The following is a 72,089-nucleotide window of genomic DNA, read 5'->3' on the forward strand; positions in this document are numbered from 1 at the left end:
CCATCCAAGACATAAAAAGGGAAGTGGACACTATAATGAAAACCCAAAGTGAGGAAACGCTGGAGATAGAAACCCTAGGAAAGAAATCTGGAATTATAGATGCAAGCACCAGCAAAAGAATACAAGAGATGGAAGAGAGAATCTCAGGTGCAGAAGATTCCATGGAGAACATTGGCACAACAATCAAAGAAAATACAAAATGCAAAAAGATCCTAACTCAAAACATCCAGGAAATCCAGGACAAAATGAGAAGACCAAACCTACAGATATTAGGAGAAGATGAGAATGAAGATTTTCAACTTAAAGGGCCAGTAAATATCTTCAACAAAATTATAGAAGAAAACATCCCAAATCTAAAGAAAGAGATGCCCATGAACATAAAAGAAGCCTTCAGAACTCCAAATAGACTGGATCAGAAAAGAAATTCCTCCCAACACATAATAATCAGAACAACAACTGCACTAAATAAAGATAGAATATTAAACGCAGTAAGGCAAAAAGCTCAAGTAACATATAAAGCAGGCCAATCAGAATTGCACCAGACTTTTCACCAGAGACTATGAAATCCAGAAGATCCTGGACAGATGTGTTACTGACCCTAAGAGGACACAAATGCCAGCCCAGGCTACTATACCCAGCCAAACTCTCATTTACCATAGATGGAGAAACCAAATTTTTCCATGACAAAACCAAATTCACACATTATCTTTCCACAAATCCAGCCCTTCAAAGGATAATAACAGAAAAAACAAACAAACAAAAAAAAAAAATATAAGGACGGAAACCACGCCCTAGAAAAAGCAACAAATTAATCCCTAAAGAAACCAAAAAGAAGACAGCCACAAAAACAGAATGCCAACTTTAAAAACAAAAATAAAATCAAGCAACAATTACTTTTCCTTAATATCTGTTACTATCAATGGACTCAATTCCCCAATAAAAAGCCATAGACTAACAGACTGGCTACACACACAGGACTCAACATTCTGCTGCTTACAGGCAACCCAACTCAGGGAAAAAGACAGACATGACCTCAGAATGAAAGGCTGGAAAACAATTTTCCAAGATAATGGTCTGAAGAAACAAGCTGGATTAGCCATTCTAATGTAGAATAAAATCGACTTCCAACACAAAGTTATCAAAAAAGACAAGGAGGGACCCTTCATACTCAACAAAGGTAAAATCCTCAAGGAGGAACTCTCAATTCTGAATATCTATGCTCCAAATGCAAGGGTAGCCACATTCATTAAAGACACTTTAGTAAAGCTGAAAGCACACATTGCACCTGACACAATAATAGTGGGAGACTTCAACACACCACTTGCATCAATGGACAGATCATGGAAACAGAAACTAAACAGGGACACAGTGAAACTAACAGAAGTGATGAAACAAATGGACTTAACAGATATCTACAGAACATTTTATCTTAAAACAAAAGGATATACCTTCTTCTCAACACCTCACGGGACCTTCTCCAAAATTGACCATATAATTGGTCACAAAACAGGCCTCAACAGATACAAAAATATTGAAATCGTCCCATGCATCCTAGAAGACCATCATGGACTAAGGCTGATATTCAATAACAACATAAATAATGGAAAGCCAACAATCACGTGGAAAATGAACAACACACTTCTCAAAGATACCTTGGTCAAGGAAGGAATAAAGAAAGTAAAGACTTTTTAGAGTTTAATGAAAATGAAGCCACAACATACACAAAGATATGGGGACACTATGAAAGCATTTCTAAGAGGAAAACTCAGCTCTGAGTGCCTCCAAATAGAAACTAGAGAGAGCACACAGTAGCAGCTTGACAACACAACTAAAAGCTCTAGAAAAAAGGAAGCAAATTCTCCCAAGTGGAGTAGACAGCAGGATATAATCAAACTCAGGGGTGAAATAAACCACGTGGAAAGAAGAAGAACTATTCAAAGAATCAACCAAATGAGGAGATGGTTCTTTGAGAAAATCAACAAGATAGATAAATCCTTAGTCAGACTCTCTAGAGGGCACAGGGACAGCATGATAATTTAAAAAAATCAGAAATGAAAAGGGAGAATAACAACAAACCCTGAAGAAATCCAAAACACCATCAGATCCATGTACAAAAGGCTATACTCAAAAAAACTGGAAAACCATTAGGAAATGAACAAATTTCTAGAAAAATACCAGGTACCAAAGTTAAACCAGGATCAAGTTAACGATCTAAACAGTCCCATATCCCCTAAAATATAGAAGCAGTCATTAATGGACTCCCAACCAAAAAAAGCCCAGGACCAGATGGGTTTAGTGCCAGTTCTATCAAACCTTCAAAGAAGATCTAATTCCAGTTCTGCACAAATTATTCCACAAAATAGAAGTAGACGGTACTCTACTCAACTCATTCTATATTCATTACTCTGATACCTAAACCACAGAAAGATCCAACAAAGATAGAGAACTTCAGTACAATTTCCCTTATGAATATAGATGCAAAAATACTCAATAAAATTCTCACTAACCGAATCCAAGAACACATCAAAACAATCATCCATCCTGACCAAGTAGGTTTTATTCCAGGGATGCAGGGATGGTTTAATATACCAAAATCCATCAACGTAATCCATTACATAATCAAACTCAAAGACAAAAACGACATGATCATCTCATTAGATGCGGAGAAAGCATTTGACAAAATCCAACACCCATCCATGATAAAAGTCTTGGAAAGATCAGGAATTCAAGGCCCATACCTAAACATGATAAAAGCAATCTACAGCAAACCAGTAGCCAACATCAAAGTAAATGGTGAGAAGCTGGAAGCAATCCCACTAAAATCAGGGACTAGACAAGGCTGCCCACTTTCTCCCTACCTATTCAACATTTTACTTGAAGTCCTAGCCAGAGCAATTCGAACACAAAAGGAGATCAAGGGAAAACAAATTGGAAAAGAAGAAGACAAAATATCACTTTTTGCAGATGATCTGATAGTATATATAAGTGACCCTAAAAATTCCTCCAGAGAACTCCTAAACCTGATAAACAGTCTCGGTGAAGTAGCTGGATATAAAATTAACTCAAACAAGTCAATGGTCTTTCTCTGCACAAAGGATAAACAGGGTGAGAAAGAAATTAGGAAAACCATACCCTTCTCAATAGTCACAAAGAATATAAAATACCTTGGCGTGATGCTAACTAATGAAGTGAAAGATCTGTATGATAAGAACTTCAAGTCTCTGAAGAAAGAAATAAAAGAAGATCTCAGAAGATAGAAAGATCTCCCTTGCTCATGGATTGGCAGGATCAACTTTGTAAAAATGGATATCTTGCCAAAAGCATTCTACAGATTCAATGCAATCCCCATCAAAATTCCATCTCAATTCTGCAACGAATTACATATAACAATCTGCAAATTCATCTGAAATAACAAAAAACTTAGGATAACCAAAACTCTTCTCAAGGATAAAAGAACCTCTGGTGGAATCATCATGCCTGACCTAAGGCTTTACTACAGAGAAATTGTGAAAAAAACAAAACAAAAAACAAAAAACAAAAAACAAAACAAAACAAAACAAAACAAAAAAAAAAAACAGCATCGTACTGTTTATAACGAAAGACAAGTAGACCAATGGAATAGAATTAAAGACCCAGAAATGAACCCACACACCTATGGTCACTTGATCTTCGACAAGGGGTCTAAAACTATCCAGTGGAAAAAAGACAGTATTTTCAACAAATGGTGCTGGCACAACTGGTGGTTATGATGTAGGAGAATGGAATTGATCCATTCCTATCTGCTTGCACTAAAGTCAAATCTAAGTGGATCACGGAGCTCCACATAAAACCAGAGACACTGAAACTTATAGAGGAGAAAGTGGGGAGAAGCCTCAAAGATATTGACATAGGGGAAAATTTTCTGAATAGAAGAGCAATGGCTTGTGCTTTAAGATCGAGAATTGACAAATGGGACCTCATGAAACTGCAAAGTGTCTGTAAGGCAAAAGACACCGTCAATAAGACAAAAAGGCCAACAACAGATTGGGAAAGTATCTTTACCTATCCTAAATCAGTTAGAGGACTAATATCCAGTATATATAGAACTCAAAAAGGTGGACTCCAGAAAATCAATTAACCCCATTAAAAAATGGGGCTCAGAGCTAAAAAAAGAATTCTCAACTGAGGAATACCTAATGGCTGAGAAACACCTGAAAAAATGTTCAGCATCCTTAATCATCAGGGAAATGCAAATCAAAACAACCCTGAGATTCCGTCTCACACCAGACAGAATGGCTAAGATCAAAAATTCAGGTGACAGCAGATGCTGGCAAGGATGTGGAGAAAGAGAAACACTCCTCCACTGTTGGTGGGATTGCAAGTTTGTACAATCACTCTGGAAATCAGTCTGGCAGTTTCTCAGAAAATTGGACATGGTACTACTGGAGGATCCCGCAATACATCTCCTGGGCATATATCCAGAAGATGTGCCAACAAGTAAGGAGGACACATGCTCCACTATGTTCATAGCAGCCCTATTTATAACAGCCAGAAGTTGGAAAGAACCCAGATGCTCCTCAACAATGGAATGGATACAAAAATGTAGTACATTTACAGAATATAGTACTACTCAGTTATTAAAACTAAAGAATTTATGAAATTCCTAGGCAAATGGTTGGACCTGGAGGGCATTATCCTGAGTGAGGTAACCCAATCACAAAAGAACTCAAATGATATGTACTCACTGATAAGTGGATATTAGCCCAGAAACTTAGGATACCCAAGATATAAGTTACCGTTTGCAAAATACTTAAAAATCAAGAATAACGAAGTCCAAAATGTGGAAACTTTGCCCCTAATAGAATTGGGAACAAAACACCCATGGAAGAAGTTACAGAGACATGTTTGGAGCTGAGACAAAAGGATGAACCATCTAGAGACTGCCATATCCAGGGATCCATCCCATAATCAGACTCCAAACGCTGAAACCATTGCATACACTTGCAAGATTGTACTGATAGGAACCTGATATTGCAGTCTCTAGTGAGACTACGCCGGGGCCTAGCAAACACATAAGTGGAAGCTCACAGTCAGCTACTGGATGAATCACAGGGCCCCCAATGGAGGAGCTAGAGAAAATACCTAGAGAGTTAGAGGGATCTGCAACCCTATAGGTGCAACATTATGAACTAACCAGTACCCTGGAGCTCTTGACTCTAGCTGAATATATCTCAAAAGATGGCCTAGTCGGACATCACTGGAAAGAGAGACCCATTGGACTTGCAAATTTAATATGCCCCATTACAGGGGAAAACCTGGGCCAAAAAATGGGAATGGGTGGGTCGGGGAATGGGGGTGGTATGCTAGACTTTTGGGTAGCATTGGAAATTTAATTGAGAAAAATACGTAATAAAAATATATTATAGAAACATAAAAAGACAGACTATGTGTGAAAGAGAACTTGGTTGGCAAGCTGGAGACATTGAAGTCTCAGTATATTTCTACTGTGTCAAATTTGATCATCTGTGGGGTAATCTAATCTTCACATTTGTCCATCAGAGTCCTTTGAAATATAAAAAATGATCCCGAGTTAGGGAAGCAGAAACCGGCCTGAGTAGGGCCACAGGCCTCACCCGGCAGGATCAGCGCCAGGGTAGCGGGAGCGCAGGGTTGCCTGACACCCGCCAGCTACCCACGACCCCCGCCGCAGGATTTTGGGACTGCTGGTGAGTGGAACACAGCTTCTGCTCCAATCCAATTGCGCGAGACCTGAGACTGCATTAGTTAGGGAAGCAGAAACCGGCCTGAGTAGGACCACAGGCCTCACCCGGCAGGATCAGCGCCAGGGTAGCGGGAGCGCAGGGTTGCCTGACACCCGCCAGCTACACACGACCCCCGCCGCAGGATTCTGGGACTGCTGGTGAGTGGAACACAGCTTCTGCTCCAGTCCAATCACGCGGGACCTGAGACTGCTCTGGTTGGGGAGAGAGAAATCCGGCCTACATAGGGCCACAACCCTCTTCCGGTCAGAAAAGCACCTGTGCAGCTGGGGTTCAGGGTCGGCTGACACTCACCAGCTACCCACAACACCCACCACAGGATCTTAAGACTTCTGGAGAGTGGAGCACAGCTTCTGCTCCAATCCAATTGCACGCGGGACCAGAGACTGCATTAGTTAGGGAAGCAGAAAAACGGCCTGAGTAGGACCACAGGCCTCTTCCGGCTGGACCAGCACCGGGGTACCGTCAGCTACCCACGACCCCCGCCGCAGGATTTAGAGACTGCTGGTGAGTGGAACACAGCTTCTGCTCCAATCTTTAAATAGTGACAACGATAACAACTAACCCCAGAGATTACCAGATGGCGAAAGGTAAACGTAATAATCTTACTAACAGGAACCAAGACCACTCACCATCATCAGAACCCAGCACCCCCACTTCGCCCAGTCCAGGGCACCCCAACACACCGGAAAAGCTAGACACGGATTTAAAAGCATATCTCCTGATGATGATTGAGGACTTCAAGAAGGACTTTAATAACACACTTAAAGAAATGCAGGAGAACACTGATAAAAAGGCAGAAGACAATAAAGAGGAAGCACAAAAATCCCTTAAAGAATTGCAGGAGAACACTGCTAAAGAGTTACAAATCCTTAAAGAAAAACATGATAACATAATCAAACAGGTAGAAGTCCTTACAGAAAAACAGGAAAACACATCCAAACAGATGATGGAAATGAACAAAACCATACTAGACCTAAAAAGGGAAGTAGACACAATAAAGAAAACCCAAAATGAGGCAACACTGGAGATAGAAACCCTAGGAAAGATATCTGGAACCATAGATACGAGCATCAGCAACAGAATACAAGAGATGGAAGAGAGAATCTCAGGTGCAGAAGATTCCATAGAGAACATCGGCACAACAATCAAGGAAAATGTAAAATGCAAAAAGATCCTAACTCAAAACATCCAAGAAATACAGGACATAATGAGAAGACCAAACCTACGGATAATAGGAGTGGATGAGAATGAAGATTTTCAACTCAAAGGACCAGCAAACATCTTCAACAAAATTATAGAAGAAAACTTCCCAAATCTAAAGAAAGAGATGCCCATGAACATACAAGAAGCCTACAGAACTCCAAATAGACTGGACCAGAAAAGAAATACCTCCCGACACATAATAATCAGAGCAACAAATGCTCTAAATAAAGATAGAATACTAAAAGCAGTAAGAGAAAAAGGCCAAGTAAGATATAAAGGCAAGCCTATCAGAATTACACCAGATTTTCACCAGAGACTATGAAAGCCAGAAGATCCTGGACGGATGTTATACAGACACTAAAAGAACACAAATTCCAGCCCAGGCTACTATACCCAGCCAAACTCTCAATTAACATAGATGGAGAAACCAAAGTATTCCACGACAAAACCAAATTCACACATTATCTCTCCACGAATCCAGCCCTTCAAAGGATAATAACAGAAAAAAACCAATACAAGGACAGGAACCACGCCCTAGAAACAACAAGAAGGTAATCCCTCAACAAACCTAAAAGAAGACAGCCACAAGAACAGAATGCCAAATTTAACAACAAAAGTAACAGGAAACAACAATTACTTTTCCTTAATATCTCTTAATATCAATGGACTCAACTCCCCGATAAAAAGACATAGACTAACAAACTGGCTACACAAACAAGACCCAACATTTTGCTGCTTACAGGAAACTCATCTCAGAGAAAAGGATAGACACTACCTCAGAATGAAAGGCTGGAAAACAATTTTCCAAGCAAATGGCATGAAGAAACAAGCTGGAGTAGCCATTCTAATATCTGATAAGATTGACTTCCAACCCAAAGTCATTAAAAAAGACAGGGAGGGACACTTCATACTCATCAAAGGTAAAATCCTCCAAGAGGAACTATCAATCCTGAATATCTATGCTCCAAATACAAAGGCAGCCACATTCATTAAAGAAACTTTAGTAAAGCTCAAAGCACACATTGCACCTCATACAATAATAGTGGGAGACTTCAACACACCACTTTCACCAATGGACAGATCATGGAAACAGAAACTAAACAGGGACACAGTGAAACTAACAGAAATTATGAATCAAATGGATCTGGCAGATATCTACAGAACATTCTATCCTAAAACAAAAGGATATACCTTCTTCTCAGCACCTCATGGTACCTTCTCCAAAATTGACCACATAATTGGTCACAAAACAGGCCTCAACAGATATAAAAATATTGAAATTGTCCCATGCATCCTATCAGATCACCATGGACTAAGGCTGATCTTCAATAACAAAATAAATAATAGAAAGCCAACCTTCATGTGGAAACTGAACAACACTCTTCTCAATGATACCTTGGTCAAGGAAGGAATAAAGAAAGAAATTAAGGACTTTTTAGAGTTCAATGAAAATGAAGCCACAACATACCCAAACTTATGGGACGCAATGAAAGCATTTTTAAGAGGAAAACTCATAGCTCTGAGTGCCTCCAAAAGGAAACTAGAGAGAGCACACATTAGCAGCTTGACAACACACCTAAAAGCACTAGAACAAAAGGAAGCAAATTCACCCAAGAGGAGTAGACGGCAGGAAATAATCAAACTCAGGGGTGAAATCAACCAAGTGGAAACAAGAAAAACTATTCAAAGAATCAACCAATCAAGGAGCTGGTTCTTTGAGAAAATCAACAAGATAGATAAACCCTTAGCCAGACTCACTAGAGGGCACAGGGAAAGCATCCTAATTAACAAAATCAGAAATGAAAAAGGAGACATAACAACAGATCCTGAAGACATCCAAAACACCATCAGATCCTTCTACCAAAGGCTATACTCAACAAAACTGGAGAACCTGGATGAAATGGAGAAGTTTCTAGACAGATACCAGGTACCAAAGTTGAATCAAGATCAGGTTAATGATCTAAACAGCCCTATATCCCCCTAAGAAATAGAAGCAGTCATTAATAGTCTCCCAACTAAAAAAAGCCCAGGACCAGATGGGTTTAGTGCAGAGTTCTATCAGACCTTCAAAGAAGATCTAATCCCAGTTCTTCACAAACTATTCCACAAAATAGAAACAGAAGGTACTCTACCCAACTCATTCTATGAAGCCACAATTACTCTGATACCTAAACCACAAAAAGACCTAACAAAGATAGAAAACTTCAGACCAATATCCCTTATGAATATTGATGCAAAAATCCTCAATAAAGTTCTTGCTAACCGAATCCAAGCACACATCAAAACAATCATCCATCCTGACCAAGTAGGTTTCATCCCAGGGATGCAGGGATGGTTCAATATACGGAAATCCATCAACGTAATACAGTATATAAACAAACTCAAAGACAAAAACCACATGGTCATCTCGTTAGATGCGGAAAAAGCATTTGACAAGATCCAACACCCATTCATGATAAAAGTCTTGGAAAGATCAGGAATTCAAGGCCCATACCTAAACATGATAAAAGCAATCTACAGCAAACCAGTAGCCAACATCAAAGTAAATGGTCAGAAGCTTGAAGCAATCCCTCTAAAATCAGGGACTAGACAAGGCTGTCCACTTTCTCCATACCTATTCAACATTGTACTTAAAGTCCTAGCCCGAGCAATTCGACAACAAAAGGAGATCAAAGGGATACAAATTGGAAAAGATGAAGTCAAAATATCACTTTTTGCAGATGATATGATAGTATATATAAGTGACCCTAAAAATTCCACCAGAGAACTCCTAAGCCTGATAAACAGCTTCGGTGAATTAGCTGGATATAAAATTAACTCAAACAAATCAATGGCCTTTCTCTACACAAAGAATAAACAGGCTGAGAAAGAAATTAGGGAAACAACACCCTTCTCAATAGTCACAAATAATATAAAATATCTTGGCGTGACTCTAACTAAGGAAGTGAAAGATCTGTATAATAAAAACTTCAAGTCTCTGAAGAAAGAAATTATAGAAGATCTCAGAAGATGGAAAGATCTCCCATGCTCATGGATTGGCAGGATCAACATTGTAAAAATGGCTATCTTGCCAAAAGCAATCTACAGATTCAATGCAATCCCCATCAAAATTCCAAATCAATTCTTCAACGAATTAGAAAGTGCAATCTGCAAATTCATCTGGAATAACAAAAAACCTAGGATAGCAAAAACTCTCCTCAAGGATAAAAGAACCTCTGGTGGAATCACCATGCCGGACCTAAAGCTCTACTACAGAGCAATTGTGATAAAAACTGCATGGTACTGGTATAGTGACAGACAAATAGACCAATGGAATAGAATTGAAGACCCAGAAATGAATCCACACACCTATGGTCACTTGATCTTCGACAAGGGAGCTAAAAACATCCAGTGGAAGAAAGACAGCATTTTCAACAAATGGTGCTGGCACAACTGGTTGTTAACATGTAGAAGAATGCGAATCGATCCATTCCTATCTCCTTGTACTAAGGTCAAGTCTAAGTGGATCAAGGAACTTCACATAAAACCAGAGACACTGAAACTTATAGAGGAGAAAGTGGGGAAAAGCCTTGAAGATATGGGCACAGGGGAAAAATTCCTGAATCGAACAGTAATGGCTTGTGCTGTAAGATCGAGAATTGACAAGTGGGACCTCATGAAACTACAAAGCTTCTGCAAGGCTAAAGACACCATCAATAAGACAAAAAAACCACCAACAGATTGGGAAAGGATCTTCACCTATCCTAAATCAGATAAGGGACTAATATCCAATATATATAAAGAACTCAAGAAGGTGGACTCCAGAAAGTCAAATAACCCCATTAAAAAATGGGGCTCAGAACTGAACAAAGAATTCTCACCTGAGGAATACCGAATGGCAGAGAAGCACCTGAAAAAATGTTCAACATCCTTAATCATCAGGGAAATGCAAATCAAAACAACCCTGAGAATCCACCTCACACCTGTCAGAATGGCTAAGATCAAAAATTCAGGTGACAGCAGATGCTGGCGAGGATGTGGAGAAAGTGGAACACTCCTCCATTGTTGGTGGGATTGCAAGCTTGTACAACCACTCTGGAAATCAGTCTGGCGGTTCCTCAGAAAATTGGACATAGTACTACCAGAGGATCCAGCAATACCTCTCCTGGGCATATATCCAGAAGATGTCCCAACCAGTAAAAAGGACACATGCTCCACTATGTTTATAGCAGCCCTATTTATAATAGCCAGAAGCTGGAAAGAACCCAGATGTCCCTCAACAGAGGAATGGATACAGAAATTATGGTACATTTACACAATGGAGTACTACTCAGCTATTAAAAAGAATGAATTTATGAAATTCCTAGCCAAATGGATGGACCTGGAGGGCATCATCTTGAGTGAAGTAACACAATCACAAAAGATCTCACACAATATGTATTCATTGATAAGTGGATATTAGCCCAAAACTTAGGATACCCAAGATATAAGATACAATTTGATAAACGCATGAAACTCAAGAAGAATGAAGACCAAAGTGTGGACATTGTGCACCTTCTTAGAATTGGGAACAAAACACCCAGGGAAGGAGTTACAGAGACAAAGTTCGTAGCTGTGATGAAAGTATGGACCATTTAGAGACTGCTGTATCCAGGGATCCGTCCCATAATCAGCTTCTAAACGCTGACACCATTGCATACACTAGTAAGATCTTGCTGAAAGGACCCAAATATAGCTGTCTCTTGTGAGATGATGCCGGGGCCTAGCAAACACAGGAGTGGATGTTCACAGTCAGCTATTGGATGTATCACAGGGCTCCCAATGGAGAAGCTAGAGAAAGTACCCAAGGAGCTAAAGGGATCTGCAACCCTATTGTTGGAACAACATGATGTACTAACCAGAACCCTGGAGCTCTTGTCTCTAGCTGCATATGTATCGAAAGATGGCCTAGTCGGCCATCAATGGAAAGAGAGGCCCATTGGACTTGCAAACTTTATATGCCCCAATATAGGGGAATGCCAGGGCCAAAAGAATGGGAATGGGTGGGTAGGGAAGTGGGGGGCGCTATGGGGGACTTTTGGGATAGTATTGGAAATGTAATAGAGGAAAATATGTAATAAAAATATTAAAAAAAAATGATCCCTTTTGATGGGCCATCTCGAGACGGCCTTATCCGGGGATCCATCACATAATCAGCTTCCAAACTCTGACACATTTGCATACACTAGCAAGGTTTTGCTGAAAGGACGCAGATATAGCTGTCTCTTGTGAGACTATGCTGAGACCTACCAAAAACAGAAGTGGATGCTAACAGTCAGCTATTGGATTGATCACAGGGCCCCCAATTGAGGAGCTAGAGAAAGTACCCAAGGAGCTAAAGGAATCTTCAACCCTATACGTCGAACTATATTATGAACTAACCCTTATTCCAAAGCTCTTGACTCTAGCTACATATGTATCAAAAGATGGCCTATTCGGCCATCACTGGAAACAGAGGCCCATTGGACTTGCAAACTTTATATGCCCCAGTACAGGGCATATACAGAACACCAGGGCCAAAAAGTGGGACTGGTTGGGTAGGGGAGTGGGGGGGGGAGTGTATGGGGGATATTGGGATAGCATTGGAAATGTATATGAGAAAAATACCTAATAAAATAATTTTAAAAATATGCGTTTTGTAATAATAATGATAATCATATAACATACATGCACAGTGTGTGTATAAATAGAACAAATTGATATGATTAATGATTATTAGTTTTTAGGCAGATAAGGTAACAAAAGCCCAAATAGATAGAATAGCATGTTCCTGGAGACATAAAAGCCTGAGTATCATTGGCCTTAGGAGGATTGTATCATAATACATTGTGACTGGTACAAAAGCTATAAGGGGAATTCGGCTTGGTATAAAATAAAAATAGAAGATAAAAAGATAGTAGGGGATAAAGATGGAGTATCCACACACCACTCATGCTTTTTGCTTACTGAGAGATTAGACCATGATTGATAGAGTTTACACATGGAATGTCAATCTTCTCCAATTGTTAAAAAACACAACAGAAATAAGTAGGATTTAGTGGACTACTCATTGATAACCTCTGAGTTTGGAGATTTGATGAAATTTACTTTGGGAGTTGAATGTGTAGTGCACACATGCTAAGTGTATAGTTCCATGAGAGAGAAGAACAAATAATGCAAGAATAAAACCAAAGCTCCTGAACAACAAACTATATTAACTATTCTGCTTCTAAGCAACTAACAAAGTACACAGGCTGGATCTAGGCCTCTCAGCTTAAAGGTAGTAGATGTACAGCTTTGTCTTCATGTGGGTCCTGAAGAACTAGAGTGGGGGTTATCTCAAAAGAAAGAACAATTTGAAAATTCATTGATAATAACAAGAAACCAAGGATAGTGAAAACTATTCTCAACAATAAAAGAACTTCTGGTGGAAACACATTCCCTGACCTCAAGTTGTATTACAGAGCAATTATAATAATAATTTTAAAAAACCTGCATGGTATTGGTACAGAGACAGGCATGTAGATCAGTGGAATGGGATTGAAGAACCAGAAATGAATCAAAACACATGTGGTCATGTGTTTATTGACAAAGGTGCTAAAAAAAAACCAGTAGAAAAAAGAGAGTATTTCAACATACTTTGAATAAGAAGTTAGCTTGTAGAAAAATGCAAATTGATCCATTCTTATCTCCTTGAACAAAGCTCAATTCCAAATGGATCAAGGACCTACTCATAAAACCAGATACATTGAAACTAATAGACAAGTACATTGGGAAGAGCCTTGGGCACTTGGGCACAGTGGACAATATCCTGAACAACAAGAGTTAACAAATATGACCTCATAAAATTGTAAAACTTCTGTAAGGCAAAGGACATTGTCAGTAGTACAAAATGGATACCAACAAACTGGGAAAAGAATTTTAACAATCCTACATCCAATAGAAAGCTAATATCCAATATATACAAAGAACTAAAGAAGTTAAATGCTAGAGAAAAAATGACCCTATTAAAAATGGGGTACAGAGCTAAACAAAAAAATTCTCACCTATTTAAAATCTAGTGGCTGAGAAGCGCCTAAAGAAATGTTCAATATCCTTAGTAATCAAGGAATTGGAAATCAAAACAAGCCTGATATTCCACCTCACACCGTTCATAAGGGCTAAGATCAAAACGCAGGTGACAGCAGATGCTGTCAAGAATGTGGAGAAAGAGGAATACTCCTCCATTTCTGGTGGGGTTGCAAGCAGGTACAACCACTCTGGGAATCATTTTGGTAGTTCCTCAGAAAATTGGACATAGTACTACCTAAGGACCCAGCTATACGACTCTTGGGCATTAACCCAAAAGATGTTCCCATTTGTAGTAATTTCACATGCTCCACTATGTTCATAGCTATCTTATTTGTAATAGTCAGAAACTGGAAAGAACCCAGATGTCCTTCAACAGAGGAATGGATAAAGAAAATATGGTTTATTTACACAATAGAGTACTACTCAGCTATTTAAAAATGAATTTATTAAATTCTTAGGCAAATGGATGGATCTGGAGGATAACATCTTGAGGGAGGTAACCCAATCACAAAATATATGATATGCACTCACTGATGAGTAGATATTAGCCCAGAAGCTCAGTATCCCCATGAAAAAATTCACAGACCACATAGGTGTAGATGAGAAGGAAGAATTTCAACTTAAACGTCCAGCAAATATCTTCAACAAAATATATAAGAAAACTTCCCATACCTAAAGAAAGAGATGGCCGCGACCATCCAAGAAGCATACAAAACTCCAAATAGACTGGACCAGAATAGAAATTCCTCCTGACACATAATAATCAGAACAACAAATGCACTAAATAAAGAAAGAATATTAAAAGCAATTAGAGGAAAAGCTCAAGTAACATATACAGGCAGACCTATTAGAATTACTCCAGACTTCTCACCAGAGAATATGAAAGCCAGAAGATCCTGGACAGATGTTATACAGACAGTAAGAGAACACAAATGTCTGCCTAGTCTACTGTACCCAGCAAAACTATCAATTACCATAGATGGAGAAACCAAAGTATTCCATGACAAAAAAAAATTCACAAAATATTTTTCCACGAATCTAGACCTTCAAAGGATAATAATAGGAAAACACCAACAAAAGATGGAAACTGCACCCTAGAAAAAGCATGAAAGTAATCCTTCAACAAACCTAAAAGAAGCAGCCGCAAGAACAAAATCCCAACTTCAACAACAAAAATAACAGGAAGCAATAATTACTTTTCTGTAATTTATCTTAGCATCAATGGACTAAATTCCCCAATAAGAAGACATAGACTAATAGAATGGCTACAAAACCAGGACCCAACATTTTGCTGATTGCAGGAAACCCACCTCAGGGACAAAGACAGACAGTAATTCAGAGTAAAAGGCTGGAAAATAATTTTCCAAGCAAATGGTCCCAAGAAACATACTGGAGTAGCTATTCTAATATCAAATAAAATTGACTTTCAACCAAAAGTTATCAAAAAAGACAAAGGGGGAAAATCATAGTCATCAAAGGTAAAATCTACCAAGATGAAATCTCAATTCTGAACATCCATGCTCCAAATGCAAAAGCATCCACATTCATAAAAGAAATTTAGTAAAGCACAAAACACATATTGTACCTCACACCTCATGATGCCTTCTCCAAAACTGACCATTTAATCAGTCACAAAACATGCCTCAACAGATATAAAAATATTGAAATAATCCCATGGATCCTATCAGATTACCTCAGAAAAAGGCTGATATTCAATAAAAAATATAGATAACAGAAAACCCACATACACGTGAAAGGTGAAAAACAATCGACTCTATGATAACTCGGTCAAGGAGGAAATAAAGAAAGTAATTAAAGACTTTTTAGAGTTTAATGAAAATGAAGCTACAACATACCCAAACTTATGGGACACAATGAAAGCAGTCCTAAGAGGAAAACTCATACCTTTGAATGCCTCCAAAAAGAAACTGGAGAGAGGATGCAGGAGCAGCTTGACAGCACAACCAAAAGCTCTAGAACAAAAGGAAGCAAATTCACCCAAGAGGAGTAGAAGGCAGGAAACCATCAAACTCAGGGCTGAAATCAACCAAGTGGAAACAAATAAACTGTACAAAGAATCAACCAAACAAGGAGCTGGTTATTTGAGAAAATCAACAAGATAGATAAACCCTTAGCCAGGCTAACTACAGGGCACAGGGACAGTATCCAAATTATCAAAACCAGAAATGGAATGGGAGACATAACAACAGAAATTTAGGAAATCCAAAAAAAAATCATCATCAAATCCTACTACAAAAGCCTATACTCAACAAAACTGGAAAATCTAGATGAATTGGACAAATATCTAGACAGATATCAGGTATCAAATTGAAACTAGGAGCAGATAAACCCTGGAAATACTCCCATAACCCCTAAAGAGATAGAAGCAGTAATCAATAGTCTCCCAACAACAACAATAACAACAAAAAAGCCAAGGATCTGATGGGTTTAGTATAAAATTCTATGAGATGTTCAAAGAAGACCTAATACCAATACTATTCAAACTATTATGCAAAATCAAAAGAGAAGGTACACTATTCAATTGGTTCTATTAAGCCAGAATAACAATTGTACTCAAACCATAAAAAGACTCAATGAAAGGAAACTCAGACCAATTTCCCTTATGAATATCAATGCAAAAATACTCAATAAAATTCTTGCAAACTGAATCCAAGAATATATCATGATCATATAGGCTTCATCCCTGCGATGCAGGAATGGTTAAGTATACAGAAATCTATCAACTGAATCTACTATAGAAACAAACTCAAAGACAAAAACCACATGATCATCTCATTAGATGCTGAAAAAGCATTTGATAAAATGCTACACCATTTATAATAAAAGTTGAGGAATTCAGGAATTCAAGGCCCATACATAAACATAGAAAAAGCAAGAGACAGCAAACCGGTAGCCAACATCAAAGTAAATGGTGAGAAACTTGAAGCAATCCTACTAAAATCAGCGACTAGACAAGGCTGCCCACTTTCTCCCTACTTATTCAACATACTAGTTGAAGTCCTAGCCAGACCATTTCAACAACAAAAGGATAACAAATGAATACAAATTGGAAAGGAAGATGGCAAAATATCACTATTTCCAGAAGATATGACAGCATGTATCAGTAAACCCAAAAATTACACCAGAGAAATCCTAAACCTGATACACAACTTCAGTGCAGTAGCTGAATATAAAATTAACTCAAACATGTCAGTGGCCTTTCCCTACACAAAGGATAAAGAGGATGAGAAAGAAAATAGGGATTCAACACCCTCCACAATAGTCAAAAAATATAAAATTCCTTGGTGTGACTGTAACTAAGGGAGTGAAAAGTCTCGTATGACAAGAACTTCATGTCTCTGAAGAAAGAAATTGAAGAACTCAGAAGATAAAAAGATCTTCCATATTGATGGATTGGTAGGATTTATATAGTAAAAAATGTCTATTTGCTGAAAACAGTCTACAGATTCAATGCAATACCCATCAAAATTCTAACTCAATTTTTCACTGAGTTAGAATGGGCAATTTGCAAATTTATCTGGAATAACTAAAACAAAAACAACAAAACAAAAAAAAAACAAAAAACAAAAAACAAAAATACAACAAAAAAACTAGGATAGCAAAAACTATTCTCAATAAGAAAAGAACCTCTTTAGGAATCACCATGGCTGAACTCAAGCTGTACTACATGATAAAAACTGCATGTTACTGGTACTGCAAAAGACAGGTAGATCAATGGATTAGAATTGAAGACACAGAAATGAAACAACCCTGATATTCCACCTCACATAAGTCAGAATGGCTAAAAAATTCAGGTGACAGCAGATGCTGGCAAGGATGTGGAGAAAGAGGAACACTCCTCCATTGCTGGTGGGATTGCAAGCTTGTGCGACCACTCTGGAAATAAGTCTGGTGGTTTTTCAGAAAATTGGACATAGTACTACCAGAGGATCCCGCAATACCACTTCTGGGCATATATCCAGAAGATGTTCCAACCAGAAAGTAGGACACATTCTCCACTATGTACATAGGAGCCTTATTTATAATAGCCAGAAGCTGGAAAGAACCCAGATGCCCCTCAACAGAGGAATGGATACAGAAAATGTGGTACATTTGCACAATGGAGTACTACTCATCTATTAAAATGAATGAATTTATGAAATTCCTAGGCAAATGGATGGACCTGGAGGGCATCATCCTGAGTGAGGTAACCTAATGACAAAAAAAACTCACAGAATATGTACTCACTGATAAGTGGATATTAGCCCAGAAAGTTAGAATACCCAAAACATAAGATACAATTTGAGAAACACATGAAAGTCATGAAGAACAAAGACCAACGTGTGGATACTTTTCCCCTTTTTAGAATTGGGATCAAAACACTCATGCAAGGGAGTTACAGAGGCAAAGTTTGGAGCTCAGACGAAAGGATGGATCATCTAGAGACTGCCATATCCGGGGATCCATCCCATAATCAGCCTCCAAACACTGACACCATTGCATATACCATCAAGATTTTGCTGAAAGACTATGCCCGGACCTAGCAAACACAGAAATGGATGCTCACAGTCAGCTTTTGGATGGATCACAGGGCCCTTAATGGAGGAGCTAAAGAAAGTACCCAAAGAGCTAAACGGATCTGCAACCCTATAGGTGGAACAACAATTTGAACTAAACAGTACCCCCCAGAACTCGTGTCTCTAGCTGCATATATATCAGAAGTTAGCCTATTTGGCCATCAGTGGAAACAGAGGCCCATTGGTCGTGCAAACTTTATATGTCTCAGTACAGGGGAATGCCAGGGCCAAGAAGTGGGAGTAAGGGGGTAGTGAGGGGAGCTTGTGGGGGACTTTTGGTATAGCATTGGAAATTTAAATGAAATAAATACCAAATAAAATTAAAACATGAACCCACACACCTATGGTCCCTTGATCTTTGACAGGGGAGCTAAAACCATCCAGTGGAAAAAAGACAGCATTTTCAACAAATGGTGCTGGCACAACAGGTGTTTATTATGTAGAAGAATGAGAACTGATCCATTCTTATCTCCTTGTACAAATCTCAAGTCTAAGTGGATCAAAGACCTCCACATAAAATCAGAGACACTGAAATTTATAGAGGAGAAAGTGGGGAAAAGCCTCGAAGATATGGGCACAGGAGAATATTTCCTGAACAGAACAGCAATAACTTGTGCTTTAAGACTAAGTATCAACAAATGGGACCAGAAAAAATTGCAAAGCTTCTGTAAAACAAAAGACACTGTCAATAGGATAAAAAGGCCACCAACAGATTGGGAATGAATTTTTACCAAACCTAAATCTGATAGGGGACTAATATCCAATATATACAAAGATCTCAAGAAGCTGGACTCCAGAAATTCAAATAACCCATTAAAAATGGGGTACAGAGCTAAAAAAGAATTCTCAACTGAGGAATACCGAAGGGTTGAGAAGCACTTGAAAAAAAAATGTTCAACATCTTTAACCATCAGGGAAATAGAAATAAAAACAAAACTGAGATTCTACCTCACATCAGTCAGAATGGCTAAGATCAAAAATTCGGGTGACAGCAGATGCTGGCAAGGATGTGGAGAAAGAGGAACACTCCTCCATTGTTCGTGGGATTGCAAGCTTGTACAACCACTCTGGAAATCAGTCTGGTAATTTCTCAAAAAATTGGATATAGTACTACCTGAAGATCCAGCAATTCCTTTCCTGGGCACATACCCAGAAGATGGTCACACTGGTAGTAAGGACACATGCAGTAGTATGTTCATGGCAGCCTTATTTATAATGGCCAGAAGCTGGAAAGAACCCAGATGTCCCTCAATAGGGGAATGGATATAGAAAATGTGGTACATTTATACTTTGGAGTACTGCTCAGCTATTAAAACAATGGATTCATAAAATTCTTAGGCAGATAGATGTATCTGGAAGATATCATCCTGAGTGAGATAACCAAATCACAAAAGAAGTGACTTGAAATGCACTCACTGATAAGTGGATACTAACCCAGAAACTTACAATACCCAATATACAATTTGCAAAACACAAGAAAATCAAGAATGAAAATCAACGCGTGGATACGTCATACATCCTTAGAATAGGGAACAAAATACCCATGGAAAGAGTTACAGAGTCAAAATTTGGAGGTAAGGCAAAAGTATGGACCATCCTTAGACTAACCCACCTAGGCTTCCATCCCATAATTATCCACCAAAAGCAGACACTATTGCACATGCCAGCAAGATGTTGCTGAACAGACCCTGATATAGCTGTCTCATAGGAGGATATGCCAGTGCCTTGCAAATACAGAAGTGGATGCTCACTGTCATTTATTGGATGGAACACAGGGCCCTAATGGAGGAGCTAGAGAATGTATCCAAGGAGCAGAAGGAGTCTGCAACCCTATAGGTAGAACAACAATATGAACTAACCATTATCCCAAGAGCTTTTGTCTCTAGCTTCATATGTAGCAGAAGACGGCCTAGACGGCCATCACTGGGAAGAGAGGCCCCTTGGTCTTGCAAACTTTATATGCTGCAGTACAGGGGAGTGCCAGAGCCAAGAAGTATGAGTGGATGGGTAGGGGAGCAGGACGGGGAGGGGGAGCATATAGGGGACTTTCAGGATAGCATTTGAAATGTTCATGAAGAAAATATCTAGTAAAAATTGAAAACAATAAAAAAACAAAGAAAGAAAAGGAATACACCTCACAATAAAGTTGGACAAGGCATGAAATAGTACAAAAGGAGTTATAGAGAAATATGAAAATTAAAAATTATCATTGGGCATATGTGTGTGTACAGTGTGTGTGTGTGTGTGTGTGTGTGTGTGTGTGTGTGTGTGTGTGTGTGTGAATGTGTGTGGGTGCGTGTGGGTGCGTGTGGGGGTGTGTGGGTGGGTGTTGGGTCACCATAAATTTAAACACACCGGATGCATGCCTGGTACCTGAAGAGGCCAGAGGAGTGCAAATAAGTGCACAAAACAGTGCTTGGAAAAATGACTCAGCTGTTAAAAGCACCTGTTCTATGCAGATGACGGGGCACAAAACACCCATATCTTGGATCACAATTTATGCACAGCTAAAGTTTCAGAGAATCAGTGCACACTTCCAGACTCTGTAGGCAACAGAGGCATAAGTGAGAGAGAGGGCCAGAAGGGTCAGACACATTCTTGTAATCAAGGTCAGTACTAGGACGGTGGAGACAGGAGGGTACCAGGGGATATAGGGGATCTGGATGCTCCCTTCTGATCCCTTAGGACAGAATAAACTCTTGTGGTGTGCGTAAGTATATTCAGAAAAAGTCCACACACATTAAATGTTATGCACATAAATAAATAGAAACAGAAATTGCATACAAGAGCCTCTACATTTGAAATAAAGTAGTGTCATTTGCATTGTTTCATATGTTTCACGTTTGTTCAAGTTTTTCAAGTCTGTATGGACTTATGAACCTAGAAAGTGTCTTAAAGCCAGTAGTAGCTCATTCCCACCTCCTGAAAACTCCCTTTGAAGCAATGGTGCCTGGTACTCCATGTACGCATGCGCAGGATATATTCAGCCAATCAGTGCAGTCCCTGGGTGAGACCTGTTTACTCCAGCTTGCGTCACAAAGGGTCCTCAGAAGCCTCTGTCCAGGCATCTCTGCTGACAACGGTTTTTTACCGTTGAGGAGCTGAGCACGGAAGGGTGCTGTTGTGAAGGAGTTCACCTCTGAGATAACCTGTAAGTGATAATTTGCTCAGATCAGGGTTGTTGGACAGTTAATCGAGGTGTGTCACGGTGTGGCATATCAGGCCCAGGTGGTCACTATGTGAGGAAAAGCCTCCTGGTCCCCATTTCCTATGGCTTCTGATTGTTAAATGAAGGTGAAGGACCATATTCATGGCAGAGGATTGAATAGGTCAGGGCCTTAGAGGATTGTGAACCCTTGGAGGACACAATCTTGGGTCCTGGGGATAGGATCAGCGAGCTGGCTGAAGGATTGGGGGTCGAGGGAGCATGGGTCTGTGAGTGAGGAGCTTGGAGCTTGTCCTGTGTGCTGTAAGGAGCCTTAGGGTCCAACTTGGTGCTTGTCCTGTGTGCTGTCTGGGATCCATTAGAAATACACTGAGGATTCCTCCCTCTTCATTGTCTTCTCTATGGTGTGTTCCTTTGGTATACACTGTATGGACATTGCAGAGAAGGGAGTGGTAGAGGAAGAATGAATGAAAAGAAGAAGAGGAGACATTGCAAGAGATTAATAAGTAATCTGAGAAGGATTCTGAGCACCGATCCTCCTGTCTCAATCGCCCATGTATTGGGATTAAAGACTTGCACCACCAAGTTCAGTGTTTTCACTCAGTTTTATTTCTGTAGAAAGGGATCTTCCTTTGTAGCTCAGGCTGGCCTGGCTTGGGCAAGCCTTGAACTAAAAATCTGCAGATGTTTGAAATCCTCGGCTTCCCCCAATCCCACGTTTCTCCAATATAAGGATTTTCTGTGTGGGTGGTGGTGGCTAGTGTTTGTTGTAGACTGAGCATTGGGTCTTCTTGACATGAATATATAGTTACCATGCTCATTATCTTTCTGAATAGTACTGTGAATTTACTTTAAAACTGAGATTCACTGAAAAACGGAATTGCTGATGTTTTGTTTAAAAAGAATCTTTGGGATATAGGATCAAAATTCAGATGCCTCAAAGTTTAAATGCAAACACATTTTGCTCAACATTTTTGGTGGGAAGGGGAGGACTCACACATTAAAGGCTGGCCTGTTTTTGCCTTTTTTTAAACTGAGAAATGGTAGATTGTTAACTTGGGTTCTAAAGAAGGTTTTTAAATACGTTAGTTAAGGAAGATTTTAAAACAAAGTTGGGAGGGAGAGGGACATGATAAATGGGATACATGGAGGAAATTGTAAGGGAAAGCATATGTGTGTATACATATATATATATATGTCACTATATTGTATATGTATTCAAAACTCTATGATAAAGACAAATTATTAAAACTATAAGTGTTAAAAAACAAAAGAAACAATCTTTCAATGAGCTAAGATAATTATTTGACTTTTTGACATTTTTAACTATTTAAATGATACCTTTGGATTCAGATCGCTATGTTTTTATTCTTTTTTCCTTTTTATTTTTGTAACTGAGAAGACAACTGAGTGCTTAAGAGAAAAATGGCAAAGAAAATGTGGGTGGTACCAAAGAACGGTTACTTATTACTTCTTGACTATGATGAAGATGAAGATGACATAAATGTTTTGGAGGAGGCTCATTCTGAAGGTATAGTATATCCAGTCTTCGGTATTGTGTCCTGCAGTTCCTTAGACTTTTACCAACTCACCTGCAATGGTACAAGTCTTTTCTAAGAGATTTCATATACTTCGTTTCTAATTTTACCTATATCTATATATTCCTATACCTGAGTTTTAGCAGTGCATATACCTACTCTTGGCACTGTAGTCACAATATGTTGAGAAACAATAACTTGCTATGATTTTACCCCAGGAAAAGACCTGAACATTGTTCCTATATGTTAGCAAAACATGAATTTATTTCATATAACCTGCAAATGAATTGTTTCATTCCTTTTTTTCTATTACATATTTTCTTTATTTACATTTCAAATATTATCCCCTTTTCTATTTCCCCTCTGAAAATCCCCTCTCCTCTCCCCTCTCCCCCTGCCTCCAACACGCCCACTCCCAATTCCTGGCCCAGGCATTCCTTAATACTGGGCATAGGACCTTTACTGTACCAAGGGTCTCTCCTCCCATTGATGACCTACTAGCCCATTCTCTCCTACATATGCAGCTGGAGCCATAAGTCCTAACATCTGATTTATTTGATTGGTGTTTTAGTCCCATGGAACTCTGGGGTTACTGCTTAGTTCATATTGTTCCTCCTCCTATGGGGGCTGCAAACCCCTTATTCTCCTTGGGTACTTTCTCTAGCTCCATCATTGGGGACCCTGTGCTCAGTACGATGGATGTCTATGAGCATCCATTTCTGTATTTGTCAGGCACTGGCAGATCCTCTCAGGAGACAGCTATATCAGTCTCCTGTCCCCAAGCTCTTGTTGGCATCTTCAACAGTGTCTGGGTTTGGTGGTTATTATGGGATTTTTCCCTGAGTGAGGCAGTCTCTGGATGCATTCAGTCTCAGCTCCAATCTTTGCCTCTGTAACTCCTTCCATGGGTATTTTGTTTCCCATTCCATTCCCGCCAGAAATTCATAAAAACAAACTGAAGACCAGTCTTCATTTTCCTCTACCTGGTGTTGAAAGGCCAGATTGCCCAAATTTGTCTATATAGGATCCAAACAGCCTCAAAATCCTGAGGCTCCTCTCAGCCTCAGAAGTACTGGGACTTCAGACATAATTCAGGACAGGCTGTGTTTATTTGTGTGTTGTTTTGGTTTAGGGAAGTAAGCTCTAACTCTCTATCTCAGGAGTGTCTGAAACCTCGTGTGCAGCTTGAACTGGCCTTGAAACTGAAGTCCTCAGCCTTACAAATGTACTGGGGCCTGAGGATACATGCCTGTTTTATTTTTTATTTTTAATTTTTTTTCTTAACGGAAGATTGAACACAGAGCTTCTTGCTGTAGCAGTAAAATATATGTCCAGACAGGCAGAACTTTATAATTTACATTTGTATTGCGATGAAAAAGATTGAGAGTTTGGTTGTGATCATAGCAACTATGATTTTATGTGGAGATTGAGATGCAGACACATTTGCTCTAACTTATCAATAACCTAGCAGGAATGGGACCAAAATGCAGATCCTTCTATGATTAGATATAAACCCACTTGAAGTCACAGTTAAAGCCATCATAGTGTGTGTGTGTGTGTGTGTGTGTGTGTGTGTCTGTGTGTCTGTGTGTCTGTGTCTGTGTGCCTGTGTGCCTGTGTGTGTGTGTGTGTAAGAGAGAAAGACAGAGAGAGAAAGAGAGAGAGAGGGAGAGAGAGAGAGAGAGTTTTAAACTGAAAAATAACAAACTCTTAGTCCTTTATAGTAAGGAAGCCCAAGATACTTTATTCAACTTAATTCTTTTTAAAAAAATGTATACATATTAAAGTTAAGGTTTATAATGGCTATCTTTGAAGCCAACTATTCTGTTCCATGTTTAAATACTAAAGTCTTTAGTATTAAATCAGAGGGTAATAGAAATATGGTTGTAACTTTAAACCCTTCATACAATTATGAAGTGCTGCTTTTGTAAAAATCATTCCTTAATGTTATTTTATATTTCAATTTTATTAGTTTAAGTGATTTTTTTGATTCAAATGGCTTGAGAAAATTTATTTTTTTATTTTAAATCTGAAAACGTAAGTTTCTCAGTGGAATGGCAGCGTTTTGCACGTTCTGTAGAGACACCAATGGAAAACTGTAATTTGTTAAGTGGTGAACAGCAAGATGGGAATGCTTCAGAATTGGACCTTATGGAAGATACCAGATATCTTATGTTGGGCATTAATGTTACACTTCCTTTTTTCTAGTTATTCTTCTTAGGACTGTAATGAAGATCAAAAATCTCATATTGCATCTCTTGTCTTTAATCACAACATGTAAATAAATAGCTTAAACTATATTTCTAGATGACAATTAGACATTACTTGATTTTGTTTAACTTCTAGACAAATCATAGATCTGCTTTAAAACCTAATGTTGGCACTATGCCTGAATGATCACAAAGCATTTCATTAAAATTTGCAAAATAACATAATTGTTTTAGTATCTTGTTTTATTACCAACCCAGTACAGAATCCAGTAACTCATGATGATGGGAATGCAAATCCTGAAGGAATAGTTGGAGATACACGGTAATATGTTCAAACTTATTATTTCCTTCTTAGTGTAAGTACTTCCAGAAAAGTTTTATTGATTTTATAGCAAGTAATCTATATTAATAATTAGAATATGATATATATTATAAACAATATTTCCGTAAGATTAATCCTTAATTTGAATGGTTTTCTTGGAGGGTGTAGTGCTGTGGGTCAAACTCTCATCGTCCTGCTGTAGGACAAAAGCTGAGCCATCAAAAGGTATCCTTACTTTTTAAAGCTTTAATTAATTCATAGATCTCCAGTACAAAATATTCTGGGAAAATTTGAAGGTATGTTTTTTGGATATATAATGTGTTTAAAACTATATAGTATTAACATAATTTACATATTAGGAAATATTAGTTAATATACTATATGACATCTTAATGAATTATTCCTATTTATATGTAGTATTTTGTGAATATTTTTATTTTAATTTATTTATTATTCTCTATTATCTTCCTTTACATTTCTAATAATAGCCCTTTCCTGGTTTCACCCCAGAAACTCCCTATTCCATAACCCATCCCTGTGCTTCTATGAGGGTGTTCACCCCCCACCCACTCCCACCTCCCCACCCTGGCATTTGCCTACACTGGGGCATTGAACCTTCACAGGACCAAGGACTTCTCTTCCCACTGATGTCTGACAAGGTCATACTCTGCTATATATGCAACTGGAGCCATGGGACCCCCTCTTTTGTTGGTGGATTAGTCTCTGAGTGCTCTGGGGGGTCTGGTTCGTTCATTTTGTTGTTCTTCCTATAAGGTTGCAAACCCCTTCAGATCCTTCAGTCCTTCCTCTAACTCCTCCACTGGGGACCCATTGATCAGTCTGATGGTTGGCTGTGACAATCAGCCTCTGTTCTTGCCAAGCTCTGACAGAGCATCTCAGGAGAAAGCCATATTAGGCTCCTGTCAGCAAGCACTTGTTGGCATCCACAATAGTGACTGGGTTTGGTGTCTGTATATGGAATGGATCCACAGGATGGGCAGACTCTAGATGGTCATTCCTTCAGTCTCTGCTCTGTATTTTGTCTCCATATTTCCTCCAAGGAGTATTTTGTTCCGCATTCTAAGAAGGACTGAAACACCCACACTTTCCTCTTACTTCTTCTTGAGCTTCATGTGGTCTGTGAATTACATTTTGGGTATTCTGAGCTTTTAGGCTAATATCCACTTATCAGTGAGTACATACCATGTTTGTTCTTTTGGGATTGGGTTACCTCACACAGGATGACATATTTTAGATCCATCCTTTTGCCTGTGAATTTCATGAAGTCATTGTATCTGTACCATTACCATACATTTTTATCATTATTTCTCTATAATACAGCTTGAGGTCGGGGATGATTCCCCCTGAAGTTCTTTTATTGTTGAGAATAGTTTTTTTGATATCCTGGATTTCTGTTATTCCAAATGATTTTTCAAATTGCTCTTTCGATCTCTATGAAGAATTGAGTTTGAATTTTGATAGAGATTGCATTGAATCTGTAGATTGCTTTTGGCAAGATGGCCATTTTTACTAAATTAACTGTGCCAATCTATGAGCATGGGAGATCTTTCCATCTTTTGAGATTTTCAATTTCTTTCTTCAGACTTGAAATTCTTGTCATACAGATCTTTCACTTGCTTGGTTTGAGTCAAACCAAGGTATGATAATTTGTGACTATTGTGAAGGGTGTTGTTTCCATAATTTCTTTTTCAGCCTGTTTATCCTTTGAGTAGAGGAAAGCTACTGATTTGTTTGAGTTAATTTAATATCCAGCCACTTTGCTGAATTTGTTTATCAGGTTTAGGAGTTCTCTGATGGAATTTATGGAGTCACTTACATATACAATCATGTCATCTGCAAATAGTGATATTTTGAATTCTGCCTTTCCTATTTTTATCCATTTGACCTCTTTTTGTTGTCTAGTTGCTATGGATAGAACATCTAGTGCTATAGAATACTACTATATTATATAATACTGTGAATAGGTAGGGAGAGAGTGGGAAGCCTTATCTAGTCTTGTCTTGTCTGATATTAGTGGGATTGCATCAAGTTTCTCTCCATTTATTTTGATGTTGGATACTGGTTTGCTGTATATTGCTTTTACTATGTTTAGGTATGGGCCATGAATTCTTTGTCTTTCCAAGAATTTTATCATGAAGGGTTGTTGAATTTTTGCAAATGATTTCTCAGCATCTAATGAGATTATACTGTGGATTTTTTCCTTGCCATTGTTTACATTGTGGATTTCCATATATTGAACCATCTCTGTATCCATGGGATGAAGACCACTTGACCATGAAGGATGATCATTGTAACATGTTCTTGAATTGGGTTTACCAAAATTTTATTGAGTATTTTTGCATCAATATTCATAAGTGAAACTGGTCTCAAGTTTCCTTTCTTCATTTGGGTCTTTGTATGTTTTGGGTATAAGTGTAATTGTGGCTTCATAGAACAAATTGAATAGTGTTCCCTCTCTTTTTAATTTTGCGTAATAGTTTGAAGAGTGTTGGTATTAGGTCTTCTTTGAAGGTCTGATAGAATTCTGTACTAAACCCATCAGATCCTGGGTTTTTATCTTTGGTGAGGGGGTTGGGAGACTATTAATGATTGCTTCTATTTCTTTAGGGGTTATGGGAGTGTTTGCAGGGTCTATCTGATCCTGATTTAAATTGGTACCTGATATCTGTCTAGATAATTGTCCATTTCATCCAAATATTCCAGTTTTGTTGAGTATAGGCTTTTATAGTAGGATCTTTTTTTTTTTTTTTTGATTTCCGAAGTTTCTGTTGTTATGTCTCCCTTTTCATTTCTGGTTTTGTTAATTTGGATACTGACTCTGTGCCCTCTCTTTAGTATGGATAAGGGTTTATCTATCTTGTTGATTTTCTCAAAGAACCAGCTCCTGGTTTGGTTTATTCTTTGTATAGTTCTTTTTGTTTCCACTTGTTTGATTTCAGTCTGGAGTTTGATTTTATCCTGCCTTCTACTCCTCTTGGGTGAATTTGCTTCCTTTTGTTCTAGAGCTTTTAATGGTGCTGTCAGGATGCTAGTGTATGCTCCCTCCAGTTTCTTTTTTGGAGGCACTCAGAGCTATTAGTTTTTCTCTTAGGAATACTTTCATTGTGTCCCATAACTTTGGATATGTTGTAGTTTCATTTTCATTAAACTCAAAATACTTTTAATTTGTTTCTTTATTTCTTCCATGACCAATTTATCATTGAGTAGACTGTTTTTCAACTTCCACGTGTATATGGGTTTTCTATTTTATTATTATTATTATTATTATTATTATTATTATTATTATTATTATTATGGGGGTTAAGACAGGGTTTTTCTGTTTATCCCTGGCTGTCATGGAACTCATTTTGTAGACCAGGCTGGCCTTCAAACCAGAAATATGCCTGCCTCTGCATCCCAAGTGCTGGGATTAAAGGCATATGTCACCATGCCTGGATTATTTATATTATTATTGAAGATCAGCCTTAGTCAGTGATGACTTGATAGGATTCATGGGATTATTTAAATAATTTTATATCTTTTGAAGCCTGTTTTGTGACACATTATATGGTCAGTAATGGAGAAGGCATCATGAGGTGTTGAGAAGAAGGGACATTCTTTTGTTTTATGATAAAATGTTCTATGATATCTATAGATATAGACCTCTGTTAAATCCATTTGTTTCAAAACTTCTGTTAGTTTCACAGTGTCTCTGTTTTGTTTCTGTTTCCAGGATCTGTCCGTTGTTGAGAGTGGGGTGTTGAATTTTCCCACTATTATTATAGGGTACAATATGTACTTTGAGCTTTAGTAGAGTTTCTTTTATGAATTTGGGTTTCCTTGCATTTGGAGCATAGATGTTCAGAATTGTGAGTTCATCTTTGTTGATTCATCCTTTGACAAGTATTGTGACAGTCCTTATCTTTAAAAAACAAAAACAAAAAAGAACAACAAAAAATTATTTTGGTTATAAGTTGATTTTATTCCATAGTAGAATGGCTATTCCAGCTTGTTTCGGGGGAATATTTGCTTGGAAAAAATTTTCCAGGCTTTTCCTCTGAGGTAATGTCTGTCTTTGTCACTAAGGTGGGTTTCCTGTATGCAGCAAAATCCTGGGTTCTGTTTATGTATCCAGTCTATTAATCTATGTCTTTTTATTGGGGAATTGAATCCATTTCTATTAAGAAATATTAAAGACCAGTGACTGTTGGTTGTTTCCTGTTACTTTTGTTGTTTGAGGTGGAATTATGTTTATGTTGCTACCTTCTTTGAGGTTTGTTGAAAGAAGATTTCTTTCTTGATTTTTGTATGGTATAGTGTTTCCCTCCTTGTGTTGTAGTTTTCCATCTACCTTTTGAAGGTTTGGATTCGTGGAAAGACATTGTGTGAATTTGGTTTTATCGTGGAATATTTTGGTTTCTCCATCTAAGGTAATTTTGAGTTTTGCTGGGTATAGTAATCTGGGCTGGCAATTGTGTTCTCTCAGGGTCTGTGTAACATCTGTCCAGAATCTTCTGGTTTTATAGTCTCTGGTGAGAAGTCTGGTGTATTTCTAATAGGTGTGCCTTTTCATGTTATTTGACCTTTTTTCCTTACTGCTTTTAATATACTATCTTTATTTAGTGCATTTGTTGTTCTGATTATTATGTGTCGGCGGGAATTTCTTTTCTGGTCCAGTTTATTTGGATTTCTGTAGGCTTCTTGTATGTTCATGTGCATCTCTTTCCTTAGATTGGGAAAGTTTTCATTTATGACTTTGATGAAGATATTTGCTGGCCCTTTGACTTGTAATCTTTTCTCTCCTCTATACCTATTTTTCTTAGGTTTTGTCATCTCATTGTGTCCTGGATTTCCTGGATGTTTTGGGTTAGGAGATTTTTGCATTTTGCATTTTTTGACTGTTCTGTCAGTGTATCTATGGTATCTTCTGTACCTGCGATTCTCTATTCAATCTCTTGTATTCTGTTGGAAATGCTTGCATCAATGTATCCTAGGTTTTCTTTCTCCAGGTTCATCTGTCTTTGTGAGTTTTTATTCTCTATTTCCAGTTTTAGATCCTAGATGGTTTTTGTTCAATTCCTTCACCTGTTCTGATGATGCCGACTAGTTTTGGTTTCTATTATTTATATTCTTGCACTTAACTCTTGCTATCTCATTTTCTTTGGTGCTACCTTCCCTTGCTGTCTCTGACTGGAGCCTGTCCCTCCTGTAATCCTGGTTGTGTCAGAACTCATTGGAGTCCAGCTATCTGGGATCCTGGGATCCTGCGATCCTGATATTCTGGGTGTGTCTGAACTCCTGGAAGTCATGCTGCCTCTTGGATCCTGAAATCCTGGTGTGAACAATCTAGTGAGATCCTGCTGTGTCAAAGCTCCTGGGAGTTAAGCTTTTTCTTGGTGTTGCAAGATTTGATGGGGTGCCAGAGCCCTATGTTTTCTCTAGACACAGTTGCAAGCTGCAAGGAACCTGTGCCTCTGGCTGTGAGGATGATTTTGTTTCCCTGGTTCTTGTGGGGGTCCCACATACACAGGGTGTTGGGAAAGATGTCGTGCCCTCAGCTGTGATCTTCTGTCAGAACTCCAGTGTTCCTGGGTGTCTCTGATCTCCTGGGAGTTGAGCTTCCTCTGTAATCCTGTGATCTTGGGCATTTCAGAATACCTGGGAGTCATGCTTCCTCTGGGTGTTTTAAGAGTGGGTGCAGAGCCAGTACCCCAGGTCTGATCCAGGTGCAGTTTCAGACCAGAAGGAATCCATGCCACTGGCAAGGCAGGAGTTCCTGTGTCCCTGGATCCTTAGGGACTCAAGTTACTCCTGATGTTGATGCCATTGCTGTGATCCTGGGTGTGTTAGAGCACCTGGGAGTTGAGCTTCCTCTGGGTATTGTGGGACTAGTTGCAGAGTCAGCACCCAAGGTCTACTCATGACACAGACTCTTGCAAATATTTTTGATTTAGCATCATGGACTTACTTTTTCCTGTGGTACAGAGTGAAAATGGTGCTTTTTGCAGAGGTGTGACATTAATTAAACTTAATTTTTATTTTTTTGTATGTTTGTGTGTGTGGTGCATATATACAAATGTGGAGGGCAGAGGAGGATGTTGGGTTTTGCTCTATTACTTTCCACCTTATTCCCTTAAGTCAGGCTCTGTCACTGAACATCCAGTTAGACAAGCAGCCAGCAAGTCCTAGCAATTCTCACTTTGCCTACCACAGTGCTGCTATTGTAGAAGCAACCATCCATGGTTGGTTTTCTAGATGGGTACTAGATTCAAATTTGCGAACCTCCACCTTTCACAGTAAACCCTCTTAACTATTGAGGTATCTTCATAACTGCTTTGAAGGGATTTTAGAGGAAAAAAAAAGATGTAAACTTTTTTATAGTTCCATGTATTCAAACCTAAGTGATATGTATACAAAATTCTGTACATTCAACAGTTTTTCATTGACCTAGTATTAATTTTATATTAAGTCATTTTCTTTTCTAGGACTCCTCTGTGCTTCTTTCTTTATTTGACACAGTGCAAAACTGAATTCTTTAATGTAACCCTTATTACTTTTTTAAAAAATTTTATTTTATGGGTATGTTTGTTTTGCTTGCACACAGCTTGTATGTCTGGTACCTGAGGAGGCCAGATGAAGGCATTGATTCCCCTGGAACTGGAGTTATAGGTTGTGAGCCATCTTGGAGGTGCTGGGAATCCAATCTCAGATCTCTGGAAGGGAACCAGTGCTCTTAACTGCTGAATCATCTCTCCAATCCCCTCACTGTTTTTTGTTTTGTTTTGTTTTGTTTTTTCATAAAATGAATTATGTAACTGAAAGTAAAAGACAGCTTTACTAACCAGTGAGAGAATGATACTCAGATCCAAAAGAATCTGTTTTAAATTATATGTAATTGAATGTTACATGAGCTTTCTTAGAAGACAATAATTTTTCTTTGAGATATGGTCTCACTATGTAGTTCAGGCTGGCCTGAATTTTGCTATGTAATCTATGTTGTCCTATACACTGGAAATCTCCTGCTTAAGCTTCCTAGACTAGGATCATAGGCCCAAAACATCTTACATGGCTTAGGAAACAATGCTCTTAATACTTATTTTTCAGACATATTTGTATATTAGTGTTTTGCTTACAGGTATATATGTGCACCACATATGTGCCTGTTGCCCATAGATATCAGATGATTATTTGAGATACCTTGGACCTGGAGCCACATAAAGAGAAAACACATGGAAACTTATATCAAAGATTCTTTCAAAGAAAGCAACCAGAAATTATAATGACTTTGGCAAATGAACAAATGGGAGAGGTAGAGGTTTTAGTTTGGTAGGGTCACATTTGTATCATTGAAAAAATTATATATGGCTGAGTTTTAAAAAAAAAAAAAAGCCATGTCTGAGATTTTAGTAAAAAATGTGTGTCTTTGATTTTGTCTAAGCATTTAACCCTATAACTTCATGCCTTCAAGGAAACTAAATCTAATTCTCAGAAATCTGTGAAAATTTTTATTTTCTACTTTAAGTACCTGTTAATTAGATTTTAAAATTTGATTTAATTTCATTGTGGAAACACAGAAGTCTTGCACAAAATCTTAGAAATGTAATTTATGGTTTATTATAACAATATGGAAAAGGATCAATTACATATGCAGACAATTTATATATTTTAATTGACTTATGTTTTGCACTAAGTCTTAACTGAATAAATATAGGAAAATAAATTAGACCTTATATTTGGTAGAAATTAATGAAAAAATACTTTGAAATACAATTAATTTCCTAAATTAAGATGTATATGTATTAAAACCTCTTTAATTTTGAAAAGCTAAAACATAAAAGAAGACTTCTCTGATAATCTGTTAGGGAAAAATCTGTAATGATTTCCCATTAGATAATTATGTACTGCTGTTTTTCCTTTTATAGTATGAAATGGTCTATTTAATTTGTTTTGAGTGGTCTTTTTTCACATTGGTTTGAAATGTGACTGCTTTCATTACTTTGCTTTACAGCGAGGTGATCAACAACAAATTGTGTGAGCAGGATATAACTACATTTCAGAAGTTTGATATGGATATACAGAAATTCAATGAAGAACAAGAAAAATCAATGGTTAGTATCATAACTAACTTTATAATTAACCTAGTATAACTAAGTATCAGGTAGGAATGGAGAAACTAGCCTTGTGTTGGGCACATGAACCTAAATTAAGTTTCATTATCTATCTATCCTTGGTTCTGTTCTAGTCCTACTGAATTGTAAACCAGAGAAGTATGATCACATACTACTATATCAATGAAAACCACTAGGTATTTTATGGTAGTCAAGATCATAAATTTTCAAGAGGCAGACATTTGCTGAAAGATGAAAAGAGGATTACCACTTTTTACAAAAGTGAGCACAGTATGTCAGCCTCAGGTACAGTTGATAGGAGAGTGAAAGCTTAGTTACTGGTGTCATCTGGACTCTGTTGTTAATATTAGAAAGCCAATTCAAACTGGTAAATCAGTTCTTACCATCATAACTTAGTACAGATTTAGTAACAACAGTGGATGGAAACAACCTGTTTCCATCAGGCTGTCTCAACGACCCTAGCAGAATATTCCTGTGGAAGAATATCACCAAACTATCTTAGATCATCTCTCCATTACTGTACCAATGACTGTAGTCATCACATGGTTTCCAAGTAAGACCTGAGATGATGACCATATTAACTACATTTTTATTTGATTGTTTAATAGTTTCAGAAGTATTAAATTTGAAAGGAACAGGAGATCCATTCCTGCCTGGGAAGGCATTGAGGAAGCTGCCATTATATGTCAGTTCAAGAAAGAGATAGGGACTGAAGATTAAAAAAAAAAATACTCCAATTGAAGGCAATTTTTATACCTTGAACTCTGGATGAAATTTCAAGGGGGAGTGATCATCAGTGTAAATGAGGAATCTAAAGACAGACCCCCAGAGAACTTAAATATTTGTAATTCTGCATGGGGCAAGGGGGGGGGGGGTTGAGAGGGAACCAGCAAGGGAAGAGAACAATTGGTAGAAAGAATACTACCATAAGTGAAGGAAAACTTTTAAGGAAGAAAAGTTCACTAACTGTGTCATATGTTGCTAATGGGCCAAATAAGATAGATTTGCAGGGCTGGAAAATGGTTTATTTGGTAATCTTTCTCAGTGTAGACATGGAGAACCGAGCTTATATTCCCTGAGTAGGCATGCATGCACAGACCACCACCACTACCACCACCTACACAACCACCAACAACAAACTAGCAAAACTAAAAACAAACCACCACAACAATAAAAGTTAGTGTGGTGGTGAGCATTTTAGAACCACCAAACTCAGATTTAGTTCAGAGATAAGAAGATTCCCAGAGCTTCCTAGCCACCAGGTGTAGCCTAATGGATGAGCTCTAGGTTCAGTCAGATCCTGTCTCCCAAACAGTACGGTGCAACCAAAGAAGACAACCAATATTAATCCTTTGTCTCCATATGTATGCATGTGTATGATTTTTAAATGGAAAATACTCAAAGTGGAGGTCATTGTACTTAATCAGGATGATTTGAGTGGACATGTGAGGTTAAACTGATCACAATAAATAAAGGACAAAATAGGAATGTAGTGTCCCAAGGAGAAAAGGTGTAAAGAGCTTGTCTTAATTTTTCATAAAATGCAAATTACCATGGTTGTGTGCCAACATAAAGAATACAAAGAGAAATGTATATTACTACTTCCATGTGTTACTTGAGATTGAAAACCTAGAGAAAACCAATCTACCACTAAACTTTATCCCCAGACATCTCTTTACACTTTATTTTGAGGTAGGATGTCTTTAAGTGATCAAGACTATTCATGATCTTGTGATCATTGTAACTCAAACTTTATAAAAGTTAGTTTTATAGGCATTACATTGACAGCCAGCTAAGTCATAAATTTAAAATAACAGTTACAATTGCTGAAACTCTTGACAATAGTTGAGACAAGTGAAGATGTTGGACTTAGTAAAGAATAGTGTAAGGCATCCTTAAGAAAGGAAGAGAAAGTAGAAGAAGTGGCACATACTCCTTAGGTTGGGGGTACATACAGAGATGAGGTAGTGAACCAACTCTTGGGATTGCTTCTGCTATTTAGTAAAAGGAGGCCATTGTATGATAAAAGCATTAACACTAGCTAGAGTTAAGCTTCCAGGGCTAGGATTTTACCAAGTTCATGTTTACATGGTGCATGCCTAAAAACATAAGCACTTGAGAGGCTAAGGCCAGTCTCTGCAGCATGGCAAACACTTTCTCATAAAAAAAAAAAGTTTTATTAACCCACAATTGGTAGTATAGTTGTATTTCATGTTACGTAAAAATATAAGTATATTTAGTCATAGTTGTTAAAATGTTAAATCACGTAGAAAACTATTCCTTTTAAGTTTCATATTGAATTATTTTTGCTCACGTAAACATTTTAGTATTGGAGATATATTTAGTGGTTGAATCTTAGCCTAGCATTCATGCTGAATGGCAGTAACAACAAAATGAAAAGAATTGTTATAGTAATGTTTTCCTTTTACATTTGTAGAGCAATTATCAAAAAGAACAACAAGCATTAAAAGTGTCCAAATGTAGTCAGAGCCAGACCCTGGAAGCAATTAAAGACATGCATGAGAAGTCCATGGAGGTATGCATGGAGGTATGCACATAGTCAATAAAATGTCCTTAGGAAACTAAATATGTTTTAGGAATCAAAAAGTTTAACTACTTGCTATTTTGAATTATTTCTGACTGAAGTGACTGATATTATCTGTAAAATCCTAATGATTTTGTAGGAATTATTCTAGACATGAAATGATAAACTGGGAATTTGACCTCAGATGTACCACATAGTTTATTAACACTATAATTATCTTGCTTAACTAAATATAGGTCATCTATACATCATTTGCACAGAATCTTTCCTATTTGTATGCTTGGGAGTTTGTTTAGTAAGAAGTACTTTTCTGTTTTAGGGTTTGATAAACTCGGAGACCAACAACGAAGATATGCTTTTTGATGAAGATGGTGAACTGAGAAAATAAATGTCTGTGTTTAAAAGAGACATTATGAAGCATACTCTGAAGTACTCATCTACTTTCCCATCTTCAGACTAATGAAGCATACATATTTTTTACTTGCTGGTACATTTGTAATCAAATAAAAAAATTCGCTAACTTTTTTTCCCCTATGAAACTGAGTTTTAAAGACTATTTAATCCTTGTTATTCTGATGATTCTAAGAACGAAGTTAAACTCCTCTGATGTGAGTATAAAGTCAACTAGGAGGTATACCTCTAGAGTCAAAACAGAACACCTTTATTTTTAAACATCTTTAATCATTTTCTTGTTTAAGTGTAAGAGCCTCTTTATATTAACTTCCAAACAAAATCTAAATGAATAAGTGAGTGGCAAATAATCCTTTGGACCAAACTTTCACACACTAATGCAGTGAATTATTTAAATTTTATTCTTTAATCTTTTTTTAAATTCTAGACTTTATCCCCCTTCTTCTCTGCCCTCTGATTGTTCCACATGCCCCCACGCCATGCCCCCACGCCCCAACTCCCCATCTCCAAGAGATGTCCCCACCATCCTACCCCCACCCCACCAGACCTCCGTACTCCCTGTGGCATCAAGTCTCTTGAGGGTTAGATGACCCTTCTCTAACTGTGTCCAACCCGGCAGTCCTCTGCTGTATATGTGTTGGGGGCTTCATATCAGCTGCTGTATGCGGCCTGGTTGGTGGTTCAGTGTCTGAGAGATCCTGGGAGGTCCAGGTTATTTGAGACTGTTGGTCCTCCTACAGGGTCGCCCTCTTCCTCAGCTGCTTCTAGTTTTTCGCTAATTCAACCACAGGGGTTCCCAGCTTCTGTCCATTGGTTGCATGTAAATTTCTACATCTGACCCTTTCACCTGCTGATTGGGTCTTTCAGAGGGCAGTCATGATAGGCCCATTTTTGTGAGCACACCATAGCATCAGTAATAGTGTCAGGCCTTGATGCCTCTCCTTGAGCTGCATCCCAATTTGGGCCTGTCACTGGATCTCCTTTTCCTTAGGCTTTTCTCCATTTTTGTCCCTGTACTTCTTTCAGACAGGAACAATTCTGGGTTAGAGCTTTTGACTGTGGGATGGCAACCCCATCTTTCCACTTGATGTCCTCTTTCTCCACAGGAGGATGGCTCTACAAGTTCCCTCACCACACTGCAGGGCATTTCATCTAAAGTTCCTCCCTTTCAGTCCTGAGAGTCTCTCACCTCTCAGGTCTCTGGTACATTCTAGAGGGTTTTCTAACCTCCTACCAATCAAAGATGGCTGTTTCCATTCTTTTTGCTGGTCCTCAGTGCTTCAGTTCTGTTCCCCACCCCCATAATACCTGATCATGTTCCTCTCTTCCCCTCCTTGTCACCTTTCCCACCCAGGTCCCTCCCCCCTCCCTGTAGTTATTTTTTTAACCTTCTTAACATTTCTAATTCTTTTATTCATAAACATAATTGAAATTTATTTTTTATTCATTATCTTATTAGTTCCCAAAGGTATGAGATACAAATATAGAAGGTTCATTGGTTTGATTTTATTTCATTTCATTTCATTTTTGTGATAGCCACTTAGTATGTTGTTTATTGTCCAGGAAGGTCTAGAATGTTTAGGTTCAAGGTGATCTCAGCATCCATGTAGGTGCTATTACAGTTATGTGACAACATACCTGGCTTACACTGTTTTTAAGAAAATAGTCCCACAAAAATCTCCTATAAACATTATAAAATTAACACTGTCAGCTCTGAGAGATGAGGATATTTCCTGTTCACTTACAAAATTCATTGAAAGAAAGTGTATTTGTTTCTTGAAACAAACTAAACTGCTAACTGTGAGGCAGGATAAAAGGACTGATTAGTCCCCTCTCACTGTTCCAGGACCAGCCCCTTCTCTCTGTTCCCATTGCTCTTCTTTCTTAGATCTCTGTCTGTCTTTGTTCCCAGCTTCCCCTCTATCTGTTCTCTGCCCTACATTTTCTGACCTAATGGCTTTGCTTCTGTCTGTCTGCCTCTATCTCTTCCCCAGTTCCTCACTCCTCTCCCCTCCCCCAATAAATCCATTTTAAATTTAAAATTTAAAAAAGAATGCTTCACATGTGTCTTCAAACATATATGATCAAGAATATCTTTTATTTTGATGTTCAGCAAACATATAGAAATTTGATTTTTAGATTCATTCTTTTTTTTTTAGATTTAGCATTTTATTTATTCAGGTAGATTCAACATATATATATTATCCTACATACTATTCTGTGTATTGAAATATATCATAATTATAACTCACAAATACGCACACACTGTGTCAGTGGCCTGTTCAATGTGTTTAGATTCATTCAAAAGCTATTAATCTTTATTCCTCATTATTTCAAATATTCATTTATAGATAGAAAGAATTGAAATATTTGTTTTACCAAATATTCAGTATTTCAACATTTCTTTTAAATCAATCATACTGTTTTTCTAAATTTACTTAAATGAATTAAACATTCCAGATAAGCGGCTGAGTGACTTCCTCTATTTCTGTCCATCTTATTTTGAGATAGTTGTTCTCATTGAACTTGGAGCTGGCCCTTTCAGCTACACTGGTACTTCAGCAAGCCCCGGCATCTATCTCTCTCCACTCCTCCAGGGCTGGGTTACACACAAGTGCTGGCACACTTACCATTTACTGTGAGTGCAAGCACTTTACCCAGTTAGCCAACTTCCTAGCCCCTATCCAACTATTTTTTAATTAACATTAAACAGTTTTTATATCAAGGTAATACCCTACTTTGTGTGCTGAATTACGGAATTGTTTTTCTTCTTGAAACAATGTATATCTATCATTGACCTTTGACACACATAAATCCACAACCTTGCTCCAGTGGCTAGAGCACTGTTCATTTAAACCAGCGATAACAAGCAGATGCAACAGGAGTAGCAGCAGCTGCCCCAGGTCCTCTCAGGAGCTCTTGCATTTATACCCTCTCAAGAGTCCCTAGAATTTCAAACATAAACTATGTGCAGCTGGGGACACACGTGAGATTAAAACAAAACAAAACAAAAAAGTACTCATATAACATTACTGGGTTTTTAAAGAAAGCGAAATTCTCACACATTGCTGTTCATCACTGAAAGAAGTCAGGACTGGAACTCATGCAGGTGAGGGAGCAGGAGCTGATGCAGAGGCCATGGAGGGATGGTCCTTACTGGCTTGCTTCCCCTGGCTTGCTCAGCCTGCTCTCTTATAGAACCCAAGACTAACAGCCCAGAGATGATCCTACCCACAAGTGGCTTTTCCCCCTGGTTCACTAATTGAGAAAATGCCTTACAGTTGGATCTCATGGAGGCATTTCCTCAACTGAAGCTTCTTTCTCTGTGATAACTCTAGCTATGTCAAGTTGAAACTAATCTAGCCAGTACAATTGACCCCTTGTCAACTTGACACACAAATATATCACTAGTAAGCCTCAACCCTTGCATTCTTATTCATCCCCAAGATATAAATAACTTTAAAAGTCCCATAGTCTTTACATATTCTTAAAATTTCAATCTCTTTAAAATATCCATCTCTTTTAAAATCCAAAGTATTTTTACAATTAAAAGTCTCTTAACTGTGGGCTCCACTAAAACAGTTTCTTCCTTCAAGAGGGAAAATATAAAGGTACAGTTACAATCAAAGCAAAAATCAATCTCCAACCATCCAATGTCTGGGATCCAACTCACGATCTTCTGGGCTCCACCAAGGGCTTGGGTCACTTCTCTAGCCATGCCCTTTGTAGCACATGCGTCATCCTCTGGGCTCCAGACAACTGTACTCCACTGCTGCTGCTGCTCTTGGTGGTCATCTCATGTAACTGGCATGTCCAAAACACTGCATGACCCCTTCAGTCCTGGGCCTTCAATTGCAACTGAGGCTACACCTTCACCAATGGCCTTTCATAGCCTCTCACAGTGCCGAGCCTCAGCTGCTGTGCGTGATCCCTTCATGCCTTCAAAACCAGTACCACCTGCGAGACCCTTACATATTACCAAGTCCCGCTTCAGCAGGAGTACAATCTTGGCTATCTCTGGAGCACACCCTCTTTGTGCTTTCAGAAAACACTTCCCAGAAGATGTCACCTCAATAATGCTGGTCTCTTCTTAATTACCACTAAATTCTTAGCTCCAGCTAACCAGCATCAATAGTCCCAGTAATGGAAAGTTTTTGCTTTAGTAGTTCTGGTATCTTCTTAACCACAGCTGATTCTTCAGCCCCAGCTAACCAGAGATACAAAATCTTCACAATCAAAACAGCAATGGCCCTGAAAGTGTCTTTAATATTCCCTCTGAAATTTCACAATCCAGACCTCCATCTTCTGTACTTTTCTCAACATTATCTTCCAAGCTCCTATACAACATCTGACAGAGCTCTTAACAACAAATGGATCTTCAAGTCCAAAGTTCCAAAGTCCTTCCACAGTCCTCCCCAAAACATGGTCAGGTTTTCTCAGGAATACCCCACTCCCAGTACCAATTTGTCTTAGTCAGGGTTTCTATTCCTGCACAAACATCATGACCAAGAAGTAGTTGGGGGAGAAGGGTTTATTCAGCTCACATTGCCACATTGCTGTTCATCACTGAAAGAAGTCAGGACTGGGACTCAAGCAGGTCAGGGAGCAGGAGCTGATGCAGAGGCCATGGAGGGATGTTCCTTACTGGCTTGCTTCCCCTGCCTTGCTCAGCCTGCTATCTTATAGAACCCAAGACTAACAGCCCAGAGATGGTCCTACCCACAAGGGGCCTTTCCCCCTTGATCACTAATTGAGAAAATGCCTTACAGTTGGATCTCATGGAGGTATTTCCTCAACTGAAGCTCATTTCTCTGTGATAACTCTATCTGTGTCAAGTTCACACAAAAGTAGCCAGTACAGTTTAACTCCCTAAAACTTCAATTGGGGCTAGGTGTGGTAGTAGCACATGCCTTTAAACCTAGCACTCCAGAGTCAGAGGCCTCTGTTAGTTTGATGGTAGCCTGGACTACTACACAGTGTGTTCCTGGTTACACTGATCTACATAATGAGACCCTGTCAAAACCAAAACCAAAACCAAAACCAAAACCAAAACCAAAACCAAAACCAAAACCAAAACCAAAACCACAACCAAAACCAAAACCAAAACCAAAACCAAAACCAAAATAATACTTCAGTTGTTGTGGAAAACTGACTTACCTAGTGGAAGTGTGATTTAAACTTCTGCTGGAAGCACCACATACCTGGGCCAAAGATTTTATAATGCAGTGGATTAGGAAATCCAATGCTTTGGTTCCCAAACCACTTTGAACAAAACCTCTATCCCTTGTCTAGTTTCTCTCATCTCTGACTGGCCTGAAACAGTGTCAATGCAGATATCAGGTACCATGCCCTCTGTGGACTATATCAGATATGTGAGGGACACAGCCTAGATTATACTTTTGCTCAACCCATCAGGATTGTGTGTGTTAGGGTCTAGCTGTACAGTTTTCTTCCTGTTCCAACTTACCAGAGGGGACCATTTAGAAATTATAAGTACAGGAAATCTCAAAGTAAATGGTGTGCCTTACAAATTGGCAACTATAAATAAAATTAATGGCCATCTGAGTATAAAATCCATTATCATGGTCCAGCTACCTGGACAGAGGATGGGTCCGGAGGCTACCATACTCCCATGTATATGTGAAACCATGTTATCAGGGTAAGGCACAGTTGAAATTATTTTGATTATTATTATTACTTCTACTATATTATAATGTGACATATAAAATTATTATTAACTGTACAATCCAAGTACAGTTGAATTTATTACTAATATAACTCCCAAAGCCCTTAATATATTGTTGTATAATAGTGTCCTCAGAGGATCAAACCTTCCACCCTGCAGGAATCTCCTTAAGCAGGGAGATAAACAACTCAAAAGAGCTTCAGGAAGCTCTTTAAGCAGGAAGGCAAACACCTCCAAACAGCTTCAAGGAGTCCCCCAAACTTAAAACAGTCATTAGGCTCCTCCATGCCAGAGGAAGGACTAAAAGCTGAGAGTCCTTCTCAGATGCAGAAAGCTGAGCTACAATTGAGGAGTATCTTGGAAGATGAGACTACTTTCCCGAAAGAAGTAGAAACCAGCAGAGCTGGAGCTACCTTGCCTGGAAGAGGTATAGACCCACTGAGGCACGTGGAAGACTCTCTCCAAACTGTTGTGCTGCCTGCAGGCCGTGCAGTGTGCTCCAGGTCCCCGGCTTTGTGAGCTCTCGACCATGCTGTGGTAGGCTTTGGTGATGCAGCTGCCTTTGAGTCATTTCTGCTCCTGTAAGTAACCCCTCGCACATATTCCTGTAAGGAATCCCAGTAAAGTTCATTGGTCCACAAAGTTGGACTTCAGTGACATCTATAATATACTCAGGAATTCAAGGCCCATACCTAAACATAATAAAAAATATACAGCAAACCATTAGCCTATATCAAACTAAATGGAGTGAAACTGGAAGCAATCCCACTAAAATCAGGGAATAGACAAGGCTGCCAACTTTCTCCCTACCTATTCAATATAGTACTTGAAGTCCTAGCCAAAGAAATACCACAACAAAAGGAGATCAAGGGGATAAAAATTGGAAAGAAGTCAAAATATGACTATTTGCAGATGATATGATTGTATATATAAGTGACCCTAAAAATTCCACCAGAGAATTCCTGAACCTGATATACGGCTTCCGTGCAGTAGCTGGATATGAAATTAACTCAAACAAATCAGTGGCCTTTCTCTACACAAAGGATAAATAGGCTGAGAAAGAAATTAGTGAAACAGCACCCTTCACAATAGTTACAAAAAATATAAAATACCTTGGTGTGACTCTAACTAAGGAAGTGAAAGATCTGTATGGCAAGAACTTCAAGTCTCTGACGAAAGAAATTCAAGATCTCAGAAGATGGAAATGTCTCCCATGCTCATGGATTTGCAGGATTAATATAGTAAAAATGGCTAAACTGCCAAAAGCAATCTACATATTCAATGCAATTCCCATCAAAATTCCAAATCAATCCTTCACTGAGATAGAAAGGTCCATTTGCATATTCATCTGGAATGACAAAAAACCTAGGATGGGAAAAACTATCCTCAACAATAAAAGAAACTCTGGTGGAATCACCATGCCAGACCTCAAGCTGCACTACAGAACAATTTTGATAAAAACTGCATGGTACTGGTACAGCAACAGACAGGGAGATCAATGGGACAGAATTGAAGACCCAGCAATGAACTCACACACCTATGGTCACTTGACCTTTGACAAGGGATCGATCTAAAACCATGAATTGGAAAAAAAGATAGCATTTTCAACAAATGATGATGGCACAAAGGGAGGTTATCACTTAGAAGAATGCAAATTGATCCATTCTTATCTTCTTGTACAAAGCTCAAGTCTAAGTAGATCAAAGAACTCCACATAAAACCAGACTAAATTTTATAGAGGATAAAGTAGGTAAAAGCCTGGAAGTTATAGGCAAAGTGGAATCATCCCTGAACAGAAGAGCAATGGCTTGTGCAGTAAGATCAGGAATCAGCAAAAGGGACCTCATAAAATTGCAAAACTTCTGTAAGGCAAAAGATACTGTCAATAAACAAAAAGACCACCAACAGATTGGGAAAGGATTTTTTCCTAATCCTAAATCTGATAGGGAACTAATATCCAATATCTACAAGGAGCTCAAGACACTGGACCACAGAAATTCAAGTAACCCCATTAAAAATGGGGTACAGAGCTAAACAAATAATTCCCAAGTGAGGAATACTGAAGGGATGAGAAACACCTGAAAAAATGTCCAACATCCTTAATCATCAGGGAAATGCAAATCAAAACAACCCTGAGATTCCACCTCACACCAGTCAGAATGGCTAAGTGTGAAAATTCAGGTGACAGCAGATGCTGGCATGGATGTGAAGGAACACTCCTTCATTGCTGGTGGCATTGCAAGCTTGTACAAACACTCAGGAAATCAGTCTGGCAGTTCCTCAGAAAAGTTGACATTGTCCGACTGGAAGATGCAGCAATACCTCTCCTGGGCATATTCCCAGAAGATGTTCCAACTGGTAATAAGGACACATGCTCCACTATGTTCATAGCAGCCTTATTTATAAAAGTCAAAAGCTGGAAAGAACCCATATGTTCCTCAACAGAGGAATGGATATAGAAAATGTGGTACATTTACACAAGAGAATACTACTCAGCTATTAGAAACAATGTATTTATGAAATTCTTCAACAAATGGATGTATCTGGAGGATATTATCCTAAGTGAGGTAACCCAATCTCAAAAGGAACCACTTGATATGCACTCACTGATAAGTGGATATTAGCCAAGAAACTTAGAATATCCAAGATTCAATTTGCAAAACACAAGAAAATCAAGAAGTAGGAAGACCAATATGTGGATACTTCATTTCTCCTTAGAATTGGGAACAAAATACCCATGGAAGGAGTTACACAGACGAAGTTTGGAGCTAAGATGAAAGGATGGACCACCTAGAGACTACCCTATCCAGGGATCCATCCTATAATCAGCCACCAAATGCAGACACTATTGTACATGCCTGCAAGATTTGGCTGAAAAGACCCTGATATAGCTGTCTCTTGTGAGGCTATTCCAGTGCCTGGCAAATACAGAAGTGGATGGTCATAGTCATCTATTGGATGGAACTCAGGGCCCCAATGGTGGAGCTAGAGAATATACCCAAGGAGCTGAAGGGGTCTGCAACCCTATAGGTGGAACAAAAAAATAACTTACTAGTGCCCTCAGATCTTGTGTCTCTAGCTACATAAGTAGCAAAAGATGGCCTAGTCAGCCAGTATTGGGAAGAGAGGCCCCTTGGTCTTGCAAACTTTATATGCCCCAGTACAGGGGAATCCAGGGCCAAGAAGTGGGAGTGGGTGGGTTGGGGAGCAGTGCATGGAACATGGTATAGGGTACTTGCAGGATAGCATTTGAAATGTAAATGAAGAAAATATCTAATAAAAATTTAAAAAAATTAAAAACTATTGTCTTGAGTGGGGTAACTCAGTCACAAAAGACCATGCATGGTATGTACTCACTGATAAGTGAATATTAGTCAAAGAACATGGAATACCCAAGATACAACTCATGGAGCCAATGAAGCTCAAGCAGAAGGAAGATCAGTGTGAATGCTTCAGCCCTACTTAGAAAGGGGAACAAAATACTCATGGGAAATAGAGGGTGAAAGGGACTGGGATGTAAGAGAAGAGGGGTAGGTGAAAAAGAGGGAAGAATCATATATCAGAGGAGATGGAGGAAATGTAATGTGGGTCGGGAACCTGAATAGCAGTGTATAGCAAATGGGGATGGGGAACTGGATGTAGCAACCAGAAAGTCCCCAATGCCAAAAAGCAAAGGACTCACAGGACTCCAACAGGATTACATTAGCCAAAATACACCACGAAAGGGGAGAGAGAACCTTTAAAGACCATATCCAGAGGTTGGCATGGTTGAGGGATGGGACCCCACACTCAGTTCCAAAATTTTAATCCATAATTCCTCCTTTCTATAGGAAATACAAGAAAAAAAAGAGTGGATCAAGACTGAAGGAAACGTTATCCAGAGACTACCCTATCTGGGGATCCATCCCACATGCAGACACCAAACCCAGACACTATTGCTGATAAAGAAAGAAGTGCTTGCTGACAGGAGCCTGATACAACTGTCTCCTGGGAGGGTCTTCTACATCCTGACCAATACAAATGTGGATTCTCACAGCCAACCATTGGACAGAGCAAAGGGAAGCCAGTGGAGGAGTAAGGAGAAGTACTCAAGAAGATGAAGGGGCCTTATCTGGCATCAATGTGAGAGGAGGCCCTTGGTTTTGTGAAGGTTTGATGTCCCATTGTAGAGGAATGCTAGGGCAGTGAGGCAGTAGTAGCTAGGTCAGAGGGGGAGCACCCTCATGGAAGTAGGGTAAAGGGGGTTGGAAGAGGGTGTTTGCAGAGGGGAAACCTGGAAAGGGATAACATTTGAAATGTAAGTGAATAAAATATCCAATTTTTAAGAAAATCAGAATGACACAAAAAGACACTGTCTCCACACTGGGAGCCGGATTAAGCATTTTAACTCCAGTCTGCTTATCATAGGTTTCCTTCCCTCTGGGTCAATGTCATAGGAACACCCTTTGATTATAGGACATTAGAGGTCTCATTTTTTTCTTGACAGGTAGAAAAACAATAGTTATCACAAGTTCAGGGCAAATAGAAGCCAACAAAGCTCTTAGTTATCCTAGATTTAAGTGGGGCAATTCCAACTGGAATTATATTTCTATTAACAGGAGTATAGTTAATAATATATTTATGAGACAGGGTCTAATGTATCTCAGGGTGGGCTTCAAACTAACTATGTAGCTGAAGATGACCTTGAGTATTGTATGTATGTGCATATATATATATATATATATATATATATATATATATATATATATATATCAATCCTGGCTTTGTTTCTGCCCCTGGTACCCCCTCACAGTTCCTCATCATATTCCTCCTCCCCCTTGCCCCTCTTCCAAGAGGATGCTCCCACACATACAGTGGAACTTCACCCTCCATGGGGTCTCAAGTCATTTGAAGATTAGGCCCATATTTTCCTAGTAAGGCCAGACTAGGCAATCCTATCCTATATGTGTGTCAGGATACTCCAGCCAGCTCTGGCATGCTGCCTTGTTGGTGGCTCAGTTTCTGGGAGCTTCTAGGCATCCAGATGAATTGGTACTGCTGGTATTCCTATGGGGTCACTCTTCCCTTCAACTTCTTCTGTCACGTACTTTGGTTGAGTCAGTTTGACATAGCGAAAGCTGGGAAACTGACCGATGAAGCAATGGGTTTCAAAGGGAACTCTCTTCCTGAAGTCTGACAGTTTTCTCCTCAAAATTTTAAAAATCATAATATTAATCCTCCACTCACCATTAGTCTAATGTATAGACTCACGTGCACTGTATTAAGCATTACCTTATAGTAAATGCCTTTTAAGATTGAATTCTAACATAGCTAAAGCCTTTCCCAGTGTTCTAAGATCCCAGATAACAGCAAGGAGCTTAACCTATTCAGTAACTAATTTAGCTCTACCATAAAACAATAAAACACTAGCCATGGGCTGGTGAGATGGCTCAGTGGGTAAGAGCACCCGACTGCTCTTCCGAAGGTCCAGAGTTCAAATCCCAGCAACCACATGGTGGCTCACAACCATCCGCAACGAGATCTGGCGCCCTCTTCTGGAATGTCTGAAGACAGCTTCAGTGTGCTTACATATAATAAATAAAATCTTTAAAAAAAAAAAAAAAAAACCAAAAACAAAAAAAAAAAAAAAAAAAAAAAAAAAACACTAGCCATTAGCTCAGTTATCTGCAAAAAGAGACTAAAAGTCTCACTGAGATAGAAATATTTACTACAAACTACATTCCACACCAGAGCAAGTTGATATACTATCCTGATAAGTAAAATTCTCCAAATTAGATAAAATTTAACAAGGCCTAGAGAATTTCGGGGTCAGTGACACTACATTATGCTTGAAGCCTGTCAAGAGTTAAACCCCCTGGAGCAATTAACAAAGTGTAAAACTTTTGCCTGGTCAGGGCTGAAGCAGGCGCTAATCTCTAAGTAAACATAGTCTTTTTAAAGTCACTCCTCTTGCATCTGGAGGGACACTTATCTATAACGTAAACATTTATCTGGTTCCTGCAAATTCTTTTGTAATCACTCCTCTTGCACCGGGGAAACTTCAATGTACCTTATCTGTTATGTTTTACAATTTATGATATTCGCTGTAATATAATAGTCTCATGTTTTACCAAGACATTACATTCAGATTCAACACCTCTCTTGTGTGCTTGATTCTGTCTGTCGTCATCTGACTCTTTGCCCATTTGCTTAAGAGACCTGTTTTTATGCAGGCACGGGACCCAGAGGGTCTGCGGCATTCTTCCATCCTTCTTGTAATTGCACCATAGGGGTTCCGACTTCAGTCCAATTTCTAGGTATAAGTATCTGCAACTGAATTATTCAGCTGCTATTTGCGTCTCTCGGAGGCCAAACAATGCTAGACTCCTGTCTGTCAGCACACCATTGCATCAGTAATAATGTCAGTTCTTAGATCCAGCCCTTGAGAGGAATTCCAATTTGGGTCTGTCACTGGACCACCTTTCCCTTCATCTATTCGCCATTTTTGTCCCTCAAGTAGTTTTACACAGGAACAATTCTGGGTCAGAAATTTTAACTCTGTTTTGGTAACCCCATCCATCTGCCTGAAGCCCTGTCTATCTACTGGAGGTGGATGCTTTTTAAGTTCCATCTCCCCACTGTTGAGCATATCACTAAGTCCTGAGAGTCTGTACTCCAGGGTCCATGGTACTTTCTAGAGTGTTCCCCCACGTCGACCCCACCCCCAAACCTGCATATTTCCACTTATTCTGCTACTGCTCTGGCCTTCTTTCCTCTCCCACCTAACTGATCCTGTTCCCATTTCTGTTCCATCTCCCCACTCACACACAGGTTGCTCCCTCACCCTGACTCATATGATTATTTTCTTCACCCTCAAATGTTATTGAAGTATCCTCATTTGTGCCTTTCTGTTGTTAAACTTAAGTTCAGTAGGTTGTATCCTAGGTATTCTGTACTTTTTGGCTAATATCCACTTACAAGTGAGTACATACTATGAATGCCCACTTGGTTCTGAGATACTTAACTCAAGATGATAATTTCCAGTTCTAACCATTTGCCTGAAAAACTCATGATTTCCTCATTTTTAATAGCTGAATAATATTCCATTATGTAAAGAAACAACATTTTCTGTCTCTACTCTTCTATTGAGGGACATCTGGGTTCTTTCCAGCTTCTGTCTATTACATGTAAGGCTAATATGAACATAGTGGAGCACATGGTGGGGCATATTTTGGATATATGCCCAAATTAGTCGAGCTGGTTCTTCAGGTAGAACTATTTCCATTTTTCTGAAAAATAGCCAGATTGTTTCCCATAGTGTTTCTACCAACTTGCAATCCTACCAGCAATAAAGGAGTGTTCCTCGGGTTCTACATACTCACCAGCATGTGCTGTCACTTGAGCTCTTGTTCTTAGGCATTCTGATTGGTTTAGGGTGGAATCTCAGGGTTGTTTTGATTTGTAGTCCCATATAACTGAGAACTTTGAAGATTTCTTTAAGTGTGACTTTGACCCCATTCAGATATATATCAAGAATATCACCCATGATGATCAAATAGGCTTCATCCCAGGTATGTGGGGATGGCTCAATATATGAAAACCAATCCACATAATCCACCATATCAATAAATTGAAAGAAAATATTCACAGTATCATCTCATAATATGATGAAAAGGCCTTCAACAAAATTCACCACCCCTTCATGTCAAAAGTCTGAGATCAGGAATATAAGGCACAAAACTAAATATAATCCAAGCAGTATATGGAAAGTTAATGGACAACATAAAATTAAATGTAGAGAAATTTCAAACATTTCCACTAAATTGGAGACAAATGAATGCACCCCACTCTCCCACTATTTATTTAATATAGCATTAAACATTCTACACAGAGAAATAAGACAACTGATGGAGTTCACAGAGATGCAAAGTAGAAAGGAAGAAGTCAATGTATCACTATTTGCAGATGATATTATAGTAAGCAAGTTGATAAACACCTCCAGCAAAACAGTTGAATATAAAGTTATTTCAAAGTAATACATAGCCTGCCCTCCTTTGATAAATGATAAATGGGACAACAAATAAATTAGGAAAATAAAACTCTGTACAATAGACATGAACTATATAAAATATCTTTGTGCAACTCTAATCAAAAATGTGTAAGGACTTAAAAGAGAAGAACTTCAATTCTCTGAAGAAAGAAACTGAGGAACATATCAGAATTGGAAAAATCTTCAATGCTCATGGGGCACTAGGAGTAACATATTGAAAATGACCATCTGAACAAAAGCAATTTATAGATTTAATGCAATCCCTATCAAAATTCTAACACAATTCTTTCCACACATTGAAAAAACAATTCTAAGATTCATACAGATAAACAAAACCCAGGATAGCTAAAACAATCTTAACCAATAAAAGAATTTCCAGAGGAATCACCATACCTGTCTTCGATTTATAATTCAGAGAAATAATATTAAAACTGCATTCTATTGCTATAGAAATAAACTGGTGGATCAATTAAATTGAATGGATGATCCTGAAATGGCCCCACAAACCTACGGACATTTGATTTTTGAAAAAGAAGGTAAAAGTATACATGGAAAAAGGAGGCATCTCCAACAAGATTTGCTGGTCTAATTGGATGTCTGTATATAGAAGAATACAAATAGATCCACATCTATCGTGCACAAAACTGAAGTCCAAATGGACCAAAGACCTCAACATAAATCAGATACACTAAATCTCATAGAAGAGATAGTAGGAAATAGGTTTAACACATTCGTATAGGAAACAAGTTACTGAACAGAACACCAATAATTCATTCTCTAAGATCAAGAACTGATAAATGGGACCTCATGAAACTGGAAAGCTTCTGTAAAGCAAAGGACATAGCCCATAGTTCAAGTCAGCAACCTACACATTATGAAAAATTTTCACTTACCTGACATCCCATAGAGGACTAATATCCAAAATTTACCAAAAACTCAAGAAATTAACCTCCAAAAACCCAAATAACGTAGGTGAAAAATTAGGTACAGATAGTTCACAGCAGAAGAATCTTGAATGGCCAAGAAGCACTTAAAGAAATGTTCAATGTGCTTTTTCATTAGGGAAATGCAAATCAAAACATCTCTGAGATTCTATCATACTATAATCATATGGGCTTAAATCACAAATTCAAGTGGTAATACATGTTAGTGAGGATGTGGATCAAGGGGAACATACCTCAATTGCTGGAGGAACTGCAAACTTCTGCATCAACTTTGGAAATCAATTTGGTGTTTCTTAGAAAACTGTAAATAGTTCTTTTTTTAATATATTTTATTATGTATTTTCCTCAATTACATTTCCAATGCTATCCCAAGAGTCCCCCATACCCTCTCCCCTCTCCCCCATTTCCCTACCCACCCATTCCCATTTTTTTTTTGCCCCTGGCGTTCCCCTGTACTGGAGCATATAGTTTGTGTGTTCAAAGGGCCTCTCTTTCCAGTGATGGCCGACTAGGCCATCTTTTGATACATATGCAGCTAGAGTCAAGGGCTCCGGGGTACTGGTTAGTTCATAATGTTGTACCACCTATAGGGTTGCAGGTCCCTTTAGCTCCTTAGGTACTTTCTCCAGCTCCTCCAATGGGAGCCCTGTGATCCATCCACTAGCTGACTGTGAGCATCCACTTCTGTGTTTACTATGCCCCGGCATAGTCTCACAAGAGAAAGCTATATCAGGGTCCTTTCAGCAAAATCTTGCTAGTGTATGCAATGGTGTCACCGTTTGGAAGTTGATTATGGGATGGATCCCTGGGTATAGCAGTCTCTAGATGGTCCATACTTTCGTCACAGCTCCAATCTTTGTTTCTGTAACTCCTTCCATGGATGTTTTGTTCCCAATTCTAAGAAGGGGTACATTGACCCCACTTTGTTCTTCATTCTTCTTGAGTTTCATGTGCTTAGCAGATTGTATTATATATCTTGGGTATCCTAATTTTTCGGCTAATATCCACTTACCAGTGAGTACATATTATGTGAGTTCCTTTGTGATTGTTTTACCTCACTCAGGATGATGCTCTCCAGGTCCATCCATTTGCCTAGGAATTTCATAAATTCATTCTTTTTAATAGCTGAGTATTACTCCATTGTGTATATGTACCACATTTTCTGTATCCATTCCTCTGTTGAGGGGCATCTGGGTTCTTTCCAGCTTCTGGCTATTATAAATAAGGCTGCTATGAACATAGTGGAGCATGTGTCCTTCTTACTGGTTGGAATATTTTCTGGATATATGCCCAGGAGAGGTATTTCTGGATCCTCTGGTAGTTCAATGTCCAATTTTCTAAGGAACTGCCAGACTGATTTCCAGAGTGGTTGTATAAGCTTGCAATCCCACCAAGAATGGAGGAGTGTTCCTCTTTCTCCACATCCTCTCCAGCATATGCTGTCTCCTGAATTTTTGATTTTAGCCATTCTGACTGGTGTGAGGTGGAATCTTAGGGTTGTTTTGATTTGCATTCCCCTAATGATTAAGGATGTTGAACATTATTTCAGGAGTTTCTCGGCCATTCGGTATTCCTCGGGTGAAAATTTTTGTTCAGTTCTGATCCCCATATTTTAATGGGGTTATTTGATTTTCTGGAGTCCACCTTCTTGAGTTCTTATATTTATTGGATATTAGTCCCCTATCTGATTTAGGATAGGTAAAGATACTTTCCCAAACTGTTGGTGGTCTTTTTGTCTTATTGACGGTGTCTTTTGCCTTGCAGAAGCTTTGCAGTTTAATGAGGTCCCATTTGTCAATTCTTGATCTTACCATGCAAGCCATTGCTGTTCTGTTCAGGAATTTTTCCCCTGTGCCCATATCTTCAAGGCTTTTCCCCAGCAGCATACATCTTGATTCCGAGACCCCGCCGAGTGTATTCTGCACAGGCCCCTGACATCCGGCCACCTTCCAGCAAGTGGAAAGGGGTCTGAAAGTAGAGGGAGCGCATTGCCTGAGCATCAGCAACAGACATCTTGGTCCTGGGACCCCGCAGAATGTATTCTGCACAGGCCACAGACATCTGGCCACCTACCAGACAGAGGAAAGGGGTCTGAGAGGAGAGGGAGTGCTTTGCCTGAGCATTGGCAACAGACATCCTGGTTCTGGGACCCCACCCAGTGTATTCTGCACAGCCCCAGAGATTACCAGATGGCAAAAGGCAATCGCAAGAATCCTACTAACAGAAATCAAGACCAATCACCATCATCAGAAGGCAGCACTCCCACCCCACCTAGTCCTGGGCACCCTAACACAACCGAAAAGCAAGACCCAGATTTAAAAGCATATCTCATGATGATGGTAGAGGACATCAAGAAGGACTTTAATAACTCACTTAAAGAAATACAGGAGAACATTGCTAAAGAGTTACAAGTCCTTAAAGAAAAACAGGAAAACACAACCAAACAGGTAGAAGTCCTCAAAGAAAAACACAAAACACATCCAAATAGGTGATGGAAATGAACAAAACTATACTAGACCTAAAAAGGGAATTAGACACAATAAAGAAAACCCAAAGTGAGGCAACGCTGGAGATAGAAACCCTAGGAAAGAAATCTGGAACCATAGATGCGAACATCAGCAACAGAATACAAGAGATGGCAGAGAGAATCTCAGGTGCAGAAGATTCCATAGAGAACGTCGGCACAACAATCAAAGAAAATACAAAACGCAAAAGGATCCTAACTCAAAACATCCAGGAAATCAAGGACACAATGAGAAGACCAAACCTACGGATAATAGGAGTTGATGAGACAGAATATTTTCAACTTAAAGGCCAGCAAACATCTTCAACAAAATTTTAGAAGAAAACTTCCCAAACCTAAAGAAAGAGATGCCCATGATCATACAAGAAGCCTACAAAACTCCAAATAGACTGGACCAGAAAAGAAATTCCTCCCAACACATAATAATCAGAACAACAAATGCACTAAATAAAGATAGAATATTAAAAGCAGCAAGGGAGAAAGGTCAAGTAACATATAAAGGCAGGCCTATCAGAATTACACCAGACTTTTCACCAGAGACTATGAAAGCCAGAAGAGCCTGGACAGATGTTATACAGACACTAAGAGAACACAAATGCCAGCCCAGGCTAATATACCCGGCCAAACTATCAATTACCATAGATGGAGAAACCAAACTTTACATGACAAAACCAAATTCACACATTATCTTTCCACGAATCCAGCCCTTAAAAGGATAATAACAGAAAAAAACCAATACAAGGAAGGAAATCACGCCCTAGAAAAAGCAAGAAAGTAATCCCTCAACAAACCAAAAAGAAGACAGCCACAAGAAAAGAATGCCAATTCTAACAACTAAAATAAAAGGAAGCAACAATTACTTTTCCTTAATATATCTTAATATCAATGGACTCAATTCCCCAATAAAAAGACATAGAATAACAGACTGGCTACACAAACAGGACCCAACATTCTGCTGCTTACAGGAAAACCATCTCAGGGAAAAAGACAGACACTACCTCAGAGTGAAAGGCTGGAAAATAATTTTCCAAGAAAATGGCCTGAAGAAACAAGCTGGAGAAGCCATTCTAATATAAAATAAAATCGACTTCCAACCCAAAGTTATCAAAAAAGACAAGGAGGGACACTTCATACTCATCAAAGGTAAAATCCTCCAAGAGGAACTCTCAATTCTGAATATCTATGCTCCAAATGCAAGGGCAGCCACATTCATTAAAGACACTTTAGTAAAGCTCAAAGCACACATTGCACCTGACACAATAATACTGGGCGACTTCAACACACCACTTTCATCAATGGACAGATCATGGAAACAGAAATTAAACAGGGACACAGTGAAACAAACAGAAGTTATGAGACAAATGGACTTAACAGATATCTACAGAACATTTTATCCTAAAACAAAAGGATATACCTTCTTCTCAGCACCTCACGGGACCTTCTCCAAAATTGACCATATAATTGGTCACAAAACAGGCCTCAACAGATACAAAAATATTGAAATTTTCCCATGCATCCTATCAGACCACCATGGCCTAAGATTGATCTTCAATAACAACATAAATAATGGAAAGACAACATTCGTATGGAAACTGAATAACACTCTTCTCAATGATACCTTGGTCAAGGAAGGAATAAAGAAAGAAATTAAAGACTTTTTAGAGTTTAATGAAAATGAAGCCACAACATACCCAAACCTATGGGACACAATGAAAGCATTTCTAAGAGGGAAACTCAGAGCTCTGAGTGCCTACAAAAAGAAACTGGAGAAAGCACACACTAGCAGCTTGACAACACATATAAAAGCTCTAGAAAAAAAGAAGAAAATTCACCCAAGAGGAGTAGTTGGCAGGAAATAATCAAACTCAGGGGTGAAATCAACCAAGTGGAAACAAGAACTATTCAAAGAATTAACCAAACGCGGAGTTGATTCTTTGAGAAAATCAACAAGATAGATAAACCCTTAACTAGACTCAATAGAGGGCACAGGGACAACATCCTAATTAACAAAATCAGAAATGAAAAGGGAGACATAACAACAGATCCTGAAGAAATCCAAAACACCATCAGATCCTTCTACAAAAGGCTATACTCAACAAAACTGGAAAACCTGGACGAAATGGACAAATTTCTAGACAGATACCAGGTACCAAAGTTAAAACAGGATCAAGTTAAGGATCTAAACAGTCCCATATCCCCTAAAGAAATATAAGCAGTCATTAATAGTCTCCCAGTCAAAAAAAGCCCAGGACCAGATGGGTATAGTGCAGAGTTCTATCAGACCTTCAAAGAAGATCTAATTCCAGTTCTTCACAAACTATTCCAGAAAATTGAAGTAGAAGGAACTCTACCCAACTCTTTCTATGAAGCCACAATTACTCTGATACCTAAACCACAGAAAGATCCAACAAAGATAGAGAACTTCAGACCAATTTCCCTTATGAATATAGATGCAAAAATCCTCAATAAAATTCTTGCTAACCGAATCCAAGAACACATTAAAGCAATCATCCATCCTGACCAAGTAGGTTTTATTCCAGGGATGCAGGGATGCTTTAATATATGGAAATCCATCAATGTAATCCATTATATAAACAAACTCAAAGACAAAAAAACCACATGATAATCTCGTTCGATGCGGAAAAAGCATTTGACAAAATCCAACACCCATTCATGATAAAAGTCTTGGAAAGACCAGGAATTCAAGGCCCATACATAAACATGATAAATGCAACTACAACAAACCAGTAGCCAACATCAAAGTAAATGGTGAGAAGCTGGAAGCAATCCCACTAAAATCAGGGAATAGACAAGGCTGTCCACTCTCTCCATACCTATTCAACATTGTACTTGAAGTCCTAGCCAGAGCAATTCAACAACAAAAGGAGATCAAAGGGATACAAATTGGAAAAGATGAAGTCAAAATATCACTTTTTGCAGATGATATGAGAGTATATATAAGTGACCTTAAAAATTCCACCAGAGAACTCCTAAACCTGATAAACAGCTTCGGTGAAGTAGCTGGATATAAAATTAACTCAAACAAGACAATGGCCTTTCTCTACACAAAGAATAAACAGGCTGAGAAAGAAATTAGGGAATGGACACCCTTCTCAATAGTCAAAAATTATATAAAATATCTTGGCGTGAATCTAACTAAGGAAGTGAAAGATCTGTATGATAAAAACGCCAAGTCTCTGAAGAAAGAAATTAAAGAAGATCTCAGAAGATGGAAAGATCTCCCATGCTCATGGATTGGCAGGATCAACATTGTAAAAATGGCTATCTTGCCAAAAGCAATCTACAGATTCAATGCAATCTCCATCAAAATTCCAACTCAATTCTTCAAATAATTAGAAAGAGCAATCTGCAAATTCATTTGAAATAACAAAAAACCTAGGATAGCCAAAACTCTTCTCAAGGATAAAAGAACCTCTGGTGGAATCATCATGCCTGACCTAAAACATTACTACAGAGAAATTGTGATAAATACTGCATGGTACTGGTACAGTGACAGACAAGTAGACCAATGGAATAGAATTGAAGACCCAAAATTGAACCCACACAGCTACGGTCACTTGATCTTCGACAAGGGAGCAAAACCATCCAGTAAAAGAAAGACAGCATTTTCAACAAATGATGCTGGCACAACTAATTGTTATCATGTAGAAGAATGCGAATCGATCCATTCCTATCTCCTTGTACTAAGGTCAAATCTAAGAAAACTGTAAATAGTTCTATTCAAGAGAAAACTATAACACTCCTCTGCATATACCCAAAAGATATTCCACTGTCCCCAAAAGGACACTTGCTCAACCATGTTCATAGCTTTATTCATAATAGTCAGAAACTGGAAACAGCCTAGATGTCCCTTAACTGAAAGATGGATAAAGAAAATGTGACACATCTACACAGTTGAGTACTATACAGCTATTAAAATCAAAGACATCACGGATTTTGTAGGAAAATAGATGGAATGGAGAATATAATCCTGAGCTACTTAACCCAGCCCCCAAAAGACATGTATGGCATGTAGTCCTTATAAGTTGAAATTAGCCTTAAAATACAGGAAATACTTGATGTACTCCACAGACCCAAGGAAGCTAAACAAGAAGAAAGGACAAAGTGAGGATGCTTGAATCTCACATAAAAAAAAAAAATCATGGGAAGCAGATGGGCAAAATTAAGTGGGTGAGAGAATGAATGGGTAGTGGCATGGCAGTGTTCAGAATCCAGTGTGGGTAGGGGCAGGGTAGATGTCTAGATGACCATGAGAATGAAGGGAAAACTGAAACTTGCAGGGGTATAGAGTGTAGGGGTGTGGCATGTTGAGGATGAGACTGAGACCTGGGAAAGGGAAGGCACTCAAATATCAATGTGGGTGATCTTAACTGTGACTCACAATATTGTGCTATGGAATCTGAATGGTCCACCTCTTGTAACTATGTAGGAACTCCAGTGAAGCTATCGTCACACCAACACATCTTCAAACTTTGGACCTAAAATTTATTCTGTCTATGAGAAATACATGGACAAGGGATAGAGAAAACACTAATGCAATGGCAAAGCAATAACTGCCAAAACTAGAGACCCATCCCATGGGCAACAACCAATCCCTGACAACATTAATGATACAGTGATAGGATTGCAGACAGAAGCATGTTTTCCTCTAGGAGGCTCTACTCAGCAGTTGACTCAGACAGATACAGACACCCACAGCCAAATATTGAATGGAGCTTGGGTCTCTTATGGTATAGTTGGGGGAAAATTGAGGGCCCCAAGGGGGATAAGAACTCCAAAGGAATACCAACACAATCAAACAACTTGGATCACTGAGGTTCTCAGACACTGAAATAGCAACCAAGTAGCATACACAGGCTGAACCAATAGGAAAACACACTACTAACCTCATTGGGATCTTGGGCAGAAGTTCTGACCATGCATTTCATAATTGATGCTTTTGTCCACAGTGATCATAGACATTACCAAGATCTTCAGAGTCAGCACTGACTATGAATCTAAATGTGGTTACAAATGGTACAATGGGAGAGTAAAATCAACATATTTATCTATTTGCTATCACAATCTGTTCCAAAGTGTCAGTAGGTATCATTAACATCCTGGTTGCCTCTGGCATCAAAGTTCTTGGATATACCATGGTGTCTATTGCCAGGAAGAATCAGAACATCGTGATTGTTTCAGAGAACACGGAGAACCATGAACAGAAATCACATCTATAGTGTCAGAATGGATCATTGACTTCAAAATTATTACAGCTAAGAGTATATATCTCATAAAGGACATTCGCACAGGTGAGAGAAGCATGCATCACTGACATCAGTATAGATTCCAATGACAGTTGGAATCACTCATATTAACGTGGCCCTAAATCGGAGAAAGGATCAATGACAACATTGTTGCTTTTGCTATCAAAGAGTATAGACATAGAATGATTTGTCCTCCGATGTTGTATATATTAGTGAACTCATGGTCCAGAGCAGGGGCTACATGCATACATCAGGGATATCAACAGAATTTCCTGTGGCCCGTAGGATCTCAGATATCAATGTGATCTCCGGTGTACCTCAGAACCTGTACCTCAATATGATGTCCAGTGTCAGTATGGACCATAAAATATGGAATTCCCTTAAGCAGCAGCAGAGATCATCCTTATGATCAGGGTCTCCATCACCTTCAGTAATAGAAACAATGAAATCCATCATGATTGCTGGCCAAACCAGTCATTACCTGTATCAACATAGTGTCAGGTTTCAGGTACCATCCAAGATGTCAAAAGTATCTCCAGTAGCAGCACACAGCACTTACCTCATTATAACATTAGGCAGCAATATTGATCATGAACTTTACAATAGACTCTTTGACTAAAGGATCATAGGCAGGACAGAACCCTTCAAAGACAAGACTATCTATGAATCCCAACATGTTTACAAGATGCTTTATGGATAAGTAATGTCAATACCTTTAACTTGAAAATTGGGAAGTTGGGATCTCTGATGTCATTACCTGTTCCAAAGAGGCAGTAAGAATCCCTCAGGACCTGGTTGCCAGTGGCAGCTTGGAACTGGTATATACCACCTCGTTTGTTGTCAGGAAGTATCAAGGCCATCAAAATATTTAAGAGGCCATGAATGACTGTACAGAATCTTCTTCTCTGATGGCAGGATGGATCTTTGACATAAAAATTGTTGCAGCTGAAAGCACACTTCTCATAAATAACAGCAGAAAAATTTGGATAGCTGATATCAGTAGAGATTCTATTGGCATTTGGAGATGCTCATATTTACGTTGCCCCATAAGTTAGCAGAGATTACTGTGATCACAGCTGCTTGAGGCCTGAATTGTCATGAATATAAAAATGATATCTTTTGTCACTATGTGTCCTCAGTATAACAGAATATGGAACTCAACATGACATGGGGGAACAATATGACCTAAATTTTCACCTTATGTTCAGATAGTCTCATAGATCCTGGACATTAACAATCTCATCCGAAGTATCATGGACTATGGGTGTAAACAGGCCACTGAAGGCAGCATACTGGATATCATCATATTTTCTGTAGGCACTTTGAATGAGTGACATTAATATAGACCTTAGTGGTAGCAGGGATCACTAATGACAATGTGTCTAATGACACCATGTAACTAAGGCCATACCATGGAATCTATTGCCGTTTATATATCAATGACATTAGCATAGATTAAAAGGGCAGAAAAATTATGATCATAAACCTCTTATCATGTAGCACTATTTATGTTGACAGCACAATTCCAGGGGCAGTAACAACCATGTACATTACATGGTTGATAGCAGGCAGGAACATCAAAAGAATTTCTTGTGGTAGATAGAATCTCAGACATCAATCTGATCTACTGTGTCACCTCAGAACACTTATCTCAACATGACCTCTACCATCAACATGAACCTTGTAAGCCAGCAGGTTCCCAACAATAAGAGAGATCATGGCCATCACCAGGTTTTTCATCAGCAATAGAAAAAATGAGTTCTATCATTATTGCTGGTCACAGCATGCAGCTTTCAAATCAAGGTATCTTCAGGTTTCAGTTAGGATCACAGGCATCAAACTAGTCTCCAGTAGGAGCAATCAACACTTACCTCATTATGAACTTAGGCAGCAATACTTACCATGGACTTTACAACAGATTCTTATGGTTAATTTATCACAGACCTCATGTAGCATTTAAATGACCACACAGTCTATGGGTGTCAAAATAATTACCAGTGACAGCATGGATTAGTAATGTCAATATATTTTCCTTGGTAGTCAGGATCACAAATGTCATCAATCTTGTTCAAAGTAGGAGTAGAGATCACGCCTAATCTGTTTGTCTATAGCAGCAGGGATCTCTGATATAACATGGTGTCCATTGCCAGTAAGTACAAGGGACATAAAAATACTTTCAGAGGGTTTCATGTAAACAAATCTCTTTTTCCGTTGCCTGATGCATCGTTACATCAAATTGCTTATGAGTGGCAAGACACTTCTGGGATTTTATACAGAAGAATAGATAAGCGACATCAGTAGTAATTCCATTAGCAGTTAATGAAAGTTATATTAATTTGGGCAGAAGGGTCATCATGGATCACTGACTTATTGTCTGCTACAGGCCTGAACTATCATGGGCATACAATGGTATCTGATGCCAATATATATATATATATATATATATATATATATATATATATATATATATATATATATATATATATAAAACACCTCAACATAACATACTTCAGAACATGTAAATCAACATGACCTAAGATAGCATAATTGACTGAACTTCATTGAAGATTCTGACGGTCTCAGGGATTCTTAACATTTACAGTCCCTTCAAGAGCAACACAGACTATGGATTTCAACATGGCTACTAGAGGCAGGATGTATGATTCACATCATCCACATTTCTGTGGCAATTGTGCATTAGTGAAGTCAACATGGTTCCAGTGTCAGCTAGGATAACTGAGAATAATTTTGCCATTGCCAACAATAATCTCAGACAATACCATGGGGTCTGTTGCTAGGTATATATTAGTGACATCAGCATTGATTAAAAGGGCAGAAGAAATTCGGGTCATAAAACGTTTTTCAAGGAACAGGATAGATGACTGACATCACTACCATTTTGGTGGTAGTAAGAATATTGTACATTTCATGGATGATAGCAGGTGCTACATGAAAGCATCAGGGACATCAACAAAATTACCTGTGGCAGGTTGGATCTCAGATGTCAATCTGATCTCCAGTGCTACATAAGAACACTTACCTCAACATGACATCAAGTGTCAGTTTGGATCTTGGAATTCAGTATATTCTCTAGAAGAAGCACAGATCATAGACATCACCAAGGTTTCCATAAGCAATAAGAATTGAGTTCATCATGATTTCTGATTGGAGAATACAACACTGACCTCAACATAGCTTCAGGTTGCAAATATGTTCATTGGCATCAAACATGTGTCCAGTAGCAGCACACAGCACTTATATCATTATGGCCTTAGGCACCAGTACTGAATGAACTTCACAACACATTATTCTGGTTGATTTATCACAGACATCATGCCATCTTCAAAGACACTGACTGAGGATCTCAACATGGTTACCAGTGGCAGCATGGATGAGTGACATCAATTTCCCAATTCCCTTGGCCAATTTCCCTAGCAGTTGGGATCACTGATATCATTTTGTTCCAAAGTGTTAGTAGTGATCACTCACTGCCTGGTTGCCTGTGTGAGTAGGAATCTGAAATATACCATGGTATCTGTTGCCAGGGATATCAAGAGAGTTTCTAAAGGTAGATATGACCATGTAAAGAACTCCCCTAGTGGTACTTTGAATCATGATAACAAAATGTTTACAGGTAACAGGATAATTGGCATAAATTTGACAGAAGTATTGATAACTGACATCAATACTGAATCCATTGGCAGTAGGAGACAGTGATATTAATTTGGTCCCATAAGGCAGAAGATATCACTGACATGACTGCTGGATGCCTGAAGTATATGAAACAAGCAACAGTGTCCATTGCCACACTATATGTGTCCTCAATATAATATATCTCAGAACATATAATTCAACATGATGTGACGCAGCAGAATTTATCTAAAACTTCACCTAAGACCCTGCTAGCCACAGGAATCCTTGACATTAACAATAATCCAAGAAGCATCATGGACTCTGGGTTTCAACATGGCTACTTGAGGCAGAATGGAAGATTGATATCATCATAGTTTCTACAGGAACTTGGTAATAGTGATATTAACATGGTAACTAGGGGCAGAAGGGATCACAGGCAACCAGGTTGCAAATGGATGGGGTTGCAATCCGATGGGGTGTTCAGACATTTATATATCAATGACATCAACATCAATTCACAGGGCAGAATAAATCATTGTCATAACTACCTCATTTAGTTGCAGGATAAATCCCTGATATCAACATTATTTCAGGTGGCACTAAGGACCTTGCACATTACTTAGTCAACATTATGCAATGTATTCATGTATCAGTGACATCAACAGAATTTTAGTGGCCATTAGGATCTCAGATATCAATCTGATCTCCATTATTGAGAACACTAACCTCAATATAATCTAGCATTTCACTATGGGCCTTTGAATTCATCAGGTTCTCAAGAAACAACACAGATCATAGCCATCACCAGGGTCTCAATTAGCAACAGGAATAAAAGACCCCATGATGATTGCTGGTAATAGCTGCAGCACTGACTTCAAAATAGCTTCAGGTTTCCAGCAGAATCACAAGTATCAATATTTATCACATGTTCGATATTGTGGGCTACACACATACATGAGGAATACCAACTGATGTTCCTGTTGCAGGTACTTTTCCAGATATCAATCTGACATCCAGTACCAGATAAGAATATTTCCCTCAAAACGAACTTGGGCATTAATGTGGACCTTGAGGGTCATTATATTCTCAAGCAGTAACAGAGATCATAGCCTCCACTAGGGTTTCCATTAGCAATAGGAATAATGGACTCGATCAAAATTGCTGGTCACAGCATACATGACTGGTATATCAACATAGTTTTTTGTTTCAGGTAGAATCATAATAATGAAAAAAATGCATGTTTCACATTAGCAGCTACATGAATGCATCAGGGACATCAACAGAACTTCCTGTGGTGGGTAGGATCTCAGACATCAATTTTATATCCAGTGTCAGATAACAACACTTACTTCAATATGGTATTGTGTATCAGCATTTACCTTGGAATTCAGCAGTTTCTCTAGAAGCAACATTGCTCATAACCATTACCAGGGTCTCCATTAGTAATAGGAACTTCATGTAATAGATTCCATTATGCTTGCTTATCACAGCAAACAGCAATGATATCAGCATAGCTTCAGCATGCAGATGTGATCACTGACATCAAAGGGAACTTCAATAACAGTATACAGCTCTTTTGTCATTATAAACTCAGGGAGCAGTACTGACAATGATGTTCACAATAGACATTTATGATTGGGGCATCTCAGATGTCATGGAGCTCTTCAAAGATAATACTTGTTGCTACACCATTCCTACTACAATCTCTGAGCATAAATCTCAACATGGTTACCAGTGACATCATGGATGAATGACTATATGGCCTTTGGGATCTCTGATGTCATTAATTAGTCCAAAGTAGGAGCAAGCTTCATTTTGCTATGGGGTCTCTGGTGTCATTAATTAGTCTAAAGTATGAGCAAGATTCACTTTGCTTTGGGGTCTCTGATGTCATTAATTTGTCTAAAGTGGGAGTAAGATTCACCCCTAACCTGGTTGCCTATGACACCAGGCATCTGACATACAAAGTAGAGTCTGTTGCCAAGAAGAATCTAGGACATCAAGGTAGTTCAAGAGGCAGGATGCATAGTGACATCAAAATTATTATAGATGGCAAGAATCTTCGAACTAATTGAGCAGAAAAATGGATAACATACATCTGTAATAATTTCGTTTATTACTTCTGCGGCTATATCCATTCATCAGTAAACATAAAGAGAATTTCCTGTTTCAGGTATGATCTCAGACATCAGTCTGATCTTCAGTGCCAACTAGGAAAACTTACTTCAATATGAATTCAAGCATCAGTAAGGACTTTGGAATTTATAAGATTCTCAAGCAGCAACACAGATCATAGCCATCATCAGCATCTCCATCAGCAATAGATATAATGGACTCCTGCCCAGTTTCTGTTCACAAAATGCATCACTGACATCAGTATAGCTTCTTCTTACAGGTAGGACCACAAACCTCAAAATACATTGTTTGCTCAAAATTGAGGGCAAAATTGATGAATCAGGAACACTAACAGAATTCCTTATAATATGTAGAATCTCAGCCACTGATCTGTTATTCAGTGCCAGCTCAGAATACTTACCTCATAATGATCTTGGTTATCAGTATGGACCATGGAATTCAGCAGTTTCTCCAGAAGCAGTACAGATCATAGTCATCACCATGATCTCCATCAGCAATATTAAAAATCGACTCCATCGTGTTACTGGTGACAGCATGCAGCACTGACCTCAACATAGCTTCAGGTTTCAGGTAGGATCACTGGCATCAATGGTATCTTCAGTAGCATCACACAACACTTACCTAATTATGAACACAGGCAGTAATACTGACAATGATGTTCACTATAGACTCTTTTGGCCTTGGGTTCTCAGATATCAGGGAGCTCTTCTTATACAAAACTAACTATAGATCTCAATATGGTTACTAGTGGCATCATGTATGAGTAACAATATATTTTTCTTGACTGTTGGTATTTTTTATGTCATCAGCAGATTCAAGTAGGCAAGAGGGTTCATTCATGTCCTGGTTGCCTGTAGCAGCATGGATCTCAAATATACCATAGTGTATGTTGCCAGGAATAACAGAGATACCAAGAAAATTTCAGATAGCTGGGATGACCATGACTGAAGCCTCTTGTCTAGTGACAGAATGAAATAGGACATAAAAATGTTTATAAATGGCAGAACACTTATGAATGTGGCAGAATTATAGATAATTCACATCAGTAATTATTCTAATGCAGTTCAAGACTGTCATATTAATGTAGTCCCATAATGCAGCAGGGATCAGTGACATGATTGTTTCTAGAGGCCTAAAGTATCATGGCCATGCATTGTCTGTTGCCAGTATATATGTAACCTCAACAAAACATATCTCAGAACATTTAACTCAACATGATCTCAGGGAGCAGTACTGACTGTGAAGTTCCCTGTAGATTCTGATGGCTTCTGGGATCCTTGACATTAACAATATCTTCAGCAGCATGAAAGGTGGGTTTCAATATGGCTACTGATGGCAGCATGGTAATTGTGATTGTCATACTTTCTGGAGATACTTTGGAGAGTCAGGTTCTAATGAGAAAGGTTAATGTAGAAGGAATATAGAAGAAGGTAAGATAAACTAAGGATATCTGCAAAAGTCATAAGAAATCTCACTACTAAGTAACTACGTAAAAACCTATACCTCAAATAAACTATAAGAAAATGATGTACAGTTTAATTAGAACTTTACAGTTTCAATTTACTTATTAAACCAATGTATGCAATTGTTTATGTATCTTTTATTTCAAATTATATAACATTTTCTATTTATATATGTTTTGCTTCAAATAATAAAATTAGGTTCATATTACTGCTAAATATTACCCAAATATGCATGATGTTTTTCATGTGGGGATTTATTGATACTGTATACATCTAGCTAAAAATAATAACAGTAGGTTATCCCGTATGTCCTATGACACCCTGAGCTATTGCTTTTTGGTCAATTTTGCATTAATGAGCATGTTTCCTCTCCTGTGTTGTGAGCCTTGAATCTAATGAGAAGCCTAATATCTATTGACTAAAATTATTTAATTTTCTTATTCTTAGGTCAAGGGTGTTTAAGTTCCACTCCACGTTTTATCCTTTCTATTCCTTACATATCCCTGTAGGAGTAAATATCTCCTTCATATTTTATGTGTTCTTTCTGTTAAACCCATGTATTAGTTCCTTTCCAGCTGCTATGATAAAATAACATGACGAAGACACCTTACAGAAGGAATAGTTTTTGACCATAAATTTTCAGATAGAAAAGACTTCATGATGGTAGGATTGTATGTCAGCAAGTGTCAGGAATAGAATGAGGAGGAAACACTGAGCCCTCTTCTTTCACAAGCACAAAGAAGGGGACTAAATTGGAAATCCAACAGTGTAATGTATTCTCAACACCAGCCTCCAGTTACACACTTCTTCAGGCATCACTATAAATAACTGCACCTTCGCAAATACCAGCACGAAAAGAGGATGAAGTATTCAAATGTTTAAGCCTATAGGATACATTTCTCATTTAACCCACCATATTCAGGCTCTACTGTCATTAGTTGCATGCTTCATATCCCTAAAAAAAGAAAGGTAACTTCTATCTCCCAAAAGTGAACACCAAAAAAAAAAAAAAAAAAAAAAAAAAAAAAAGCCTTATAATCCTTAGCCAGCAAAGGGATGTTCTAAAGATCTCACCCCTACATGCTGGGCTTTGTCTGGCTTGATGTTGAATTTGTCTTCTACATATAGTTATAGTCACTATCACTTCACATGTACAAATGCCTTATTGTTTCTAGAAAACAGAATTTCTTTGTAGTCATTCACTACTTTTGGTTCTTGCTATCTTTCAACTATCTTCTCCATGGTGACCTCTGAAACTTAAAAGAAGAAGGTAAGAAGGTAGTGTTGTGATTTAAGTAAGAAATGTTTCCAATAAACTTTAGAATTTATACAATTGGTCTCAAATGGTTAGTGTTGCTTGCAGTTTTGGAATAGGGGTTAGGAAGACGTATATTATTGCATGCTGTATATCAGGAAAATTATCATCTCACTACGACCAATTAATTCTCTCTATTTTCTGCTTTCAGTTCATGATGTGAGCTCTCACTATCCTGATCTAACATGTATAAACCAATCGACATAAGAAGCAACTTGGTTTATCCACTCTAATATCAAAAAGAAAAAAAAAGAGAGATTGCAAACCAAAATAAATTAATGCAAACACAAAAAGACTCTTCATATTCATTAAAAAAAAAATTTCACGGATGGACGATCTAGAGACTGCTATATCCAGGGAACCACCCCATAATCAGCTTCCAAACGGTGACACCATTGCATACACTAGCAAGATTTTGCTGAAAGGACCCAGATATAGCTGTCTCTTGTGAGACTATGACAGGGCCTGGCAAACACTGAAGTGGATGCTCACTGTCAGCTAGTGGATGGAACACAGGGCCCCCCAATGGAGGAGCTGGAGAAAGTACCCAAGGAGCTGAAGGGATCCACAACCCAATGGGTGGAACAACATTATGAACTAACCAGTACCCCGGAGCTCTTGACTCTAGCTGCATATGTATCAAAAGATGGCCTAGTCGGCCATCACTGGAAAGAGAGGCCCATTGGACATGCAAACTTTATATGCCCCAGTACAGGGGAACGCCAGGGCCAAAAAACTGGGAATGGGTGTGTAGGGAAGTGGGGGGGGGAGGGTATGGGGGACTTTTGGGATAGCATTGGAAATGTAATTGAGGAAAAGTTGTAATAAAATATATTTTAAAAAACGTTTCATCAAGGTAATCTTTTAATTTTTAGCATCTATGCCATAAAAGCAAGGGTACTGGCATTTGTAAACAAAATGAACAGCACTAAAACTTAAATTATACAAATTCTTATCACACTGTTAAAGGACTGATAATGCCAAAACTACTCGTATCCATTCACAAAATATAAACAGACAGAATATTTCCAAGTTCATTTTATGAGGCAACATTTATCCTGACACCTAAACCACACAAATACTTAACAAAGAAAGTATATCACAGACCAATTTCCCTCATGAACATTAATGCAAAAATACTCATAATAAAATACTCACCAAACAAAAAGATATCGATATCACACATCATGATAAGGTACATCTCCTCCCAAAGATGCAGAGGTGGATCAACATACAACAATCAGAAATGTAATCCATCATATGAAAAACTAAAACTGTCATGGTTCCCTGTGAAACAGGAAAGATTCTATAAGGCAGAGAATAACACCAAATGGCAAAAACAGTAACCCACAAAATGGGAAAATAATTTCATCAAGCCAAAATCTGACTGAGAGCTAATGTATAAGAAACCCAAGGAACCAGATATTAAGAAAACTAATAATACAATTAAAAATAGGTTATCTTATCTAAAATGAGAATTCTCAAGAGGATATCAAGTAGTGAAGAAACGCTTAAAAATTCTTAATGTCTATAGCCATCAGGAAAATGCAATTTAGAACAAATTTGTGATTCCATCTTACACCTATCAGAATGCCTAAGTAGAAACCACAAGGAATAGCAGATGGTGGCAATCATTTGGAACAAGGGGAATGTGTCTCCATTGCTGATGGAACAGCAAACTAGTACAGCCACTATGAAAATCAACATAATGGTTCCTCAGACTATTGGAAATTGTTCTGTCTCAAAAACCAGATATACCTATTTGAGAATTTACCTAGACTACTCTCTATATTACCACAAGGACACTTCCTTATTCATCTTCATTGCAGCTATACTAATAGTGGCCAGAAATTGTAAACAACATAGATGTCCCTCAACTGAATAGTGAATAAAGAAAAAGTAGTGAATATACACAATGGAATACTATTCTGTGAGGAAAAAAAAGATACCATCCTTAAATTTGAAGACAAATGGAAGGAACTAGAAAAGATTATACTGAATGAGGTAACCCAGACACAGGAAAACACACATGGAATGTACTCATTTATATTTGGACATTAGTTTTTCTTTAAAGGAAAATAATACTACAATCCTCAGATACAGCGAGCCTAAGCAAAACAAGAAGAGATCAAGGAGGGGGAATTTATGGATCTCCTTAGTAAGGGAAACAAATTTTGTAGGTAGATTTGAGTCAGGTGAGAATGAAAACAGGAGGAATGAGAGAGTGCATGAGAAAGATGGAGGAACAGAGTACTGGGAGAGAAACTGATAAAAATACAAGAAAAATGAACACCATTGAAATCATTTGACAGTAATGAAAAATGAAATGTCATTAAGGTACTTTGAAATCCAAAAGATACTTAATACTACACTTACACTAATAAGCACTGATGGGAAAACAATTGAAATAATATTTATCTAAATTTAATTTTTAATAAAGATATGTATCTTAAAGTAGCAGGTTCCACGGATAAATAATAAAGCTTATCTTGATAAAACCAAACCAACATAACATATATTATTATACTCAACATTTCCATTAAAACTATGAAAAGAAATTAATCCGTAAATAAAATATATTCATAAATTTCTAAGACAATTTTGAGAGAATACATCAGTTCAAAGGCATCAAAATACTACTATGTTTAGTTAAATAAAAGGAAACTATGTTTAAGTATATAGAAACTTAATTTACAGGTAATCTTTTCTCATCATTTTATAAGTTATATTTAAATATTGCCATTCCATTGTTTAAAACACTGACCCAGAATTATTCCTATCTAAAAGAATTGCAGGGACAAATAATAGAGAAGAGACTGAGGGAAAGGAGGCACTTTGACTAGCCCAACTTGGGGCCATTCTTCGAAGAGTGGCCCCAAGGCCTGATACTATTATGGATGCTATGGTATACTTACAGACAGGACCCTAGCATGTCTGTCCTCTTTGAGGCTCAACAAGCAGCTAACTGAGAAGGATGCAGATACTTACACCTAACCAATGGAAGTCAGGGATCACTGCGTTTGGAATAGAGAAGGCTGGAAGAAGCTCAGAAGAGCAACCCCATAGGATGTCTAGCAGCCTAAACTCACCCAGAACCCAGGGAGCTCCCAAAGACAGAGTCACCAACCAGGCAGCATACAGGTAACCCCAACACAGCCCAGAATTTGAAAGAAACAATGGAAATAATGTACATAAGACAAACATAAAAATAAAATATGCTTCTAGAAAATCGCCTTCAACTTACATTGGCTGATATTTTTCTCATCTGCAGCTTTGCAATTAGTATATGTAAATGATTTCTTTACCTAATTTAAAATATATATAGAAGCTGGCTCTTAAGAAACCACTTATGAGAGAGCGCCATCTTGGCTCCGGGACTCCGCCGAACTTAGTCTGTACAGGTTAGAGTGAGGACCACAGAGGCAGACAGCTTCTGGGACAGGCGGGAGCCACAGAGCCGCTGAGGCAGCACCCTTTTGGGGCCGCAGACATCCGGCACCCTCCCAGCCGGAGGACAGTGACCTGCCCTGCAGGGAGCGCCATCTTGGCTCCGGGACTCCGCCGAACTTAGTCTGTACAGGTCAGAGTGGGGACCACGGGGGCAGACGGCTTCTGGGACAGGTGGGAGCCACAGAGCTGCTGAGGCAGCACCCTTTTGGGGCCGCAGACATCCGGCACCCTTCCAGCCGGAGGACAGTGACCTGCCCTACAGGGAGCGCCATCTTGGCTCCGGGACTCCGCCGAGCTTAGTCTGTACAGGTCAGAGTGGGGACCACGGGGGCAGACGGCTTCTGGGACAGGTGGGAGCCACAGAGCTGCTGAGGCAGCACCCTTTTGGGGCCGCAGACATCCGGCACCCTTCCAGCCGGAGGACAGTGACCTGCCCTGCAGGGAGCGCCATCTTGGCTCCGGGACTCTGCCGAACTTAGACTGTACAGGTTAGAGTGAGGACCACAGAGGCAGACAGCTTCTGGGACAGGCGGGAGCCACAGAGCCGCTGAGGCAGCACCCTTTTGGGGCCACAGACTTCCGGCACCCTCCTAGCTGGAAGACAGTGGTCTGCCCTGCACAGGAGCCCTCTGCCTCAGGAGCAGGGAGCACATCTTGGATCCAGGACTCCACTGAACTTAGGAACTTAGTCTGCACAGCTGAGAGTGTGCA

The 72,089-nt window shown here is 38.7% G+C and overlaps 1 protein-coding gene across 1 annotated transcript; it reads left to right on the plus strand.

The window, feature by feature from the left end:
• The first annotated feature begins 21,686 nt into the window (after positions 1-21,686).
• On the plus strand, positions 21,687-34,598 carry LOC147004771 (X-linked lymphocyte-regulated protein PM1-like). Its single transcript, XM_085837838.1, has 5 exons — positions 21,687-21,761; positions 23,179-23,307; positions 25,783-25,846; positions 33,855-33,954; positions 34,584-34,598. The coding sequence occupies exons 2-5, from the start codon at positions 23,202-23,204 to the stop codon at positions 34,596-34,598; spliced, it is 285 nt and encodes a 94-aa protein (XP_085693964.1). The 5' UTR covers positions 21,687-21,761; positions 23,179-23,201.
• The last annotated feature ends 37,491 nt before the right edge of the window (positions 34,599-72,089 follow it).

The sequence above is a fragment of the Mus caroli genome, unplaced genomic scaffold (genome assembly GCF_978045245.1).
Source record: "Mus caroli unplaced genomic scaffold, Mus_caroli_1 scaffold_5, whole genome shotgun sequence".
Lineage (NCBI taxonomy): Eukaryota > Metazoa > Chordata > Mammalia > Rodentia > Muridae > Mus > Mus caroli.

Excerpts from the sequence above, each read along its gene's own strand:
- LOC147004771 (XM_085837838.1), top strand. The coding sequence starts at position 23,202 with ATGGCAAAGAAAATGTGGGTGGTACCAAAGAACGGTTACTTATTACTT. Across the intron at positions 23,308-25,782 it reads GGAGGAGGCTCATTCTGAAG|TACAGAATCCAGTAACTCAT; the intron begins GTATAGTATATC and ends TTACCAACCCAG. Across the intron at positions 25,847-33,854 it reads GGAATAGTTGGAGATACACG|CGAGGTGATCAACAACAAAT; the intron begins GTAATATGTTCA and ends TTTGCTTTACAG.